A 72,089-nucleotide genomic window follows, 5' to 3' on the forward strand; every position below is an offset into this window, starting at 1 on the left:
CAATTCTGGGCTGTAGTAAACCACCCTTATTTCTCAGAATCTCCCAATGCAGACACTGACTGCGTAATACCAGATGAGAAGTGGCTAGCCCATTTCAGTTCTGTTTATGGTGAGTCGGGGGACCGGCCGCACTTACAAAACTGTGTAAGTTTGGTGGCCACTCCTCTACAGTTTAACAGCGGGGAAGTGGAAAAAGCAATCTGTGCAACAACTAGGAACAAAGCCCCTGGCCCAGATGGGGTGCCAGCTGACTTTTATCTACATTCCCCCAAACTCTGGGCTGGCATCCTGGCCAATGTGTTCACAGCCGCAAATACTTCTCCCCCCCCAAACACGTGGGCCACTTCCACCATAGTGCCTATATTTAAAAAGGGGCGAAGGGACGATCCAGGGTGCTACCGTCCTATCTCCCTGCTGGACTCTGCTATCAAAATCCTGGGCAGAGTCCTTTTAGACAGACTAAGAGATAGCCTGGAGGAGTGTGGGGGTCTGGCTGATATACAGTATGGCTTCAGGGAAAAAAGGGGCACGATAGAACAGTGCTCAAATCTCCACCTCTTGATTGCCAAGTACACGGTGGCCAAGGAGGGGTCCTTGTATCTAGCATTTATGGACCTCTCCTCGGCCTTCGACTTGGTCAACAGGTCTAAGCTATGGGAGATTCTGATTAACATGGGAATTGATGCAGACCTGGTGGCGTTTATAGCATCTATGCATCAGGACCTATTTGCTGCTGTAAGAGTAACCAAAGAGGGAAGATGCACGTCACGCTTTAGATCCCTTTGTGGCGTTAGGCAAGGATGCATACTGGCCCCCCTGTTGTTTACCATCTATATAAATGACTTAGGCAAACACTTAATTGGGGCAGCTAGTGACGTTCCGCGTGTAGGAGAAGTTAAGATCCCTGCTCTCCTATACGCGGACGACGCTGTACTAATAGCACGCACAGGGGTATGCCTTCAAAAACTGCTAGATGCATTTGGGACCTTTATGGACCGGTTGGACCTGAGGGTTAATGCCTCCAAATCGCACACTATGGTCGTAGGTAGACAAGGGAAAAGGGCCAAGAGAGGAATAAAAACCTTTTTCTGTAAAGGGGAGATAGTATCGGGAGTCCCCGTGTTTCCATATCTGGGAGTCCTTTTTGACAGCAGGGGTACCTGGGGCCCACAGATACGCGCAAAAAGCCTAGCGGTCACTAGAACATCCATGGCCATCTTAAGCTTCGCTAAAAGGCTGGGCCATAAACCTATGAAGGCCATTATCCAGGTTTATAACAGCAAATCCCTTCCCGTGGCCTTGTATGGTGCCTCCTTATGGGGCTATGTACGCTTAGATAAAATTCAGGTAGCTGAGAATAGTTTTTTACGATCAGTCCTGTCCCTCCCTCAATCCTCCCCGGTTTTTTCCATTCATTCAGAACTTGGTATGGATTATATCCAGGACAAACTGAGACTGGCTCCACTAACATACTGGCTTAAGACCTGGTTAAACCCTGAATTATCGTTAAACCACATGATCATGAGGGATGTGATGAGTTTGGAACACAGCCACACAATACCATGGATGGGGTATTTACACAAATGTTTTAATGAACTAGGTCGCCCAGATTTATTCACCTCTCCCTCGTGTATCACAAAGCAGGATGTGAGTTTCATAAAAAAACAGTTTATGTCTAGGGCATACATGTTGCGAGAAGAAGTTGAATTATTTAAACCCTCTGTCCGAACGCACTACTTAATTCTCCAGTCACTTGCAATCGAGCCTTATTTATGTTTCGTCACAAACCCTTTTCACAGATTCTTGTTAACAAGATTCAGATTCAACATCATTCACTTTTATTTGGGTAATTTTAACAAATGGATGAATCCGGAGCTAGCACCACCTTGCACCTGTGACAATTTTTCAGTTCAAGACAGTTTACATTTTGTTATGTTTTGTGGTTTCTTCTCCGCCCAAAGAAAAAAATACCTGCTACCAGTTCTAAGAGAAGCTGGCTTCTCCCAGGTGAGACCAGCAATGCTATATTTACCATCATTGGGCAACATCTGCATTACCTTTGCCATGGCCAATTTCCTGGTGGCAGCAACCAGAGCCAGAAGGAGCATGAATTTGGAAAACTGATGTATATAACGGGTCTTTTAAATATTTTAAACGCATTTATTTATTCAAATTAACTCGCTGATAAATGAAATTGTTTAATTCTTTTTTAACTGTAAATAATAATGTTTTTATGTACTTTGTATGATTTTATCAAATCGAATAAAGTTAATTTGACTGACTGACTGACACTAGTGGGCTATTATGGTCCAAATATTGATGACCCCTCAGCACTGAAAACCCTATTCAATCACTTGTTAAGTTTCCCAGACCCGGTGATTATAGCTGGGGATTTCAATATCACTCTGAACCCACTTCTGGATAAATCCCCTAACAGCAGACAAAAAAATTATCTCTAAATCCAGAAACTGTCTTGTAGGCTTAATGAACCAGTATGATTATATTTACATTTGGCGGTTTAGAGAGGGTCAAAGGCAAGACTTCTCATTCAGGAACTCGAAGTATAGACATAAATCTAGAATTGACTTTATTCTTACTAGTAGAGCTCTGGCTGATGACATTACCTCAATACACTACACTCCAATGCATCTCTCCGACCATTCCGCAATTGTGTTAGAATTAAAACTGGCTATGGCACCTCTTACAAGAATGTGGTCCTCTGACAGATCTTTACTCTCAACAATAGAGGATATCGAATTTTTACAGTTAGAAACACGTTACTTCTTTAACGCTAATAATGGTACAGCCTCAAAAGGAATTATATGGGATGCATTTAAGTGTACATTAAGAGGCCTCATTAAAAACAAAGTAGCCTATAGAAGAAGACAGTATACAGAGGAAGTAACCTCTATTGAAAATAATATTTTGGCAGTTCAGTCTGATATTGACAATACTGGTTTAATAGACAATCGCAACCTTGCAGGAAAACACGCTGAGTTGGATAGGCTAAAGCATACACTATCGGCAACTCTAGAGAAACGTGTCTTACAGAGATGGGAGGCAAGTAAGCTTTCGCATTTCCAATATGGGGAGGGGGCAGGGAAATTACTTGCCTGGAAAACAAAATCTGACCGGGTCCGCAACAATATCTCTTCTGTTACATCCGCGGAGGGCACTTTTTCCAGGGACGAAGAAATCAGAGTAGTTTTCAGAAATTTCTTTCAATCTATATATCAGGACGATCTCAATGTTACTCAGAATGACATCATGAGTTGGCTGGAAGGTATTTCTCTACCATCTTTAACATCAGAACAGAACCACTCTTTGGATGAGGAAATAACCATTACAGAGGTAGAAGACCCAATAAGGAAAGCAAAGGGTGGAAAGGCTGCAGGCACTGATGGTTTGCCATGTGAAATATACAAAAAACTCATCACAGAGGTCTCTCCAGTCCTAGTTACTCTTTTTAATCAAATTCTAAGAGACGGCGAATTGCCACCCGAATCATGGGATAATGCCTCCATAACCCTTATCCTGAAGCCTGGCAAACCCCCCTCAGATTGCGGCTCATATCGGCCTATCTCTATACTAAACGCCGACTATAAAATCTTTGCCACCATATTGGCCAAACGGTTGGGCCGGGTGGCGCCTGATATTATAGCCCAGAACCAAAAAGGGTTTATAAAGGGGAGACAGCTCTGTGAGCTCACTTATGAATTACTAGGCTCTATAGACATCGCTATAAAAGAGGCTATCCCTTTGGCTGTCCTCACGTTGGATGCTACCAAGGCCTTCGACAGGGGGAATTGGCTGTACCTGTCGGAGGCCTTGAGGAAGTTCAATGTAGGGGATAGATTTCGGAGAACAATAAATTTGTTATATCGGTGCCCATCTGCTTCACTTTTGATAAACGGAGGTTTGACGTAGCCCTTCAGGGTCACGAGAGGAACTAGACAGGGTTGACCCCTGTCCCCCCTCCTCTTCGATTTATACATCGAACCTTTTGCTCAAACCTTAAGAGACAGTATACTCATTAAACCTTTTATTTTTGGTGGCTGGGATAAAAAGGTGGCACTTTATGCGGATGATATTATGATTTTTACCACGAGCTATGATGAAGCATACCCAGAAATAATCGATCAGGCTCTCAAATTTGGCAAAGTGTCAGGGTATGAGATTAACGCCCTAAAGACAGAGTCAATGTCCTGGAATATTAATACAACTGACAACAACGGGACATGCAAAACCCAAATTCGCTATCTGGGATAAATATAGTTAAAGACATCAACTCGATTGCTTCTCTTAACTTCAATAAAGTAGCTGCAGAGTGCCGGAAACTTATGAGAAACTGGTCACATCTTCCACTCACTGTTTTGGGTAAGGTTAACCTGGTGAAGATGAGTATCTTACCGAAAGTTTCTTTCTTGTTCAACACAATTCCACTTTTTTTTTATTCAAAATTGATTTCAAAGTTACAGAGCGCGATTACTAGCTTCATTTGGAATAGTAAATGCCCAAGAATCTCATGGAAAAAAATCAGGCGGCGCAGGGAGAAGGGAGGGCTGGCCGGCCCAGACCTTCAAATCTATGCATGGGCGTTCCAGCTCTCGCACACCCGTATGTTACTTAAAACTCCTACATCAACAGGGATGGGTCTTCTTTTTTCCACATTACTCGAATGTGAAAGAGTAGACCAATCTGGTTTTTTGTTTAAATTTGGCGACCCCAAATTCTTTAAGAAAATAAAATTGAAAGTTTTACAAGGGATTGCATCTACCTGGTATAAAGTGAGGCAAGCGACAAATGTTGGCTACTATTCTGGGAAGGCTCCTATATGGAACTTACCCGCTCCCCCTCATGGACAATAGATGCCCTCACTAACCCACTAATAGAAGCTGGTATCAATAGTTGGGATGACTTGTTTATGGATGGGTCAATACTTCCATGGGACTATTTAATGAATAAAGTAGGCACAAGTCTGTCGAGATTTAAATATATTCAGATCTCCAGCTGGTCACAGTCATATAAAGAGCAGCCAGCACGGTTTAGTAAGCTGCCTATAGGTGGTTATAGTGATTTGGTAACTTGCCTCTTGGACAGCCCAGTGGCAAAGAAAGAAATTTCACGTTGGTACAATAAAATAATTGATGAAATAGATGCCAATTCTCATCTACCGACATCACTATGGGCTGAACTAATGCCAGGCTTAGATGTGGAAGAGCTTTGGATAGCTTCTTGCTCAACGCTCTGGGACCTAGTTAAACCCGCGTGGCTTCGTAGGAACCACCTCTTTACTATACATAGGGCATACTATTCCCCCCATAGGTTGACTAAGTTCTCTCAAACAGGCCCAGTTTTATGCCCAAGGTGCGGGTTAATCGCAGCATCAGACATCCATATGTTTTATGAATGCCCAAATTTATCCGCTTATTGGGAAGCCATTGGGAATAAGCTTTCACAATCCTTGGGTGAACATATCTCTATAGACCTCGCTCTTGTTATATTTGGTCTTAAAAGTAAAACCCGCAACGCCGCAACAAATCTGCTATTTTATTCCATTCTAGTGGCACGTAGGGAGATATGTAGGCATTGGAAAGATGCTCAACCGCCTACAGAGCATGAATGGCGAGCGTCACTTCTTCAAATTTCGATCTCGCCAGAGCAGGAAATCCCAATAGGAGAGCTTTTTGGGCTATGCTTGGATAGCAGCGACAAACCTGTTTTTTTTTTTCCCCCCAGGTCCTATGATTAACGCGTGCATTGCTTATCCTTGCTACCATGACTAACAGTCCTGGTGCTATAGGGGTCTCAATAACTCAGGCACTATCTACTAAGGCACAGCCCTAAGCAAAATCATGTCTGGCCTGTGTGAATGGTGCTGATGGGAATTGGTCTTCCTCCCTCCCGAACGAATTCTCCCACCAGTTATAAGCTGAGACAGCACAGTACACAACCATTCGCCCTTTTGCTCTGTGGTGGTCTTTTGGTTTTGATAGATTGGAGCTATGCACGCAAATGAGGACAAAAAAAAAAAAAAAAAAACATTAAACAGTAACACATTTAAGAAAAGATTACATAACCCAAAATACAATGTACCTTGCCATCGCTGTGCTCCGCCACCGCCATCCTGCCCCAGCTTCTCAATGGGGCACATAATAACACCGGAGCTAGAAAAAAAGAAAAGCACATTCAACAGGTAGACAATTAAAAAGAACTCAGCACTACAAAACATAACGTAATGCAAAATACAACGTAAGTTGGCATCGCTGCAGTCCGCCACCCCCATCCTCTGCAAACTTCTCAATGGGGCACGTAATAACACCCTAAATGGATAAAAGAAAAACCCATTCAACAGTTACACAATTGCGGAGAAATCTGCACTACCAAGCATAACACCACAAAATACAACGTACCTTGGCATCGCTGGGCTCCGCCACCGCCATCCTGTACAAGCTTCTCAATGGGGCAAGTAATAACACTGGAAATGGAAAGAATTAATAACTTTAAACAGTAACACATTTAAGAAAAGATTACATAACCCAAAATAGAAGATACCTGTGCAAGCTTCTCAAGGGGGCACGTAATACACCGGAGCTAGAAAAAAAGAAACGCACAGTCAACAGTTACAAAATTGAAATGGACTCAGCACTACAAAACATAACATAACGCAAAATACAGCGTACCTTGGCATCGCTGCGTTCTGGCTCTGCCATCCTGTGCAATCTTCTTAATGGGCCACGTAATAACACCCGAAAAGGTAAAAAGAAAAACACATTCAACAGTTACACAATTGAAAAGAACTCAGCACTACAAAACATAACTTAACGCAAAATATAACATACCTTGGCATTGCTGTGCTTCGCCACCGCCATCCTGTGCAAGTTTCTCAATGGGGCATGCAATAACACCAGAAATGGAAAAGATAAACAACATGGAACAGTTACACATTTCAAAAAACGTTACATAACGCAAAACAGAATGTACCTTTGCATCGCTGCGCTCGGCCACCGCCATCCTGTGCAAGCTTCTGACTTGGGCACGTAATAACACCGGACCTAGAAAGACGAAAAACACATTCAACAGTTACACAATTGAAAAGTACTCAGCACTACAAAACATAACATAGCGCAAAATACAACGTACATTGGCATCGCTGCGCTCCGCCACCGCCATCATGTGCAAGCTTCTCAATGGGGCACGTAATAACACTGGAAATGGATAAAAGAAAAACCCAATCAACAGTTAGACAATTGAAAAGAACTCTGCACTACCAAACATAACATAATACAAAATACAACATACCTTTGCATCGCTGCGATCTGCCACCACCATCCTGTGCAAGCTTCTCAATAGGGGAACGTAATAACACCGGAAATGGAAAAAATAAGCAACATTAAACAGTTACACATTTCAAAAAACATTATAGAAAGCAAAATAGAACGTACCTGTGCAAGCTTCTCAATGGGTGCACGTAATAACACCGGAGCTAGAAAAAATTAAAAACGCTTTCAACATTTACCCAATTGAAAAGAACTCTGCACTACCAAACATAACATAACGCAAAATATAATGTACCTTTGCATCGCTGCGCTCCATCACAATCATCTTGTGCAAGCTTCTGAATGGGGCAAGTAATAACACTGAAAATGGAAAAAATTAACAACATTAAACAGTAACACATTCAAAAAAAGATTACATAACCCAAAATACAACGTACCTTGCCATCGCTGTGCTCCGCCACCGCCATCCTGCCCAAGCTTCTCAATGGGGCACATAATAACAGCGGAGCTAGAAAAAAAGAAAAACACATTCAACAGGTAGACAATTAAAAAGAACTCAGCACTACAAAACATAACATAATGCAAAATACAACGTACCGTGCCATCGCTGCAGTCCGCCACCGCCATCCTGTGCAAGCTTCTCAATGGGGCAAGTAATAACACCGGAAATGGAAAAAAGAAAAACACATTCAACAGTTACACAATTGAAAAGAACTCTGCACTACCAACCATAACATAATGCAAAATACAACGTACCTTGGCATTGCTGTGCTCTGCCACCGCCATCCTGTGCATTCTTCTCAATGGGGCATGTAATAACACCGGAAATAAACAACAAGAAACAGCTACACATTTCAAAAAACATTACATAACGCAAAAAAGAATGTACCTTTGCATCGCTGCTCTCCACCCCACCATCCTGTGCAAATTTCTCAATGGGGCACGTAATAACACCGGAGCTAGAAAAACAGAAAAACACATTCAACAGTTACACTATTGAAAAGAACTCAGCACTACAAAGCATAACGTAACGCAGTATAAAACGTACCTTGGCATCGCTGTGCTTCGCCACCGCCATCCTGTGCAAGCTTCTCAATGGGGCATGTAATAACACCGGATATGGAAAAAATAAACAACATGAAACAGTTACCCATTTCGAAAAACATTACATAAAGCAAAATAGAAGTACCTGTGCAAGCTTCTCAAGGGGGCACGTAATAACACCGGAGCTAGAAAAAACGAAATCATATTCAATAGTTACACAATTGAAAAGAACTTAGCACTACAAAACATAAGGTAGCGCAGTATACAACGTACCTTGGCATCGCTGCGCTTCGCCACCGCCATCCTGTGCAAGCTTCTCAAAGGGGCGTGTAATCACACCGGATATGGAATAAATAAACAACATGAAACAGTTACACATTTAAAAAAATATTACATAATGCAAAACAGAACGAACCTTTGCATCACTGTGCTCCGCCACCACCATCCTGTGCAAACTTCTCAATGGGGCACGTAATAACAACGGAGCTGAAAAGAACTCAGCACTACAAAACATAACATAACACAAAATACAACGTACATTGGCATTGCTGTGCTCCGCCACCGCCATCCTGTGAAAGCTTCTCAATGGGGCACGTAATAACACCCTAAATGGAAAAAAGAAAAACACATTCAACAGTTACACAATAGCAAAGAAATCTGCACTACCAAACATAACTCCACAAAATACAACGTACCTTGGCATTGCTGGGCTCCGCCACCGCCATCCTGTACAAGCTTCTCAATGGGGCACATAATAACATCGGAAATGGAAAAAATGAACAACATTTAACAGTTACACCTTTCAAAAAACATAATAGAATGTACCTTTGCATCGCTGCGCTCCACCACCGCCATCCTCTGCAAGTTTCATAATCGGGCACGTAATAACACCGGAGCTAGAAAAAAAGGAAAACACGTTCAACATTTACACAATTGAAAAGAAATCACCACTGCAAAACAGATGACGCAAAATACAATGTACCTTGCCATCGCTGTGCTCCGTCACCGCCATGCTCTGCAAGATTCTCTATGGGGCACATAATAACATCAGAGCTAGAAATAAAGACAAACATCATTCATCAGTTACACAATTGAAAGGAAATCAGCACTGCAAAACAAAATACAACGTACCTTGCCATCGCTGCACTCCGCCACCGCCATCCTGCGCAAGCTTCTCAGTGGGGCACATAGTACCACCGGAGCTAGAAAAAAAGAAAAACACTTTCAAAAGGTAGACAATTAAAAAGAACTCAGCACTGCAAAACATAACATAATGCAAAATACAACATACCTTGTCATCGCTGTGGTCCGCCACCACCATCCTGTTCAAGCTTCTCAATGGGGCACGTAATAACTAACCCTGGGCGGTGAACTCCGCTAAGCTTGCGGAGTTTGCGAAGTTTAGGCAACTTCGCGCTTCGCAGTGAACGCAAAGTTGTCAAATACTTCGCAATCTACAGCAAAGCATAGTTGTTTTCTTCCTCGCGCGCTCAATAGCATTCTCACGTGTGCGGTAATGACTTACCGTGGTTCTGCGTTCGCCTACTCAATTTTCTCTCCCGCTCGTGTGCCCCACAAAGTTTGGAATCCGGCCGAACAATCCCGCGAGACTGTGCGAACACGATCACTTAATTTGGACGCGCGATCTTCCTTCCCGCGCAGTGTTGGTAAGATCAAGTTTCTGAACATGAAGAAACTAAAATGTGGCACAGAATATCTCTCAAGCATGATAAAACCTTCTCGAAAATGATCATTTTGCTCAGAAAAACCCCTCAGATTGTGATTTGGCTGTAGTCTTTTGTGCAAGGAGTCCTCTATTTTTTCTACTCTTTTTTTCAAGAGGAAGGAAGTGCTCCTGAGTCTCCAACTTCCTGTTCCTGTCCAGCAGGCTCCTCCCAGTGCTTTGTCCATGTGCTGTTCACTTTCATTTGGATTTGGAGCTGGAAGGATCACTTTTTGTGTATGTCTGTTGCATCATATCATTGTATTGGATTTATTGAGGACTTTTGGATTTGAAATGTTATTTTACAAGTAAGTTGGGGAATTGGTGTACATGTTTGTTTGATTGTGCTTTTTTTACCTACAGTTTTCTGGGCTTTTCAATCCTTGTTAAAATTATTGTTGAGGGAGGCCTGTACTTTCATGAGGGGCCAAGTTGTATTTCTTTGAAATTTCATCCAGTAGGCTCAGAGGTACCCATGGGCCCAACCGTGTTTCTGTGGTGTCTGTTGAATTTTAAAGTTTTTAAACATCATGGATGGCATTGGATTCAATTGCAAACTGTGTTTTTTGGAGTGGAATTTCAGTTTTTGGGTGTGTGTTAATTAAATATTGGCTTTTCAGCCAATAGGTAACCTTAGAGTTCATATAGTCAGTGTAGACCTGCTTGAGTTCATTGTATGTACTTTCTGTGGGTGGCCTGGCCATGTGGTGGTGGCCATTTGTGGGACCAGCCACTGTGCTTTTGCCATAGGCCTCCAAGCTTGTGGCCTACTCTACCAGTAGGCCCAGAGGTACTACGTAAGTCATCATGGGTGCATGAAAGTTAAACAACTGTTTTTGTGGTGTTTGTTTAATTTTTAACATCATATATGGCAAGGATGGCTTTGGATTGATTTGCATAATGTGGATTTGGGGTGGAATTTCAGTTTTTGGGTGTGTGTTAAATAATAGGTCTTTTTAGGGCTCGTCCCTTTTCTATTTTGCAGAAATAGAACAGGGGGAGCCCTTATGTCGCTGATCTGCTTCTTTCCCAAAGGCTCTCTTCAGGCAGCTGATTGGCTGTCCTCAAGGAGGATTCCCAACAGTTCACGAGGTCGTGGACGAGCTTGCCCGATCCTTCCCCCTGCCAGCAGCATTTTTTCACATCAAAGGCTTCGCTGTCCCGCCCCCTGCCGTCACTTATTCACGGCCGCAGGCCTGCTCTCTTCCCCCAGTGCTTGTTTAGAGTCTGCTGCAGGCCGGCCCTGCCGCTGCAGTCTCAGCAGCTTTCGTACTTTTTGCCACCATTTAGAAAGTGTCTGCATTTATGTCACTACTGTTAGCAATCTTGCCCTAGACACTAATTAAGTAGTATTGCCCCTACAACGCAAACCTACAATTACTTTAAATCCAGGATCTCATTAATACACATTACTCACTGAATACCGCACTTGATCGTACAAAAAACCTTTTGCTTTCCCTTTTCATGATGTCACAGGACAGTGAACACAATGACATTTCCTAGTAATGTTATGTGTAGTACGTAGAAACGATTAGCCGAAGACTGTTTGCAGGGAGCAGTGAAAGGTGGAAGATAATAGCAGCATGGTACTTTCTGACCAGAAATTCAGTATGTGCACATATGCCCAATCATGTATATTTAAGAAAATTACATTATGCTGCTTAAAAGCCAGCATTAAGTGATTAGAACTGCTTTAAAGACATCACTGAGAGCTTCACGGCCGCAGGCCATGCTCTCTTCCCCCAGTGCTTGTTTAGAGTCTGCTGCAGGCCGGCCCTGCCGCTGCAGTCTATGCGTGGGAGGGCTTCCGCCATTTGAACTCTCTTCGGGAGATACGCTTCTGAAGTACATCAAAGCACCGTCCGTTTCTCCACCTTAAGCTGTTCCCACCACTGCAGTGTTTCATCTACTACCGCCTTTTCATCTCTGAGCTTCTGTGCTTATTCAGGCCTCCCAAGACCATCTCATGCCGTCCTCCCCATACTGAGTATAAGATGGCGCCACCGGTCTGCTGGGCCAGCACTTTCTAGGAGCTCGTTTTTTTTTTATCTAGCGCTTGTGTTCATCGTTTACAATTCGCTGCTCTATTAGTACGTGCACTGTGCAGTTTGGAAGTGTACATATAGAGTATGTCAGTGTGCATTTTTCTAATAGCACACATTGCCATGAACCCCATTCAGGCACTTAACCAGCATTTGGCACATCAAAGCCTTCGCTGCCCCGCCCCCCGCCGTCACTTATTCATGGCCGCAGGCCGTGCTCTCTTCCCCCAGTGCTTGTTTAGAGTCTGCTGCAGGCCGGCCCTGCCGCTGCAGTCTCAGCAGCTTTCGTACTTTGTGCCACCATTTAGAAAGTGTCTGCATTTATGTCACTACTGTTAGCAATCTTGCCCTAGACACTAATTAAGTAGTATTGCCCCTACAACGCAAACCTACAATTACTTTAAATCCAGGATCTCATTAATACACATTATTCACTGAATACTGAACTTGATCGTACAAAAAACCTTTTGCTTTCCCTTTTCATGATGTCACAGGACAGTGAACACAATGACATTTCCTAGCAATGTTATGTGAAGTGCATAGAAACGATTAGCCGAATACTGTTTGCAGGGAGCAGTGAAAGGTGGAAGATAATAGCAGCATGGTACTTTCTGACCAGAAATTCAGTATGTGCACATATGCCCAATCATGTATATTTAAGAAAATTACATTATGCTGCTTAAAAGCCAGCATTAAGTGATTAGAACTGCTTTAAAGACATCACTGAGAGCTTCACGGCCGCAGGCCGTGCTCTCTTCCCCCAGTGCTTGTTTAGAGTCTGCTGCAGGCCGGCCCTGCCGCTGCAGTCTATGCGTGGGAGGGCTTCCGCCATTTGAACTCTCTTCGGGAGATACGCTTCCGAAGTACATCAAAGCACCATCCGTTTCTCCACCGTACGCTGTTCCCACCACTGCAGTGTATCATCTACACTGCCTTTTCATCTCTGAGCTTCTGTGCTTATTCAGGCCTCCAAAGACCATCTCATGCCGTCCTCCCCATACTGAGCATAAGATGGCGCCACCGGTCTGCTGGGACACCACTTTCCAGGAGCTCATTTTTTTTTTATCTAGCGCTTGTGTTCATCGTTTACAATTTGCTGCGCTATTAGTACGTGCACTGTGCAGTATGGAAGTGTACATATAGAGTATGTCAGTGTGCATTTTTCTAATAGCGCACATTGACATGAACCCCAGTCAGGCACTTAACCAGCATTTGGCACATCAAAGCCTTCGCTGCCCCACCCCCGCCGTCACTTATTCACGGCCGCAGGCCGTGCTCTCTTCCCCCAGTGCTTGTTTAGAGTCTGCTGCAGGCCGGCCCTGCCGCTGCAGTCTCAGCAGCTTTCGTACTTTGTGCCACCATTTAGAAAGTGTCTGCATTTATGTCACTACTGTTAGCAATCTTGCCCTAGACACTAATTAAGTATATTGCCCCTACAACGCAAACCTACAATTACCTTAAATCCAGGATCTCATTAATACACATTACTCACTTGATCGTACAAAAAACCTTTTGCTTTCCCTTTTCATGATGTCACAGGACAGTGAACACAATGACATTTCCTAGTAATGTTATGTGTAGTGCGGAGAAACCATTAGCCGAAGACTGTTTGCAAGGAGCAGTGAAAGGTGGAAGATAATAGCAGCATGGTACTTTCTGACCGGAAATTCAGTATTTGCAAAAGATTAAGCTATTGCAATTTTAAATTACAAGAAATTTTATTTAAGTAATAATTATTGAAAAAAATGCAACCCATTGTTATTTTTAATATAAATATTAATACATCTAAGTAATGTAAATACAACACATATTGCATTACAAATGCTATAGGTGTCACGTTTGCAAAAGTTAACACTATTGGCATTGTAAATGACAAAGATATTAATTTCGCTATTTTCAAAACAGAAACATAAATAAAAAATTTGTCATTTACAATACTAATACCTCTAACTTTACTAATGTGAGCCCTATTGCATTGCAAATGCTTGTTCTGCAAGGAGGTAACCCTAGGACTTCAGCTCACGTAGTTTTGATAACTTTGCACAGTGCGACAACACGACCTTACATGTTTTGGCGCCCAATCTGCACGCTCGCGCTTGCGATAACGACTTTTTGTACAGTTCGCCCTGCTGAACACGCCGAATTTTCAATCTTGCAAGCAATATGTCTCGAGTTGCATAAAACCTTCTCGAAAATTATGAGTTTTTTTTCATTTTGCTAAAAAGACTCCTCGGGTTGTCATTTGGTTGTAGTTTTTGGAGCATGGAGTCATTTTTCTGTTTTCAATTTTTTTTTAAAGAGGAAGGAAGTTCCCGTGAGACCTCAACTTCCTGTTCCTGTCCTTCGTATGTAGAATGTTGTTTCAGGGTGGGCTGACCATGTGGGTGGCAGCCATTTTGTGAAGCTAAGCATTGTGCTTTTGCCATAGGCATGCATTGTCTGTCTTCTCTTTCTTTTCATGTTGTTGTGGGTGGCCAGGCCCTGTGGTGGTGGCCATTTTATGTGACCTTCTACTGTGCTTTTTCCATAGGCCTCCAAACTTGTGGCCTATCTGCCAGTAGGCCTAGAGTCCCAGAGGTAGTCATCGGGGGTGCTTGATGTAGCTGTTTCTATTTTGTCTGTTGAATTTAAACATCATTTAGGGTATAGATGACATTGGATTGAATTTCCAAATGTGGTGTTTGGGGTGTAGTTACATTTTTGAATGTGTGTCAATAAATGCCTTTGTTGTATGTGTTGTTGTTGTGTAACTTTCCAACATTTTTAGCCTTGCAGATTTTCTTTTTTGCATGAAAGCTGTGATGTGTAACAGGCATCCTCCTTTGTCTGGCCATATAGGGATATAGGCCTACTTGAGTTTATTGTATGTACTTTCTTGTTGGTGGGATGACTATGTGGGTGGTGGCCATTTGGTGAAGCCAGGCATTGTGCTTTTCCCATAGGCCTGCATTGACTGTTTTTTATTCTTTTTTTTTATGAGCGCCTCACCATGTGGTGGTGGCCTTTTTTGTGGGACCAGCCACTGTGCTTTTGCCATAGGTCTCCAAGTCATCATGGGTGCATAAAAGTTAAATAACTGTTTTTGTGGTGTTTGTTTAATTTGTAACATCATGTATGGCATGGATGGCTTTGGATTGATTTGCAAAATATGTTTTTTGGGGTGGAATTTCAGGTTTTGGGTGTGTGTTAATAGGGCTTTTTCTGCCAGTAGGTAACCCTAGGAATTCAGCTTGCGTAGTTTTGATAACTTTGCACAGTGCGACAACGCGACCTTACTGTTTTTGTCTTCTTCGACGCGCTCAATCTGCGTGCTCGCTCACGCGTTAATGACTTTTCAACCTTTTTAGCCATGGGGATTTTCTTTTTTGCATTAAGCTGTGATATAGGCCTGCTTGAGCTCACTGTTTTCTGGATTTTACCCATGTGCCTGAGATGAGTGACCATGTGGATGGGTGCTGTAGTGGTGGTAGTAGTAGTGTGCAGTTTTGTTTTTGCCACATAGGCCTGTGTGTCTTTCTATTGTTCCTGTTAGCTTACTGTTTCCATCCCCATTGCTATCTGCTGCAGGTCACTGATGCTGCATCCATCCGACATGATGCACAAATTAAGGATAAACAAGTTCCACCTCCACTACAAATTAAAGCACAACAAATTCCACATTTGACTGATGTTCTTCTGCCTTCTTTGCTTGTAGGTGCACAAAAGACTGAGGAGGAGGTGTCTGTCATCATTCATTGCCCATTGTACTGCCAGACATTTGACCTTCTGTTGTACATGACGCGTGGTGTGACCTGACCAGACATCTATGCAACTTGTTCAACTGAGTGCTGTTGACATCTGAAGAAGATGGACCCAAAGAAAGCAGGTACCAGGTCCTCCAAGACCAAGAAAGTTGCTGAGAAGAAGAAGGAAGAACAGAAGAAGGAAGTGACACTTAAGTCTGGTGTTGACCCCAAAACCTTTTTTGGGAAACCAAAAAGTACGCCTGAAGCAGCGGTGTCCGGAGGGCAAGCTGAAGGCAGCACATCCGCATCAGTGAGCCCAACCCACCAGCCCAGGCCTAAGCAGATGAGTGTTTAAGAGGTAGCCAACCTAATGGTGGAAAGCAGTGATGCCGAGCCTGACCTAAACTTATCGCTATCTCAAGTAGTACACAATCAACGCATGAGGGAACACAGCAGATAAGTGGTGAACAATAACAACCACAACCAACGCCCGCAATAGTAGTTGTTGTTCCTCCCGAACTAGGGGAAGTTCAGGAAATTGAGCCTCATGCAGAGCAAGAAGAAAAGGAAGCCACTCATGCAGGAGATCTATTGTCTTCCAAATCCCCACTAAGGAAAAGGAGGGTTAGTCCATCAAGTTCTTCACCAAGCATCCCTTCTGATGATCTAGATCTCACTTGGGAGTCACAACAACCTGAGCATGAGAGGGAGACACATTCCAAGACCAGGCTAGGGAAAAAGAAGTTTCCAGAAAGCCTTACACTTATGGAGGTCGATGTAGAACAGCAAGATAATGATGATGATGAGTCTGACCCAGTCATCACAAGCATCACTCCCGGCCCAAGGACATGGAGACCAACATTTTTACCCTATACAGAATGGCTGTGACTATTAGGGATGTAGCACGCATACCTCCAACACAGGCAACACCAACACAACCTCCAGCTTCCATATTTACATTAGCAAAGGGCCGGTAGCGTCCTACATCCAGCACAAGCACCACCTCAGCAGAAGTAGATAGTGGTACTACTGTGCAGCCACATAGTCAAATTCAACACACACCCTCCAGCTCATCCGGTATTTGAAGTGGCATCTCAAGTAGGAGACAAAAGTTAAGCTCCACAGTGTGGGACTTCTTTACGGTTAGCGTAAAGGAGGAGAACATTGCTATATGCTCCATTTGTCATTCCTCTGGTAGTCGTGGTAAGCTTGGTACAAACTATGGTACCGGAGGCCAAATGACCCATTTGGAAAAACACTACGCAATCAAGTGGGAGGACCATCTCCGTAGCATCAAAACTGGAACCATTGATGCTGGTGAGGATAAACTAGTACAAGGTCCACTCACTGTCGAACAGGAAGAAGAAAAAGAGGGAGACATTCTATCTGGTAATGGTACACAAAGTAACCCTGTCCCCAGCACTGCAGTGGTACAGCCCACATCCTCCACATCAGCAACATCTCAGTGGCCAAGAGTAAGAGTCAGCCGGAGACACCAAGGAGTACTGCGATGCAAAGTGCTGCGCCGAGCCGAACAGAAGGAAATACCACACAGCGTACCATTTACTAGGCAGGAGGGAAAGTTTGAACGCAATAGCACATTGGTACAATACTAAGCTGGCTAAAATGTTAGCACTGGACCTTCTCCCTTTTTGTTTTGATGAAGGGGTGAGTTTTCTGGAATTTGTGACAATCATCTGCCCAAAATGGAAGGTTCCCAGCTTCTACTATTTTGCCAGAGTTGCTGTTCCAGCACTACATCACGACGTGCTGGAATTGATTGGGAAACCTTACATCAGAGTTCTGTTCATAGTATCCACCTGACAACAGACATGTGGACCAGATGCCAAGCCACTGATTACATGTGCATCACTGCACACTGGTTCTCTTTTTCAGGTGTTAGAGAAAAGCTATCTGTAGGCGTTGACACTGTTGAGATTTTTAATGACAGGCGCAGACATGCAACTGTAGCCATGTTTGCTATGGAGAAATCTCATACTGCTGCAAACATTTTGGCAGAGTTTAACAGCAAGTTCTTTGAATGGCTGCGACAAAGAGGGCTTAACATTGGTTTTGTTGCCATGGACAATGGCAGTAAGGTAGTTAAGGCCACGAAAGATGGAGGCTATTTCAGGCTCCCATGTTTGGCACATTGCATTAACATTGTTGCTCAAGACTTTCTGAAAAATGAAAGCAAAGTCAGCAACTTACGGACCACCTGCAGAAGAATATGCACACATTTCAACCATTCTTCTAAAGCCCGGAAGCAGCTACGGGTCATTCAACAGGAGCATACAATGCTAGTCAAAGCACTCATCCAGGATGTGCCAACACGTTGGAACTCAAGTTATTACATGCTTAATTATCTGTTTGAGCAGTACATACCACTTAATGCTTATATCATGACAAGAAGATTAGGTGATCCTACTGTGAAAGCCATGACCGTTGAGATGTGGAAATGGGACCTCATTAAATGACTGACAGAGATGCTACTTTCTTTTGAGGTCTTCACACGTGCAGTCAGCAGGGAAGACTGTACTATGGGCCAAGCTATCCCATTGTTGTACATGCTAGAGCAACAGCTGAAGGAGGTGTCTGAAACATACGAAGGTGTAGAAGACAACGTAGACGCATTTTCTTTGGCGAAGGCCTTAGCCGTCTGCTTATCTGACAATACAAAGATTCAAAATAAAATTGTGTCACATCGACATTACATTACTGCAACAATTTTGGATCTACGGTACAAAATATTTCTGAACAGTAATGCAGTAATTCCTTTTTCATAAGGGGATGTTGCCAAGCACAAAACTTTAATAGCTAAGGAAGCCACTGATTTAGAAAATTAACGGCTCTCAATTGGATGCTTGCCAGTACCAGCCCAGGACAGTGCAAGTACTACAGGGCATCCAGAGTCAAGTTCTTCTTCAGAGCATGAGAGCAGTGCGTTTGCTTCCCAGCAGTCACAAACACTACCAATAACATCAACATCAGCACCAACAGATTCTGATTCATCAGACACAGCAAAAGAAATAGCTGCTTGGTTTCTACAGAAAGGGATGGGTAAGTCCATTGCTGGTGCAAAGTCAAAAGAGGCCAAGCAAATCAAAGCACCCCTGAACATTGAGTGGATGATCCAGGCCTATCTGGGTGACACAACAGAGGTCGTCATGGAGCAAAGCCCATTGGTGTATTGGTATAGGAAAAGAAGCCCATGGCCAGTGCTCAGCAGGCTGGCGATAAATTATCTGGCTTGCCCTGTCGCAAGTGCCTCTTCTGAGCGTGTTTTCAGTGCTGCTGGTGCCATTGTAACTGTGAAAAGGACCAGTCTCTTACCCAAAAGCATGGAGAGGTTAACTATGATCAAAATGAATCAGCACTTCCTACCACCGGACTACAAAAAACGTGAATCACAGCAGGAAGAGGAGAGCGACTCCGAAGACATAAGTAGTGGGTTACATGACCTACTTCTGTCCAAACCACCAGAGTATGAGGACGAGCTCCTCTTCCCTGACAACTAGGCTTTCAAATTGTTACTTTCTCCCTTCCTTTATTGTGTGTATATCTGTCTTTTTGGTTCAAATCAAACCACAACAAATCCTTCTCCACTGTCTCTTATTTTTACTTGCCTATTGGAGTTGCATGTCCCTGCATTTATCTGTCCACTCCTCTCCTTAGAGTCCTGCTCCATCTTCCTGACTTGCCCTAAATATATTTCCATCTTGCCAGACATTGGATGGAGATGGAGAATAGTACTATAATGTAGCCTCTAACAGTCCCTCCATAACAAGTTAAACGTACGTGACTATAGCCATCTTCTGTTTTGTTTCCAATCCGAAACTCATCACTGTCTTACGGCTACCACCTCTGTCTGCAGGCACACACAACTCTTCACTGTCAGAACTTGAGCAGGCATCCAAAACTAAAGTAAACTCGTCATCACTTTCAGAAGGCTCAACATCTCTGATCTGACAGCCAAAGAGAAGAGCAAGACAGGTATATGATTAATGAATGATGCCATGCATTGCATTGGATACTTGATGACTCTGAGCAAATGTGCAAAAAGTCGAACTATACTAGTAGTTAAAATAATAACAAAGTAAAAGTGACTCAAGTGATAGTCAATGTTTCTGTGCTGTTAAATAATAACTAATTGTACTCCTACTACTGCAGGTGCAGTCTTGACTTACTTAATCGGAGTCCCTCACTAAAGACTGAGTTGGTGTTGGTCTGTTGGACAACACGTACACATACCACACCATGATGATGATGATGATCATACTATCTTTGCACGAAGTCAGTCAGTTGGATCTGAGATGATGATGGAATAACAGTGTTTCAGGAAGTGGCATAAAAGGTAAACACAACCAATCAACAAGAACCACAGCAGACCTGGGCTACATGTATGTGCAGTGGTGGAGTCAAATAGTGGTATGATGACTGACAGTGGCGCATTGATTTAGTCACTTGATTTGGAAAATTCTAGGTTGCTGTATATGCCTTTTGTCTGGCTCTGTCAAAAATTAAGGAAAATGGAGTTTGGGTCACAGCCCAGTGCCGTGGGCCGGTTCTGTGCTGGCTCCTGTCTAAGTATGAGCGTAGTCCGTTCCACTCGCGGAATGTGGATTTTCGGCAAATTCGCAATCCGCGAATTCTCGCGAATTTGCCGACTATTCGCAAATTCACACGCAGCGGATTTTTTTGCTTGGTCGCGCTTGACAAATACAATATTGTGGCGCGGGGCGTTCACTTACCGTCATTCAGCGTTTGAAGAGTTGTTTTTCTCCATGTTTGCATGTGCTGCGCCATTTTGGATCTTGCTGCGGGATCCCGCTGGAGTTTGTCAAACGCGATTACTTTATTGCGGCCCGCCACCTTGCACAGCGAGAGTTTGTCATTGCGAGTACGTCATAAAGGCTCGTGATCACGTATCACGGGAGTAAACAATTGCGAACACGTAGATGCGGCGGGCACTCGCAAAATTGCAAAATTTGCAATTCTGCACAAGAAATCCACCAGCAGGCAGCATAAACCTTCTGAAAATGATGATTTATATCAGAATAACTCCTCAGGTTGACATTTGCCTGCACCTTGTTTTGCAAGGAGTCCATTTTGGGGGGTGGGAGGAAGGAAGTGCCCCACAGTCTCCAACTTCCTGTTCCTGTCCAGCAGGCTCCTCCCAGTGCTTTGTTCATGTCCTGGTCACTTTGATTTGGATCTTGACCTGGAAGGATTACTTTTTGTGGATGCTGCTGGATATTTGGATTTGAGGCCTTTTTGACTTTCTTTGGATCACTTTTGGATTAGAAATTTCACAAGTAAGTTGATGTTGTTTGTTTGGGGCGTTACAGTTGCTGCAACTACAATTTTGGAACTTTTTCAGAACATTAAATAAAATATATTGTGGGTAGCCACAGTATCCAGTAGGACCAGGGTTAATTATGGGTGCATGATACAACTGTTTTGTTGAATTTTAACATCATTTAGGGCATGGATGGCATTGGATTGGGGAGATTTTTGTGTGTTTTTCGATTTTTTGGCTGTTGTTGGGGCCTTTTGCCCAGGGGTACTCAGTGGTGCATGGACTGAGTCTTTCTGTGGGGTCTCTATAATGTAAACATCATGGAGGGCATGGATGGCATTGGATTGTGGTGATTTTTGTGTGTTTTTCGATTTTTTGCCTGTGTTGGGGCCTTTTGCCCAGGGGTACTCAGTGGTGCATGGACTGAGTCTTTCTGTGGTGTCTCTTTAATTTATTGTTACAGGTGGTGCACTCCCTGTTGTTTTGTCTAGCTGGTTCAAGTTAATCGTTCAATTTTATAGGTTGGGTGCTCCTTCAGGTGGCGTGTCCGTCCTTGACACGTCAGTTAGAACATAACAAGAAAGTGTTACCATCAGAAGATGGTAACATCCCTGACCTTGGGCACACCTTTATGTTCTTGAAAACCAATACTCCTTGTTTGTATCATCAGTATAGGGTTTATTTAAAGTTCATTGTAAATTAATCGTCAGTCCATAGAGTTATTTCCACTCTTATCAATCTTATAATTGTTCCATTATGCTCCAATGCCTTTCGGGCAGATGGGCCCTTCATTATGTTCTAACTGACGTGTCAAGGACGGACACGCCACCTGAAAGAGCACCCAACCTATAAAATTGAACGATTAACTTGAACCAGCTAGACAAAACAACAGGGAGTGCAATACCTGTAACAATAATTTTGTGTCATTTCATATGTCCGTCCTACCAATGAGGGTAGCACCCCACCAATATAGAATGGAATATGAAGAAATTTCAAGATCCACTGAGTCAAAAGCAGACACTCTTGCCTTTGATGATGATGCCACTGCTCACATCTATGCTCTTATAAATGAAGACATAACACAACAAATTACCAGCTGCACCAAGGAATAATGAGTCAGACAATTACTTTACCTGTCCAAACGCGAGATCAATCAGAAACTTCATGCCAGCACTCTACTGAAATATCACCGAGCACTACGTATCCCCAGAGGGTTAAGGATAGCACTGAAATCCTCCCTTTGCAAAAACTCAAAGTCGTTTCAGGATAAATGGAATGCTATCCAGAATAAATGCAGCCTTGACCTTATCCTACTCATTGTGGAAGAACTATCACACATCCTCACCGAACTTAACAAAGAAATAAAAGAAATTGAAAATGAACTTAAGGACATGACACCTACTGAGGATTGGTCCAAGACACTTGAAGATATCAAAATCCAACTAGATAAACACTCAAGAGAGATCAATGATCGCAAATTAAGGAAGTTTAGGAGAGACACCCTAGACTACAAGTTGGGAGAGGTGTACACGTGGGCAGACGTGTATGCCCAATGCAGAAGAAATAAACCTTTTAACCAACAAACTGATACATCCTCATCAGGCAGCGATATGTCTAACAGACCAACAAAAAGAGTGATTCCACCTACTCTAGACTCTACAGACCCAGAACAATCCATTCCACAAACAAGTAGCACAATGACACCGGTGCCTTTTTTAGGCCAAGGTCTAGGAGAAAGAGACGACCCAGGAGGGGCATTCGAAAAGGAAAAAGAAAAGGGCCACCCCAGTACCCGGAGTACAGTACCAAAGAAAGATAAGAAGAAAAACAATTAGTTATCAACATATCTAAGTCGACCCTTAAACCACTAGAAATGAAATTATTGTCTCGAGGTACATCATTTATCCCTACCACAGAAACCAATCAATTGGAACTGGAAGTCAGTACGTTTAAATTGACACGTAAGCTTAGATTAAGATATTTCGTTGACAAGGTGTTCCCAGCTACTCCACAGAAACCTGACCAATTGAAAGGCCTGCGACCACACAGCTCATACCAAGCACCCACCAGTCATAAATGTATTGACCTTTTTGAAAATTTGGTGGGACAGGATTTGTTAAAATTGAACTACAAAAAAAACCCAAGAGGAATATCACTCAGAAAGACTTTGACACTTTGAAGAAAATAGCTAACAATGATAACATCAAATGCATAAAAGCTGACAAAGAGGGCGCCCTTGTGATTGTAGATACTGAGATGTATCAGAAGAAGTTCTTAGATCACATCAATGATGAATAAACATACACGAGACTGGCCAATAATCCTACCATCCAGTTCAAGGAAACACTGACTGACATTGTGAAAAAAGCCCATGAGGATGGAACAATAGACGAGAGAACTAGGAAATATCTGATAAAAGAATATCCTAAGAGTCCCACCATACAAATGACACTGAAGATCCATAAAAGCTTGGAGGACCCCACGTTTAGACCGATTGTGTCGATGAGAGGACCAATACATGAACCAATCGGGAAGTTTCTAGACAGATATATGCAACCATGATTGGGCGTCTGTGGGTGAACCAGACGATCAACGGAACCCGGGAGCGCCGCATGTTCTTCCCAGCGCTCTTGACCACGCAGCCTGCAGCCCCACCGCGCGCTTACTCGCGCTGTGCATATGCGTCGATTTTTAACTTACAACCGGATTTTAAACTTATAATCACTAACCCCCTTTTGTTGTGCAGGTCTTCTTGGAGTCGCCTCACTGCATTTTGCGCCGCCTTGCACATAAACCGCTCCTGACTTCCGAGTGCGCGCTGGGACCCGTCCGGTCGCGCTGCACTCCCACAAGCGGACATCTTGCCCCGCCTCCCGGTCCCGCCCACTGCAGCCGAGCTAGGTGCTGCCTGGGTCGTGACCTGGTGAGTCGCCATCTTGGGTGAGGGAGCAGGCGAGCGGTGCAGCCCTCGGCCCCTCCCGCCCTCGGCCCCATAAAAACCCTGGACTGGTGACCAATACTATTGATTGGGCGTCTGTGGGTGAACCAGACGATCACCGGAACCCGGGAGCGCCGCATGTTCTTCCCAGCGCTCTTGACCACACAGCCTGCAGCCCCACCGCGCGCTTACTCGCGCTGTGCATATGCGCCGATTTTTAACTTACAACCGGATTTTAAACTTATAATCACTAACCCCCTTTTGTTGTGCAGGTCTTCTTGGAGTCGCCTCACTGCATTTTGCGCCGCCTTGCACAGAAACCGCTCCTGACTTCCGAGTGCGCGCTGGGACCCGTCCGGTCGCGCTGCACTCCCACAAGCGGACATCTTGCCCCGCCTCCCGGTCCCGCCCACTGCAGCCGAGCTAGGTGCTGCCTGGGTCGTGACCTGGTGAGTCGCCATCTTGGGTGAGGGAGCAGGCGAGCGGTGCAGCGCTCGGCCCCTCCCGCCCTCGGCCCCATAAAATGGTTCCCCCATTCAGGGAGCGCAGCGGACAGGCGCAGCGGGCGCGCCGTCATCGCGCCGAAGTCGCGCCTAAGTCCCGCCCGTCTGTGCCCGTCCGTGCCCAGACGGGCGCAGGGGCCAGAGACGCTGCTGCCCCTATACCATACACCGCAGCGGCTCTTAAAGCACTGCAGTTCCCTACTTGCCCCCTTCACCCCACCATATGGGCTCGCATCACCTCGCTGGGAATTGAGGGAAGCTCCCCCCCTCTCCTAGGGCCAGATATATCAGTCACCCCCGAGTCACACATTCGTGTACTCTATCTCAACACCCGCTCCCTCGTAAGACATCAAATTGATGTCTTCCTTCTACTGACTGCCGAGAACCCCGATATACTATTACTCTCGGAGACATGGTTATCGGAGGATTCTCTTCCTGATATTCTAGCGGCACTGCCCTCTGATTACTATATGCTGAACGTCAATAGATCGGACGGTCGTCATGGAGGGGGCGTGGCAGCAGTAATTAGGAAAAACGTACAACTCATTTCCTCTTCCTCGCTTACCCTCCCAGCAGTTGATAATATTGTGATCAACCTGGGCACGAACGAGGGTGCCATCTCGCTCGTGGTACTATATCGCCCTCCCTACCCCATGCCTCTCTTTCCTTCCTCTTTGTCTGAACAGCTGGCCAACCTCACTACTTCCTCCACCCGTGTGGCCATCTTTGGGGACTTTAATTATTGGTTCCAGCATGAGGATGCTGGCCCCCGGGCCACTGAGCTTTTCAAGACCTTATCATCCCTCAATCTGCAACAACACATAGATGCCCCCACACACACCGGAGGTCACATTCTTGACCACATATGGACCCTCGGGATTAAGCTCTCGCACCCAGTGGTTACCCCCTGCATCTGGTCCGACCATTTCTTGGTCGAGACCACTCTCACCATCACTGGCCATATCAAGGTCCCCCCTTCAGAGGGTGGCATGGCGCGAAAATGGAAGACCGTAGACACTCAGGGCTTTCTCGATCTCCTCTCAAAATCGCATCCCCCCCTCACGCCCCTCACGCCTAACCTCAGCACTGGCAAGCTGGCCAATGACATCTCCCACTGGCTGTTATCAGCCACTGATGCCCTGGCCCCCTTAACAAAACTCCCTCGGTCCCGGCACAGTCACTCCCACAAGTGGTATAATTCTAGCCTGAAACAGCAACACCTTGAACTCCGCCAACTTGAGCGCAGGTGGAGAAGAGATTACTGCGCCAGTATAAGAAAGCAATTATTGCGGCCAAATCTGCACACATCACCGACAGAATCCTCTCCGCACCTATTAAATCTAAAGAGATTTTTAGAGTTATGGGGGAACTTACCACTGACACCAGGACCCTTCCCACTCAAGCCCCCACTCAGGAATCCTGCAATACCCTTAGTTCTTTCTTTGTGGACAAAATCGCCATTATCAAGGATTCCATCTCTGCCCCTCTTCCTGACGCTGACACCACTCCCGTCCCTCACAATATTTCCTCTCTTTCAAACTTTCCTATTCTTGACTCCGCCACTCTAGCAAAACTCGCCACCCGAGTCAAGTCTGGCTCCCCGGATGATTGCTGTCCCCCTTCGATGTTACGTAACATCTGCTTGTCCCTCCCTGACTGTATCCTCCCTTTGCTAAACTCTTCTCTTTCTTCGGGTACGGTACCTGACTTTTTCAAGGAGGCCGTTCTCGTGCCCCTTTTGAAGAAGCCTGGGGCTGATCCTTCGGTCCCAGCTAATTACCGACCCATCTCTCTCCTCCCTTACTTCTCTAAAATTCTAGAAGCCCATGTCACTGCTTGCCTCTCACAGTTTGTCGAAAGCTCGAACTTCCTGGAGGGTAATCAGGCCGGCTTTAGGCCCGGCCACTCCACGGAGGCAGTCATCCTGGCCGTGCTCGACACTCTGAGAGGCAACGCGGACAGGGGCACCCCCCAGGCCCTGGTATTACTAGATCTGTCCGCCGCGTTCGACACGGTGGACCATAACATCCTCCTTCGCCGTGTCGAACAAGCCGGCCTCCAGGGCCCGGCGTTGGCCTGGGTCCACTCCTTCCTGTCCGGTAGGGCTCAGTCGGTCAGTTTGGGCCCCTTCCGTGGACCCAAAGTACCTTCCACCTGCGGTGTCCCTCAAGGCTCCTCTCTGTCCCCCCTTCTTTTCAATCTTTATCTTCGCCCTCTTCTTCTTTCTCTGAGGCAGTGGGACGTCACCGTCTTTAACTACGCTGACGACCTACAACTCATCTTTCCTCTTTCTACCCCCTCTGCTGTTTCTAACTTTCATGCTGTCATGTCCCACATCCTCCTCTGGATGAGTCAAAATCAGCTCAAACTAAATCCTGGAAAGACGGAGCTCCTTCTTCCAGGCAAGAGCTCCATCCATTGGGGTCCCCACTTCTGGCCCTCAGGGCTTGGCCCCCCTCCCGCCCCTGTGGCGTCTGTAAAGAGTTTGGGAGTTATTATTGACTCCGAACTCTCACTCAAAGCCCAGGTGGGGGCGGTGGTCTCCTCCTGTATGCATCAGCTTCGCAGGATTAGGAAGGTTGCTTATCTCCTGTCCCCCGAAGTTCTGCTTCAAGTCACCATGGCCCTGGTCCTTTCCCGCTTGGACTTTTCCAACTCTCTATATCATGGTCTGCCAAAAACTCTGCTTTACAGGCTGCAGATCACTCAGAACCAAGCGGCACGGCTGGTCTTCAGGATTCCTAAATGGCAGTCGGCCAAGCCTCTTCTTGCCAAACTGCACTGGCTCCCGGTCAATCTTAGGGCAGCCTTCAAGATCGGCTGCATAGTATTTAAATCCTTGACCGGCCCCTCTCCTAGGTTCCTGAAATCCCTCATCACTCCATATTGCCCCACTCGCAATCTCAGATCTTCCCACCTTCATCTTCTTGCCACTCCTTCTTTCAAACTTGCGAGGATGGGAGGTCGGAGTTTCTCACATCTTGCCCCCACACTCTGGAATTCCTTTCCCCTGTCTCTTAAATCTGCTAACTCTCTTATTCTTTTCCGTAAATCTCTTAAAACTTGGCTTTTCCCCCAATTCGGCTAATTTCTATCTGCTATCCCACTGATTTCCCAATCAGCGCCAGGAAACTCACGGTGTCAGTGCGCTCTAAAAGTACCCCCCTAACATAACATAACATAACCAACAGTCAAAAAGCTGAGAAGCTATGTGATAGACACTACTGATTTCTTGTCTAAACTCACACAAATCACCATGGAGGAGAATGAACATCTGATACTGTGTACTGAGGATGTCAAATCCCTATACACATCAATTCCCCACGATAGGGGAATTGAAGCAATGGAAAGGGCTATCATGGAAAGTGACGTAGAACTGGGAATGCAAAAACTACTGATGGAGCTTATGATTTTTACCCTCTACCAAAGCTACTTTGAATATGACAACACAAGTTACCTACAACTATCTGGCACTTCAACGGGGAACTGTGCCGCGCCTATGTACGCTAATATATTCATGGGACAATATGAGGAAATTAACATTTATGACAACCCAAATTGGACTAACAACTTGAAACTATATGTACGCTATATTGATGACATATTCATCATTTGGGCGAACACAAATGAAAAACTACAAGAATCATTACAAACAATAAACAAGACTAACGATTGCATACAATTCACTTGGGAAATAGACGATAACTCCATTACTTTCCTTGATGTAAAAATCACCCTCACAGCATCAGGTTTTGAGACCGACTTACACCGGAAAAAGACAGACAGGAACAATACCCTGCATTACTCCAGTTTCCATCAATCATCATTGAAGAACCTTTTTCCTTTTTCTCAGATGTTGCGAGTAAAGAGAGTAGTATCGAATGACAAACTAACTCAGGAGCGACTAGAAGAAATGGGAAAAAGATTCATAGACAGAGGATATCCAAACAGCCTAATTGAATAAGCCAAAACACGAACATCTTTGATCCGGAGAGAACAACTCCTGGCTAGAACGCACAAATCCAAAGAACAAAGGATGGTCCTGGTATCCAAATTTTCCACCATGAGCGCAACATATAAAAAAATCATTTTAAAATACTGGCCGATCTTAAGTACAGAACCTGATTTTGGAACCATGTTTGAAAAACCGCCAATTTTTGCACATACCAGGAATGCCAATATCAAAGAAATACTTAACAAAAAGACCCTAAAATCAGAACAATCCAGAGGTACAAAACCCTGTTTGAACTGTAACAACTGTCACAACATTATCAGCGGCAATACTGTTACCCACCCAATGAAGGGTTATAACATCAAGTTGCAAGTGAATGCTACATGTGACACCACAAATGTGGTGTATTTAATAAAATGCCCATGTGGCAAGCCTTACATCGGCAAGACTGAGCGAAACATTAAGACTCGCATTAATGAACATAAATCCAATATACGTACCAAAAATGCTAAATCCAATATTGCAAATCATTTTAATGAGGCACGTCATAATATTTCTCAATTGAAATTCATGATTTTGTAAACTGCTAAAAAGCGAGACAACATGGACAACAACAAGTATCTATTACAGCGAGAAATGGCATGGATTTACAAATGACAAACTATGAAGCCGTTTGGATTAAATGACCGTTTTGAGTTTGCATGCTTCATCTGAAGATACCATTTAAGGGATACATGATGTCTGATACGAAGCCCCTTGTGTGCAATGGTTTTTGCACTTGATACACACTCAGTCTGATATACACATGTAACTAAACTGTTTAGACTAAAAATGTTTTGATTCAGCGTATACTACATGTATGTTTATGTCATATTGTCACTTAATCACATTAGTACACACACAGTCTTGGTTTTCAAGAACATAAAGGTGTGCCCAAGGTCAGGGATGTTACCATCATCTGATGGCAACACTTTCTTGTTATGTTCTAACTGACGTGTCAAGGACGGACACGCCACCTGAAGGAGCACCCAACCTATAAAATTGAACGATTAACTTGAACCAGCTAGACAAAACAACAGGGAGTGCACCACCGGTAACAATAACTTTGTGTCATTTAATTTGTCAGTCCTATCAAGGAGGGTAGCACCCCACCAATATAGAATGCAATACGAAGAAATTACAAGATCCACTGAGGCGAAAGCAGACACTCTTGCCTTTGATGATGATGCCACTGCTCGCATCTATGCTCTTATAAATGAAGACATAACTCAACATACTACCAGCCGCACCAAGGAACAATGTGTCAGACAATTACTTTACCTCTCCAAACGCGAGATCAATCAGAAACTTCATGCCAGCACTCTACTGAAATATCACCGAGCACTACGTATCCCCAGAGGGGTAAGGATAGCACTGAAACCCTCCCTTTGCAAAAACTCAAAGTCGTTTCAGGATAAATGGAATGCTATCCTGAATAAATGCAGCCTTGACCTTATCCTACTCATTGTGGAAGAACTATCACACATCCTCACTGAACTTAACAAAGAAATAAAAGAAATTGAAAATGAACTTAAGGACATGACACCTACTGAGGATTGGTCCAAGACACTTGAAGATATCAAAATCCAACTAGATAAACACTCAAGAGAGATCAATGATCGCAAATTAAGGAAGTTTAGGAGAGACACCCTGGACTACAAGTTGGGAGAGGTGTACACGTGGGCAGACGTGTATGCCCAACGCAGAAGAAATAAACCTTTTAACCAACAAACTGATACATCCTCATCAGGCAGCGATATGTCCAACAGACCAACAAAAAGAGTGATTCCACCTACTCTAAACTCTACAGACCCAGAACAATCCATTCCACAAACAAGTAGCACAATGACACTGGTGCCTTTTTTAGGCCAAGGAGAAAGAGACGACCCAGGAGGGGCATTAGAAAAGGAAAAAGAAAAGGGCCACCCCAGTACCCCGAGTACAGTACCAAAGAAAGATAAGAAGAAAAACAATTAGTTATCAACATATCTAAGTCGACCCTTAAACCACTAGAAATGAAATTATTGTCTCGAGGTACATCATTTATCCCTATACCGGAAACCAATCAATTGGAACTGGAAGTCAGTACGTTTAAATTGACACGTAAGCTTAGATTAAGATATTTCTTTGACAAGGTGTTACCAGATACTCCACAGAAACCTGACCAAGTGAAAGGCCTGCGACCACACAGCTCATACCAAGCACCCACCAGTCATAAATGTATTGACCTTTTTGAAAATTTGGTGAGACAGGATTTGTTAAAATTGAACTACAAAAACCCCCCAAGAGGAACATCACTCAGAAAGACTTTGACACTTTGAAGAAAATAGCTAACAATTATAACATCAAATGCATAAAAGCTGACAAAGGGGGCGCCCTTGTGATTGTAGATACTGAGATGTATGAGAAGAAGATCTTAGATCACATCAATGATGAACAAACATACATGAGACTGGCCAATAATCCTACCATCCAGTTCAAGGAAACACTGACTGACATTGTGAAAAAAGCCCATGAGGATGGAACAATAGACGAGAGAACTAGGAAATATCTGATAAAAGAATTTCCTAAGAGTCCCACCATACAAATGACATCGAAGATCCATAAAAGCTTGGAGGATCCCCTGTTTAGCCCGATTGTGTCAATGAGAGGATTAATACATGAACCAATTGGGAAGTTTCTAGACAGATATATGCAACCAACAGTCAAAAAGCTGAGAAGCTATGTGAAAGACACTACTGATTTCTTGTCTAAACTCACACAAATCACCATGGAGGAGAATGAACATCTGATACTGTGTACTGCGGATGTCAAATCCCTATACACATCAATTCCCCACGATGGGGGAATTGAAGAAATGGAAAGGGCTATCATGAAAAGTGACATAGAACCGGGAATGCAAAACCTACTGATGGAGCTTATGATTTTTACCCTCTAACAAAGCTACTTTGAATATGACAACACAAGTTACCTACAACTATCCGGTACTTCAACGGGGAACTGTGCCGCGCCTATGTACGCTAATATATTCATGGGACAATATGAGGAAATTAACATTTATGACAACCCAAATTGGACTAACAACTTGAAACTATATGTACGCTATATTGATGACGTATTCATCATTTGGACGAACACCAAAGAAAAACTACAAGAATCATTACAAACATTAAACAAGACTAACAATCGCATACAATTCACTTGGAAAATAGACGATAACTCCATTACTTTCCTTGATGTAAAAATCACCCTCACAGCATCAGGTTTTGAGACCGACTTACACCGTAAAAAGACAGACAGGAACAATACCCTGCTTTACTCCAGTTTCCATCAATCATCATTGAAGAACCACTTACCTTTTTCTCAGATGTTGCGAGTAAAGAGAGTAGTATGGAATCACACACTAGCTCAGGAGCGACTAGAAGAAATGGGAAAAAGATTCATAGACAGAGGATATCCAAACAGCCTAATTGAGCAAGCCAAAACACGAACATCTTTGATCCGGAGAGAACAACTCCTGGCTAGAACGCACAAGTCCAAAGAACAAAGGATGGCCCTGGTATCGAAATTTTCCACCATGAGCGCAACATATAAAAAAATCATTTTAAAATACTGGCCGATCTTAAGTACAGAACCTGATTTTGGAACCATGTTTGAAAAACCACAGATTTTTGCACATACCAGGAATGCCAATATCAAAGAAATACTCAACAAAAAGACCCCAAAATCAGAACAATCCAGAGGCACAAAAACCTGTTTGAACTGTAACAACTGTCACAACATTATCAGCCTTAATACCCACCCAATGAAGGGTTATAACATCAAGTTGCAAGTGAACGCTACATGTGACACCACAAATGTGGTGTATTTAATAAAATGCCCATGTGGCAAGCCTTACATCGGCAAGACTGAGCGAAAAATTAAGCCTCGCATTAATAAACATAAATCCAATATACGTACCAAAAATGCTAAATCCAATATTGCGAATCATTTTAATGAGGCACATCATAATATTTCTCAATTGAAATTCATGATTTTGTAAACTGTTAAAAAGCGAGACAACATGGACAACAACAAGTATCTATTACAGTGAGAAATGGCATGGATTTACAAATTACAAACTATGAAGCTGTTTGGATTAAATGACCGTTTTGAGTTTGCATGCTTCATCTGAAGATACCTCTTAAAGGGGTACATGATGTCTGATACGAAGCCCCTTGTGCGCAATGGTTTTTGCACTTGATACACACTCAGCCTGATATACACATGCAACTAAACTGTTTGGACTAAAAATGTTTTGATTCAGCGTATACTACATGTATGTTTATGTCATATTGTCACTTAATCACATTAGTACACACACAGTCTTGGTTTTCAAGAACATAAAGGTGTGCCCAAGGTCAGGGATGTTACCATCATCTGATGGCAACACTTTCTTGTTATGTTCTAACTGACGTGTCAAGGACGGACACGCCACCTGAAGGAGCACCCAACCTATAAAATTGAACAATTAACTTGAACCAGCTAGACAAAACAACAGGGAGTGCACCACCTGTAACAATAATTTTGTGTCATTTCATTTGTCCGTCCTACCAAGGAGGGTGGCACCCCACCAATATAGAATGCAATACGAAGAAATTACAAGATCCACTGAGGCGAAAGCAGACACTCTTGCCTTTGATGATGATGCCACTGCTCGCATCTATGCTCTTATAAATGAAGACATAACTCAACATACTACCAGCCGCACCAAGGAACAATGTGTCAGACAATTACTTTACCTCTCCAAACGCGAGATCAATCAGAAACTTCATGCCAGCACTCTACTGAAATATCACCGAGCACTACGTATCCCCAGAGGGTTAAGGATAGCACTGAAAGGCTCCCTTTGCAAAAACTCAAAGTCGTTTCAGGATAAATGGAATGCTATCCTGAATAAATGCAGCCTTGACCTTATCCTACTCATTGTGGAAGAACTATCACACATCCTCACCGAACTTAACAAAGAAATTGAAAATGAACTTAAGGACATGACACCTACTGAGGATTGGTCCAAGACACTTGAAGATACCAAAATCCAACTAGATAAACACTCAAGAGAGATCAATGATCGCAAATTAAGGAAGTTTAGGAGAGATATCCTAGACTACAAGTTGGGAGAGGTGTACAAGTGGGCAGACGTGTATGTCCAACGCAGAAGAAATAAACCTTTTAACCAACAAACTGATACATCCTCATCAGGCAGCGATATGTCCAACAGACCAACAAAAAGAGTGATTCCACCTACTCTAGACTCTACAGACCTAGAACAATCCATTCCACAAACAAGTAGCACAATGACACCGGTGCCTTTTTTAGGCCAAGGCCAAGGAGAAAAAGACAACCCAGGAGGGGCATTAGAAAAAGAAAAAGAAAAGGGCCACCACAGTACCCGGAGTACAGCACCAAAGAAAGACAAGAAGAAAAACACTGAGTGATCAACATATCTAAGACGACCCTTAAACCACAAGAAATGAAATTATTGTCTCGAGGTACATCATTTATCCCTACCACGGAAACCAATCAATTGGAACTGGAAGTCAGTACGTTTAAATTGACACGTAAGCTTAGATTAAGATATTTCTTTGACAAGGTGTTCCCAGCTACTCCACAGAAACCTGACCAATTGAAAGGCCTGCGACCACACAGCTCATACCAAGCACCCACCAGTCATAAATGTATTAACCTTTTTGAAAATTTGGTGGGACAGGATTTGTTAAAATTGAACTACAAAAAAAACCCAAGAGGAATATCACTCAGAAAGACTTTGACACTTTGAAGAAAATAGCTAACAATGATAACATCAAATGCATAAAAGCTGACAAAGAGGGCGCCCTTGTGATTGTAGATACTGAGATGTATCAGAAGAAGTTCTTAGATCACATCAATGATGAATAAACATACACGAGACTGGCCAATAATCCTACCATCCAGTTCAAGGAAACACTGACTGACATTGTGAAAAAAGCCCATGAGGATGGAACAATAGACGAGAGAACTAAGAAATATCTGATAAAAGAAAATCCTAAGAGACCCACCATACAAATGACGCCGAAGATCCATAATAGCTTGGAGGACCCCCCGTTTAGACCGATTGTGTCGACGAGAGGATCAATACATGAACCAATTGGGAAGTTTCTAGACAGATATATGCAACCAACAGTCAAAAAGCTGAGAAGCTATGTGAAAGACACTACTGATTTCTTGTCTAAACTCACACAAATCACCATGGAGGAGAATGAACATCTGATACTGTGTACTGCGGATGTCAAATCCCTATACACATCAATTCCCCACGATGGGGGAATTGAAGAAATGGAAAGGGCTATCATGAAAAGTGACATAGAACCGGGAATGCAAAACCTACTGATGGAGCTTATGATTTTTACCCTCTACCAAAGCTACTTTGAATTTGACAACACAAGTTACCTACAACTATCCCGTACTTCAATGGGGAACTGTGCTGCGCCTATGTACGCTAATATATTCATGGGACAATATGAGGAAATTATCATTTATTACAACCCAAATTGGACTAACAACTTGAAACTATATGTATGCTATATTGATGACGTATTCATCATTTGGACGAACACCAAAGAAAAACTACAAGAATCATTACAAACATTAAACGAGACTAACGAACGCATACAATTCACTTGGGAAATAGACGATAACTCCATTACTTTCCTTGATTTAAAAATCACACTCACAGCATCAGCTTTTGAGACCGACTTACACCGGAAAAAAAACAGACAGGAAAAATACCCTGCATTACTCCAGTTTCTATCAATCATCATTGAAGAACCACTTACCTTTTTCTCAGATGTTGCGAGTAAAGAGAGTAGTATCGAATGACACACTAACTCAGGGGTGACTAGAAGAAATGGGAAAAATATTCATAGACAGAGGATATCCAAACAGCCTAATTGAACAAGCCAAAACACGAACATCTTTGATCCGGAGAGAACAACTCCTGGCTAGAACGCACAAATCCAAAGAACAAAGGATGGTCCTGGCATCAAAATTTTCCACCATGAGCGCAACATATAAAAAAAGCATTATAAAATACTGGCCGATCTTTAGTACAGTACCTGATTTTGGAACCATGTTTGAAAAACCAACGATTTTTGCACATACCAAGAATGCCAATATCAACGAAATACTCAACAAAAAAAACCCAAAATCAGAACAATCCAGAGGCTCAAAACCCTGTTTGAACTGTAACAACCGTCACAACATTATCAGCGGCAATACGGTTACCCACCCAATAAAGGGTTATAACATCAAGTTGCAAGTGAATGCTACATGTGACACCACAAAAGTGGTGTATTTAATAAAATGCCCATGTGGCAAGCCTTACATCGGCAAGACTGAGCGAAAAATTAAGCCTCGCATTAATTAACATAAATCCAATATACGTACCAAAAATGCTAAATCCAATATTGCGAATCATTTTAATGAGGCACATCATAATATTTCTCAATTGAAATTCATGATTTTGTAAACTGTTAAAAAGCGAGACAACATGGATAACAACAAGTATCTATTACAGTGAGAAATGGCATGGATTTACAAATTACAAACTATGAAGCTGTTTGGATTAAATGACCGTTTTGAGTTTGCATGCTTCATCTGAAGATACCTCTTAAAGGGGTACATGATGTCTGATACGAATCCCCTTGTGCGCAATGGTTTTTGCACTTGATACACACTCAGCCTGATATACACATGCAACTAAACTGTTTAGACTAATAATGTTTTGATTCAGCGTATACTACATGTATGTTTATGTCATATTGTCACTTAATCACATTAGTACACACACAGTCTTGGTTTTCAAGAACATAAAGGTGTGCCCAAGGTCAGGGATGTTACCATCATCTGATGGCAACACTTTCTTGTTATGTTCTAACTGACGTGTCAAGGACGGACACGCCACCTGAAGGAGCACCCAACCTATAAAATTGAACAATTAACTTGAACCAGCTAGACAAAACAACAGGGAGTGCACCACCTGTAACAATAATTTTGTGTCATTTCATTTGTCCGTCCTACCAAGGAGGGTGGCACCCCACCAATATAGAATGCAATACGAAGAAATTACAAGATCCACTGAGGCGAAAGCAGACACTCTTGCCTTTGATGATGATGCCACTGCTCGCATCTATGCTCTTATAAATGAAGACATAACTCAACATACTACCAGCCGCACCAAGAAACAATGTGTCAGACAATTACTTTACCTCTCCAAACGCGAGATCAATCAGAAACTTAATGCCAGCACTCTACTGAAATATCACTGAGCACTACGTATCCCCAGAGGGTTAAGGATAGCACTGAAACCCTCCCTTTGCAAAAATTCAAAGTCGCTTCAGGATAAATGGAATGCTATCCTGAATAAATGCAGCCTTGACCTTATCCTACTCATTGTGGAAGAACTATCCCACATCCTCACCGAACTTAACAAAGAAATAAAAGAAATTGAAAATGAACTTAAGGACATGACAACTACTGAGGATTGGTCCAAGACACTTGAAGATATCAAAATCCAACTAGATAAACACTCAAGAGAGATCAATGATCGCAAATTACGGAAGTTTAGGAGAGACACCCTAGACTACAAGTTGGGAGAGGTGTACACGTGGGCAGACGTGTATGCCCAACACAGAAGAAATAAACCTTTAACAGACAAACTGAGACATCCTCATCAGGCAGCGATATGTCCAACAGACCAACAAAAAGAGTGATTCCACCTACTCTAGACTCTACAGACCCAGAACAATACATTCCACAAACAAGTAGTACAATAATACCGTTGCCTTTTTTAGGCCAAGGCCAAGGAGAAAGAGACGACCCAGGAGGGGCATTAGAAAAGGAAAACGAAAAGGGCCACCCCAGTACCCTGAGTACAGTACCAAAGAAAGACAAGAAGAAAAACACTAAGTGATCAACATATCTAAGACGACCCTTAAACCACAAGAAATAAAATTATTGTCTCGAGGTACATCATTTATCCCTACCACGGAAACCAATCACTTGGAACTGGAAGTCAGTACGTTTAAATTCACACGTAAGCTTAGATTAAGATATTTCTTTGACAAGGTGTTACCAGCAACTCCACAGAAACCTGACCAATTGAAAGGCCTGCGACCACACAGCTCATACAAAGCACCCACCAGTCATAAATGTATTGACCTTTTTGAAAATTTGGTGAGACAGGATTTGTTAAAATTGAACTACAAAAAAAACCCCAAGAGGAACATCACTCAGAAAGACTTTGACACTTTTAAGAAAATAGCTAACAATGATAACATCAAATGCATAAAAGCTGACAAAGGGGGCGCCCTTGTGATTGTAGATACTGAGATGTATCAGAAGAAGATCTTAGATCACATCAATGATGAACAAACATACATGAGACTGGCCAATAATCCTACTATCCAGTTCAAGAAAACACTGACCGACATTGTGAAAAAGGCCCATGAGGATGGAACAATAGACAAGAGAACTAGGAAATATCTGATAAAAGAATATCCTAAGAGTCCCACCATACAAATGACACCGAAGATCCATAAAAGCTTGGAGGACCCCCCGTTTAGACCCATTGTGTCGACGAGAGGATCAATACATGAACCAATTGGAAAGTTTCTAGACAGATATATGCAACCAACAGTCAAAAAGCTGAGAAGCTATGTGAAAGACACTACTGATTTCTTGTCTAAACTAACACAAATCACCATGGAGGAGAATGAACATCTGATACTGTGTACTGCGGATGTCAAATCCCTATACACATCAATTCCCCACGATGGGGGAATTGAAGCAATGGAAAGGGCTATCATGGAAAGTGACGTAGAACCGGTACTGCAAAAACTATTGATGGAGCTTATGATTTTTACCCTCTACCAAAGCTACTTTGAATATGACAACACAAGTTACCTACAACTATCCGGTACTTCAATGGGGAACTGTGCCGCGCCTATGTACGCTAATATATTCATGGGAAAATATGAGGAAATTAACATTTATGACAACCCAAATTGGACTAACAACTTGAAACTATATGTACGCTATATTGATGACGTATTCATCATTTGGACGAACACCAAAGAAAAACTACAAGAATCATTACAAACATTAAATGAGACTAACGATCGCATTCAATTCACTTGGGAAATAGACGATCACTCCATTACTTTCCTTGATGTAAAATTCACCCTCACAGCATCAGGTTTTGAGACCGACTTACACTGGAAAAAGACAGACAGGAACAATACCCTGCATTACTCCAGTTTCCATCAATCATCATTGAAGAACCACTTACCTTTTTCTCAGATGTTGCGAGTAAAGAGAGTAGTATCGAATGACACACTAACTCAGGAGCGACTAGAAGAAATGGGAAAAAGATTCATAGACAGAGGATATCCAAACAGCCTAATTGAACAAGCCAAAACACGAACATCTTTGATTCGGAGAGAACAACTCCTGGCTAGAACCCACAAATCCAAAGAACAAAGGATGGTCCTGGTATCGAAATTTTCCACCATGAGCGCAACATATAAAAAAAGCATTTTAAAATGCTGGCCGATCTTAAGTACAGAACCTGATTTTGGAACCATGTTTGAAAAAACACCGATTTTTGCACATACGAGGAATGCCAATATCAAAGAAATACTCAACAAAAAGACCCAAAATCAGAACAATCCAGAGGCACAAAACCCTGTTTGAACTGTAACAACTGTCACAACATTATCAACGGCAATACGGTTACCCACCCAATGAAGGGTTATAACATCAAGTTGCAAGTGAACGCTACATGTGACACCACAAATGTGGTGTATTTAATAAAATGCCCATGTGGCAAGCCTTACATCGGCAAGACTGAGCGAAAAATTAAGATTCGCATTAATGAACATAAATCCAATATACGTACCAAAAATGCTAAATCCAATATTGCGAATCATTTTAATGAGGCACGTCATAATATTTCTCAATTGAAATTCATGATTTTGGAAACTGTTAAAAAGCGAGACAACATGGACAACAACAAGTATCTATTACAGCGAGAAATGGCATGGATTTACAAATTACAAACTATGAAGCCGTTTGGATTAAATGACCGTTTTGGGTTTGCATGCTTCATCTGAAGATACCTCTTAAAGGGTACATGATGTCTGATACGAAGCCCCTTGTGTGCAATGGTTTTTGCACTTGATACACACTCAGCCTGATATACACATGTAACTAAACTGTTTAGACTAAAAATGTTTTGATTCAGCGTATACTACATGTATGTTAATGTCATATTGTCACTTAATCACATTAGTACACACACAGTTCCTTCTTACACATGGCCGCTACACATCGGGTTGCACCGGTCCTTTTTTTATCCTCCTTTTTTTTTATGTTGCTTACACACTAATCGCATACCAGTCCGAAATGGCCGACCGTGACGGGAAGGACTAGTCCGCCGATTATGTTTACTTGGTTGAACACGCCGGCTATTAAACGCCGGCAACACTCGCCTACCCACACCACCGAATTCGATTGTCGAACTTTCAGGCCGCTGGCCCCCACCTCTTTCTGTAAGTCACCTATCGGTTTAGCCTTTCTACCGAGAACGCAACACTTTTAAAGCCCATACCAAATGGCGGGCATTGAACATTTCCCGTGTTTTCTTTTCAGAACACGTGTAAGCTAAGATCGACCTAACCGTAAGCTTATTTCACTTATTTTTCACTTTTGACCAAATAACCCAGGGGGTGATGAATAGTATTCCGTTTCGCTATCGCACATGCTAAGCACCGTGTAATATTCGTGCCACTTACTGCGTCAATACGAATAAGATGAATACTTCACCTATCACACGCTCCTACACACCCGATACTTTCATAACCACATTACTCACGCTGCTGGTTTTTAAGAATCTCTGTGTATACTTGGCTTATTATGGTTTAAATCACTTGTGTATTGAGATGATGTTTTACTAAAACGCTGATGAATGTTTCATATAGTATGTTGATAAAGCTATGTGGCTTACAGTTATGTTCTACATTTTAGAGCTTCCAGATGAAGGGCCCATAAGCCCGAAATGCATTGGAGCATAATGAAACAATTATAAGATTGATTAGAGTGGAAATAACTCTATGGACTGACGATTAATTTACAATGAACTTCAAATAAACCCTATACTGATGAAACAAACAAGGAGTCTTGGTTTTCAAGAACATAAAGGTGTGCCCAAGGTCAGGGATGTTACCATCATCTGATGGCAACACTTTCTTGATATGTCTCTTTAATTTAAACATCATGGAGGGCATAGATAGCATTGGATTGTGGTGATTTTCTTGTGTTTTTCGATTTTTTTGCTGTTGTTGGGGCCTTTTGCCCAGGGGTACTAAGTGGTGCATGGACTCTTTCTGTGGGGTCTCTTTAATGTAAACATCATGGAGGGCATGGATGGCATTGGATTGTGGTGATTTCTATGTGTTTTTCGATTTTTTGGGGTGGTGTTGGGGCCTGTCCATGTGGGTGGGGGCCATTTTGTGGCCTGGTCCAGGCAGGGCCTGGCCATGTGGGTGGGGGTCTAGGGGCCATTTTGAAGCCAGGCAGTGTGCTTTGTTGTGCCATAGGCCTACACCCAGTCTGCCATGCTTTCATCCATTATGCCCAGGGGTACTCTGTCAGTGGTGCATTTTATTGGTCTTTCCATTTTGGGGGGTGGGTATAATAAAAATGCTTACTTGCAAACTATTAATTGAAGCGCTACATATGCAACATTTATTTAACTGATGTTCCTCTGGCTTCGTTTGATTTTAGGTGCAGAACGACGAATCATGAGCCTCATCGTTCCTCATCAGTCCCAGGAACAAGTCCTGCTGCGGTGTGTGTAGCACAATGTCACGTGTGGCCACAGACAACTCTGCAACTTGTGCAACTGCAGACTGCTGCTCTGACATCTGAAGAAGATGACCCCAATAAAAGTTGCCTGTAGCTCCTCTAGCAAGAAAGTTGCCAGTAAGGAGCAGAAGAAGCAAGTGGTGCCACTTACCAAGGAGACTGGTGTGTCGACCGCCACATTTTTTGGGGAAAAAAAAGTATGCCTGCAGCAGCAGCGGGGTCTGTGTCTGAGTGCTGCAGAGGCAGCCAGTATAGTTGTTCAATCACCATCGACCAGTGATGTTGGCTCATCGCAATAAAGTAGCAGCATCTCTCAATCAACACAGGTTGTTGTAACTCATCTGACGAGTGTTCAACAACCACATCTGCAACAAGAACCACATGTGCAAGTACAAGCCCAAGTACATGTGGAAGGAGAGGCGGCGCAAGGATAGGCGCAAGCAGAGGTGCATGGAGCGGCACAAGTGCCCATAATAGTTGTTCCTCCCGAAGTAGGGGCGCATCAGGAAATCGACATTCAAGCCGAGGTATCATTTGAGGAAGCCACTCCTCCTGATGATTCATTGTCTTCCAGATCCCCAGTAAGGAAAAGATCAAGGATGGTGTCTACATCTTCTTCAATCCCCCTTCCTTCTGATGATATGGATGAAAATTGGGAACCACCAGCGCCGTCTGTGAGTGAGGCACACCATGATCTCACAAAGGTAGCTAAGCATAAAAGGAAGGTCCCCGAAAGTCTCATAGTTATGGAGTGTGATGATGATGCTGAGCAAGAAGTGGCGTATACTGCTGCTGATGAAGACTCTCACGATGACGACGCAGTCATCATAGACGTCACTCCAGCCTCAGCGGGCATGCAGCAAACAGACATTTTGACCCAAAATTCTGCTGAGAGTGATGTTGGCGACGTGTCAATGAGACCACCACCAATGCAGTTAACTAGTACACCACCACCTACAGCTTCCATATTTTCTTGCCAGAAGGGACCTCCATCCACCTCGACCTCCATTTCCTCAATTAGTGGTGCTGTAAGTGCACAACGTAGTAAATTTCGGCAACACATATCCTCCACTTCATCTGTCATTAGCATTCCCAGTATCGCCTCCTCCGCCCCCACAGACATTTGAAGTCCGCAGTTTGGCACTTCTTTAGTGTTATCCCAACAAGGGAAAACATAGCCATTTGTACCATTTGTAAGGTTCGAGTTAGTCGTGGTAAGCTTGGTACCAACTATGGTACCGGAGGCCAGAGAGGTCATCTTGAGAGACAGCACACTGTCAAATGGCATGCGCACCTAAGGGAGATCAAGGCAGCCCGAATTGCAAGTCAACAAATTGTATCCGTTGATGTTTCATCTGATGATGGCGAGGAGGAAGAAGCGTCAAACATTTCTTCAGTTACACCCAGTACCCCTGTCAGCAGCACACCCCCTGCAAGATATATTAGCCACACTAAGAGTGTGGGAGAGAGTGAGACACCAATGCGAAAAAGTTCATCATCACTGAGCGTAAATGGGTCGAAGAAGTCATCATCATCCCGTAAAATGGTCCAGCCCACCGTTAGAAGCATGTTGTTTTCAGATGCGCCATTTGAACGCACCCACCCAACGGCGTGTCTGTATAACACTAAGCTGGCTAAAATGCTAGCGCTGGACCTTCTCCCTTTTTCTTTTGTGGAAGGGGTGGGTTTTCTTGAAATGGTGGCAACGCTCTGCCCTAAATGGAAGGTTCCTAGCTGGTTCTATTTTGCCAGAGTTGTGGTTCCAGCCCTACATGAAGATGTGCTTGAGGTGATTGGGGCAGCTTTGCAGAAGAGTGCTGTTCACACTATACATCTGACAACAGACATGTTGACCAGTTGCCAAGCCCTTGATTACATGTGCATCACTGCACACTGGGTCTCTTTTTCAGGGGTTGCAGCAAAGCTAAACGCAGGTGTTGACCCGGACAAAGTTTACTAGCCATGGAGAAAAATCATACAGGAGAAAACATTTTGCATGAGTTTAACACAAAGGTCTTTCAATGGCTATCCCCAAGAAAACGCATGATTGGTTATGTTTCCACGGATAATGGCGCCAATGTAGTTAAGGCCATGGATAAGGGTAACTATTTCAGAGTGCCGTGTTTAGCGCACAGTATAAACCTGGTTGTTAAAAAATTCTTGAGTGAAGAAAGTCCAGTCTACGAGTTACTGACCACCTGCCAAAGAATGTGCACACATTTCAACCATTCTTTTAAGGCCCGGAAGCAGCTGAGGTGCCTGCAATATGAACGTAAAGTGCCAGTGAAAGCACTCATCCAGGAGGTGGTAACACGTTGGAACTCAACCTTCTACATGCTTGAGCGTCTGTATGAGCAGTATGCGGTAGTCGATCAGTATTTCTTTACACTGGGTAGACCTATGATTGACCTAAGGATACAGGTGGAGCAATGGCAGCTGGTTAAAAGTCTGACAAACATGCTTCGTCCTTTTGAGGTCTTCACGCGTGCAATCAGCAGGGAGGACTGTAATTTGGGAAAAGCTATCCCATTGTTGCGCATGCTAGAGCACCAACTGAAGGCGGTGTCTTCTACGTTTCAAAAAGATGGAAAGCAAGAAGCATTTGAGTTGGCGGAGAAGTTATTACAGCACCTACTTCGCGATGAACGTCTTGAAAAGATCCACACAGAACAGCATTACATTTCTGCTACTATTCTGGATCCACGGTACAAAAAGGCAGTGGCAGGCAGAGTATTCTTTCCTTTTGAAGACGCAGATGTTACAAAGTACAAACATTGGCTAGCTGTGTCAGCTACTCGGTTTGAAAGAGAACGGCAGGAAATTGAAGGAAAAGGCAGTACATCAGCATCATCAGGCCATCCGGAGTCAAAAAAATCCACTTCAGCATCTGTGGCTGTGGCAGAAGTGAGTGATTTTCCCTCTCAGCTGTTAACGACACCAGCAACCGTATCATCTGCACCACACACAACAGTAATATTGTGTGAAGAAGAGGATTGGCTAACTCAGCCTGGGTTTGCTTCTCAAAAGAAAAAAGTAAGCAAAGTGGAGCAACCCTGTATAACCTTGAGTCGATGGTGCAGGCCTATCTGAATGACTCAACAGATGTCTATGTTCGTCATGACCCATTGGCGTATTGGCATGGGAAAAGAGAAATGTGGGCAGAGATCACCAACCTGGCTATAAATTACTTGTCTTGCCCACTCGCAAGCGTGTCTTCTGAACGTGTTTTCAGTGCTGCTGGTGGCATTGTAACTTCCAAAAGGACCCGCCTCTCGCCCAAAAATGTGGAAAGGTTAACAATGATCAAGATGAATCAGCACTTCATACCACCAGACTACAAAATACAAGAATGCACGCAGGAAGAAGACGAGGAGAACACCAACTTAGATGAGGTAAGTTCTTCTCTGTTAACTGGCCTACTCCTGTCTGAATTCGCAGAGTTTGAGGACGAGCTCTTCTTCCATGACACCAAGCCCAGAAAATTAGTCAATGAATCACTAACTTTCTTTTTCGTCCTTATTTACTTTTATTCCTGTGTGTCTGTCTTGCTTTGTTTTGCAAAATCTGTATAAATAAAAACTTTAATCACCTAATCACAAAAACAGGCCCATCAGCAGAACTGTCTTCACTTATTTGCTTATTGATTTGAAGGTGCCGCAGTCTGCATTCCTCAGGTTCACAAGTTCACAAGAACATGCTCCTCTATCCTCCTCCTCCAGACTCCTATTTCCCTCAAAGCAGATGGCTGGATTACGCCCAATGAAGAAAGACTCTGCACTTGTGGGGGTGTTCTACTTCTTTGCGGGTGTGTTGACGGGTCTGGGGCATTGCTGTGAAGGTCTAATACCGGATAAAAGTGATTTGGAGAATATCGGAGCAGAAAAAGTGTTTGCGTTTTTGCTCACTTGCCTGTCTTTGGGGTGCTGTTTGGGGGGCTTCCAGGTTTTTGTGGGTGGGTTTTGGGGTCTGGGAGCATTGCTGGCACAGTCTAATGTTGATTGCATTTGTTTTTCAGGAAATCCATGGTGTAAAAGGGGAGTTAGGGCCTAGCTGCACAGCGCATTTGGACAGAATTGAAGGTAGGCCCATTTTTGCTTTTTGCCTGTTTGGGGGTGTTCTGCTTTTTTGCGGGTGGCTGCAGGGGTCTGGGGGCATAGCGCTGAAGGTCTAATATCGGAATCTAGTGTTTTGCACCAAATCCATGGTGAAAAAGTGTTTGCGTTTTTGCTCACTTGCATGTCTTTGGGGTGCTGTTTGTGGGGCTTCCAGGTTTTTGTGGGTGGGTTTTGGGGTCTGGGAGCACTGCTGGCACAGTCTAATGTTGATTGCATTTGTTTTTCAGGAAATCCATGATGGAAAAGGGAAGTTAGGGCCTGAAAAACAAATGCAATCAACATTAGACTGTGCCAGCAGTGCTCCCAGACCCCAAAACCCACCCACAAAAAGCTCATTTGGACAGAATTGAAGGTAGGCCCATTTTTGCTTTTTGCCTGTTTGGAGGAGTTCTGCTTTTTTGCGGGTGGCTGCAGGGGACTGAGGGCATAGCTCGGAAGGTCTAATATCAGAATCAAGTGTTTTGCACCAAATCCATGGTGAAAATGTTTTTGCGTTTTTGCTCACTTGCCTGTCTTTGGGGTGCTGTTTGGGGGGCTTCCAGGTTTTTGTGGGTGGGGTTTGGAGTCTGGGAGCACTGCTGGCACATTCTAATGTTGATTGCATTTGTTTTTCAGGAAATCCATGGTGGAAAAGGGGAGTTAGGGCCTAGCTGCAAAGCGCATTTGGACAGGATTGAAGGTTGGCCCATTTTTGCTTTTTGCCTGTTTGGGGGTGTTCAGCTTTTTTGCGGGTGGCTTCAGGGGTCTGCGCCATAGCTCGGAAGGTCTTATATCGGAATCAAGCATTTTGCACCAAATCCATGGTGAAAAGGTTTTTGCGTTTTTGCTCACTTGCCTGTCTTTGGGGTGCTGTTTAGGGGGCTTCCAGGTTTTTGTGGGTAGGTTTTGGGGTCTGGGAGCACTGCTGGCACAGTCTAATGTTGATTGCATTTGTTTTTCAGGAAATCCATTGTGTAAAAGGATAGTTAGGGCCTAGCTGCACAGGGCATTTAGACAGAATTGAAGGTTAGCCCATTTTTGCTTTTTGCCTATTTGGGGGTGTTCTGCTTTTTTGCGGGTGGCTGCAGGGGTCTGGGGGCATAGCTCAGAAGGTCTAATATCGGAATCAAGTGTTTTGCACCTAATCCATGGTGAAAAACGTTTTTGCGTTTTTGCTCACTTGCTTTTCTTTGGGGTGCTGTTTGGGGGCTTCCAGGTTTTTGTGGGTGGGTTTTGGGGCCTGGGAGCACTGCTGGCACAGTCTAATGTTGATTGCATTTGTTTTTCAGGATATCCATGATGGAAAAGGGGAGTTAGGGCCTAGCTGCACAGCGCGTTTGGACAGAATTGAAGGTAGGCCCATTTTTGCTTTTTGTCTGTTTGGGGGTGTTCTGCTTTTTGCGGATGGCTGCAGGGGTCTGGGGGCATAGCTCGGAAAGTCTAATATCAGAATCAAGTGTTTTGCACCAAATCCATGGTGAAAACATTTTTGCATTTTTGCTCACTTGCCTGTCTTTGGGGTGCTGTTTGGGGGGCTTCCAGGTTTTTGTGGGTGGGTTTTGGGGTCGGGGAGCACTGCTGGCACAGTCTAATGTTGATTGCATTTGTTTTTCAGGAAATCCATGATGGAAAAGGGGAGTTAGGGCCTGAAAAACAAATGCAATCAACATTAGACTGTGCCAGCAGTGCTCCCAGACCCCAAAACCCACCCACAAAAAGCTCATTTGGACAGAATTGAAGGTAGGCCCATTTTTGCTTTTTGCCTGTTTGGGGGTGTTCTGCTTTTTTGCGGGTGGCTGCAGGGGGCTGGGGGCATAGCGCGGAAGGTCTAATATCGGAATCTAGTGTTTTGCACCAAATCCATGGTGAAAAAGTGTTTGCGTTTTTGCTCACTTGCATGTCTTTGGGGTGCTGTTTGTGGGGCTTCCAGGTTTTTGTGGGTGGGTTTTGGGGTCTGGGAGCACTGCTGGCACAGTCTAATGTTGATTGCATTTGTTTTTCAGGAAATCCATGATGGAAAAGGGAAGTTAGGGCCTGAAAAACAAATGCAATCAACATTAGACTGTGCCAGCGGTGCTCCCAGACCCCAAAACCCACCCACAAAAAGCTCATTTGGACAGAATTGAAGGTAGGCCCATTTTTGCTTTTTGCCTGTTTGGGGGTGTTCTGCTTTTTTGCGGGTGGCTGCAGGGGACTGAGGGCATAGCTCGGAAGGTCTAATATCAGAATCAAGTGTTTTGCACCAAATCCATGGTGAAAATGTTTTTGCGTTTTTGCTCACTTGCCTGTCTTTGGGGTGCTGTTTGGGGGGCTTCCAGGTTTTTGTGGGTGGGGTTTGGAGTCTGGGAGCACTGCTGGCACATTCTAATGTTGATTGCATTTGTTTTTCAGGAAATCCATGGTGGAAAATGGGAGTTAGGGCCTAGCTGCAAAGCGCATTTGGACAGGATTGAAGGTTGGCCCATTTTTGCTTTTTGCCTGTTTGGGGGTGTTCAGCTTTTTTGCGGGTGGCTTCAGGGGTCTGCGCCATAGCTCGGAAGGTCTAATTTCGGAATCAAGCATTTTGCACCAAATCCATGGTGAAAAGGTTTTTGCGTTTTTGCTCACCTGCCTGTCTTTGGGGTGCTGTTTAGGGGGCTTCCAGGTTTTTGTGGGTAGGTTTTGGGGTCTGGGAGCACTGCTGGCACAGTCTAATGTTGATTGCATTTGTTTTTCAGGAAATCCATTGTGTAAAAGGATAGTTAGGGCCTAGCTGCACAGGGCATTTGGACAGAATTGAAGGTTAGCCCATTTTTGCTTTTTGCCTATTTGGGGGTGTTCTGCTTTTTTGCGGGTGGCTGCAGGGGTCTGGGGGCATAGCTCAGAAGGTCTAATATCGGAATCAAGTGTTTTGCACCTAATCCATGGTGAAAAACGTTTTTGCGTTTTTGCTCACTTGCTTTTCTTTGGGGTGCTGTTTGGGGGCTTCCAGGTTTTTGTGGGTGGGTTTTGGGGCCTGGGAGCACTGCTGGCACAGTCTAATGTTGATTGCATTTGTTTTTCAGGATATCAATGGTCGAAAAGGGGAGTTAGGGCCTAGCTGCACAGCGCGTTTGGACAGAATTGAAGGTAGGCCAATTTTTGCTTTTTGTCTGTTTGGGGGTGTTCTGCTTTTTGCGGGTGGCTGCAGGGGTCTGGGGGCATAGCTCGGAAAGTCTAATATCAGAATCAAGTGTTTTGCACCAAATCCATGGTGAAAACGTTTTTGCATTTTTGTTCACTTGCCTGTCTTTGGGGTGCTGTTTGGGGGGCTTCCAGGTTTTTGTGGGTGGGTTTTGGGGTCTGGGAGCACTGCTGGCACAGTCTAATGTTGATTGCATTTGTTTTTCAGGAAATCCATGATGGAAAAGGGGAGTTAGGGCCTGAAAAACAAATGCAATCAACATTAGACTGTGCCAGCAGTGCTCCCAGACCCCAAAACCCACCCACAAAAAGCTCATTTGGACAGAATTCAAGGTAGGCCCATTTTTGCTTTTTGCCTGTTTGGGGGCGTTCTGCTTTTTTGCGGGTGGCTGCAGGGGTCTGGGGGCATAGCGCGGAAGGTCTAATATCGGAATCAAGTGTTTTGCACCAAATTCATGGTGAAAAAGTGTTTGCGTTTTTGCTCACTTGCATGTCTTTGGGGTGCTGTTTGTGGGGCTTCCAGGTTTTTGTGGGTGGGTTTTGGGGTCTGGGAGCACTGCTGGCACAGTCTAATGTTGATTGCATTTGTTTTTCAGGAAATCCATGATGGAAAAGGGGAGTTAGGGCCTGAAAAACAAATGCAATCAACATTAGACTGTGCCAGCAGTGCTCCCAGACCCCAAAACCCACCCACAAAAAGCTCATTTGGACAGAATTGAAGGTAGGCCCATTTTTGCTTTTTGCCTGTTTGGGGGTGTTCTGCTTTTTTGCGGGTGGCTGCAGGGGACTGAGGGCATAGCTCGGAAGGTCTAATATCAGAATCAAGTGTTTTGCACCAAATCCATGGTGAAAATGTTTTTGCGTTTTTGCTCACTTGCCTGTCTTTGGGGTGCTGTTTGGGGGGCTTCCAGGTTTTTGTGGGTGGGGTTTGGAGTCTGGGAGCACTGCTGGCACATTCTAATGTTGATTGCATTTGTTTTTCAGGAAATCCATGGTGGAAAAGGGGAGTTAGGGCCTAGCTGCAAAGCGCATTTGGACAGGATTGAAGGTTGGCCCATTTTTGCTTTTTGCCTGTTTGGGAGTGTTCTGCTTTTTTGCGGGTGGCTTCAGGGGTCTGTGCCATAGCTCGGAAGGTCTAATATCGGAATCAAGCATTTTGCACCAAATCCATGGTGAAAAGGTTTTTGCGTTTTTGCTCACTTGCCTGTCTTTGGGGTGCTGTTTAGAGGGCTTCCAGGTTTTTGTGGGTAGGTTTTGGGGTCTGGGAGCACTGCTGGCACAGTCTAATGTTGATTGCATTTGTTTTTCAGGAAATCCATTGTGTAAAAGGATAGTTAGGGCCTAGCTGCACAGGGCATTTAGACAGAATTGAAGGTTAGCCCATTTTTGCTTTTTGCCTATTTGGGGGTGTTCTGCTTTTTTGCGGGTGGCTGCAGGGGTCTGGGGGCATAGCTCAGAAGGTCTAATATCGGAATCAAGTGTTTTGCACCTAATCCATGGTGAAAAACGTTTTTGCGTTTTTGCTCACTTGCTTTTCTTTGGGGTGCTGTTTGGGGGGCTTCCAGGTTTTTGTGGGTGGGTTTTGGGGCCTGGGAGCACTGCTGGCACAATCTAATGTTGATTGCATTTGTTTTTCAGGATATCCATGGTGGAAAAGGGGAGTTAGGGCCTAGCTGCACAGCGCGTTTGGACAGAATTGAAGGTAGGCCCATTTTTGCTTTTTGTCTGTTTGGGGGTGTTCTGCTTTTTGCGGATGGCTGCAGGGGTCTGGGGGCATAGCTCGGAAAGTCTAATATCGGAATCAAGTGTTTTGCACCAAATCCATGGTGAAAACGTTTTTGCGTTTTTGCTCACTTGCCTGTCTTTGGGGTGCTGTTTGGGGGGCTTCCAGGTTTTTGTGGGTGGGTTTTGGAGTCTGGGAGCACTGCTGGCACATTCTAATGTTGATTGCATTTGTTTTTCAGGAAATCCATGATGGAAAAGGGGAGTTAGGGCTTGAAAAACAAATGCAATCAACATTAGACTGTGCCAGCAGTGCTCCCAGACCCCAAAACCCACCCACAAAAAGCTCATTTGGACAGAATTGAAGGTAGGCCCATTTCTGCTTTTTGCCTGTTTGGGGGTGTTCTGCTTTTTTTGCGGGTGGCTGCAGGGGTCTGGGGGCATAGCTCGGAAGGTCTAATATCGGAATCAAGTGTTTTGCACCAAATCCATGGTGAAAATGTTTTTGCGTTTTTGCTCACTTGGCTGTCTTTGGGGTGCTGTTTGGGGGGCTTCCAGGTTTTTGTGGGTGGGTTTTGGAGTCTGGGAGCACTGCTGGCACATTCTAATGTTGACTGCATTTGTTTTTCAGGATTCCATGGTGGAAAAGGGTAGTTAGGGCCTAGCTGCAAAGCGCATTTGGACAGAATTGTAGGTTGGGCCATTTTTGCTTTTTGCCTGTTTGGGGGTGTTCTGCTTTTTTGCGGGTGGCTGCAGGGGCCTGCGCCATAGCTCGGAAGGTCTAATATGGGAATCAAGCATTTTGCACCAAATCCATGGTGAAAAGGTTTTTGCGTTTTTGCTCACTTGCCTGTCTTTGGGGTGCTGTTTAGGGGGCTTCCAGGTTTTTGTGGGTAGGTTTTGGGGTCTGGGAGCACTGCTGGCACAGTCTAATGTTGATTGCATTTGTCTTTTCAGGAAATCCATTGTGTAAAAGGATAGTTAGGGCCTAGCTGCACAGCGCATTTTGACAGAATTGAAGGTTAGCCCATTTTTGCTTTTTGCCTATTTGGGGGTGTTCTGCTTTTTTGCGGGTGGCTGCAGGGGTCTGGGGCCATAGCTCGGAAGGTCTAATATCGAAATCAAGTGTTTTGCACCTAATCCATGGTGAAAAAAGTTTTTGCGTTTTTGCTCACTTGCTTTTCTTTGGGGTGCTGTTTGGGGGGCTTCCAGGTTTTTGTGGGTGGGTTTTGGGGCCTGTGAGCACAGCTGGCACAGACTAATGTTGATTGCATTTGTTTTTCAGGATATCCATGGTGGAAAAGGGGAGTTAGGGCCTAGCCGCACAGCGCTTTTGGACAGAATTGAAAGTAGGCCCATTTTTGCTTTTTGCCTGTTTGGGGGTGTTCTGCTTTTTGCGGATGGCTGCAGGGGTCTGGGGGCATAGCTCGGAAGGTCTAATATCGGAATCAAGTGTTTTGCACCAAATCCATGGTGAAAACGTTTTTGCGTTTTTGCTCACTTGCCTGTCTTTGCGGTGCTGTTTGGGGGCTTCCAGGTTTTTGTGGGTGGGTTTTGGGGTCTGGGAGCACTGCTGGCACAGTCTAATGTTGATTGCATTTGTTTTTCAGGAAATCCATGGTGGAAAAGGGGAGTTAGGGTCTAGCTGCACAGCGCATTTGGACAGAATTGAAGGTAGGCCCATTTTTGCTTTTTGCCTGTTTGGGGGTGTTCTGTTTTTTTGCGGGTGGCTGCAGGGGTCTGGGGGCATAGCTCGGAAGGTCTAATATCAGAATCAAGTGTTTTGCACCAAATCCATGGTGAAAAGGTTTTTGCATTTTTGCTCACTTGCCTGTCTTTGGGGTGCTGTTTGGGGGGCTTCCAGGTTTTTGTGAGTGGGGTTTGGGGTCTAGGAGCACTGCTGGCACCATCTAATGTTGATTGCATTTGTTTTTCAGGAAATCCATGGTGGAAAAGGGGAGTTAGGGCCTAGCTGCACAGTGCATTTGGACAGAATTGAAGGTTGGCCCATTTTTGATTTTTGCCTGTTTATGGGTGTTCTGCTTTTTTACGAGTGGCTGCAGGGGTCTGGGGTATAGCTCGGTACGTCTAATATCGGAATCAAGTGTTTTGCACCAAATCCATGGTGAAAAAGTTTTTGCGTTTTTGCTTACTTGCCTGTCTTTGGGGTGCTGTTTGGGAGACTTTGAGGTTTTTGTGGGTGGGTTTTGGGGGCTGGGAGCACTGCTGGCACAGTCTAATGTTAATTGCATTTGTTTTTCAGGAAATCCATGGTGTAAAAGGGGAGTTAGGGCCTAGCTGCACAGCGCATTTGGACAGAATTGAAGGTTGGCCCATTTTTGCTTTTTGCCTGTTTTTGGGTGTTCTGCTTTTTTGCGAGTGGCTGCAGGGGTCTTGGGGCATAGCTCAGAAGGTCTAATATCGGAATCAAGTGTTTTGCACCAAATCCATGGTGAAAACGTGTTTGCTTTTTTGCTCACTTGCCTGTATTTGGGGTGCTGTTTGGGGGGCTTCTAGGTTTTTGTGGGTGGGTTTCAGGGTCTGGAAGCACTGCTGGCACAGTCTAATGTTGATTGCATTTGTTTTTCAGGAAATCCATGGTGGAAAAGGGGAATTAGGGCCTAGCTGCACAGTGCATTTGGACAGAATTGAAGTTAGGCCCATTTTTGCTTTTTGCCTGTTTGGGGGTGTTCTGCTTTTTTGCGGGTGGCTGCAGGGGTCTGGGGGCATAGCTCGGAAGGTCTAATATCGGAATCAAGTGTTTTGCACCAAATCCATGGTGAAAATGTTTTTGCGTTTTTGCTCACTTGGCTGTCTTTGGGGTGCTGTTTGGGGGGCTTCCAGGTTTTTGTGGGTGGGTTTTGGAGTCTGGGAGCACTGCTGGCACATTCTAATGTTGACTGCATTTGTTTTTCAGGATTACATGGTGGAAAAGGGTAGTTAGGGCCTAGCTGCAAAGCGCATTTGGACAGAATTGTAGGTTGGCCCATTTTTGCTTTTTGCCTGTTTGGGGGTGTTCTGCTTTTTTGCGGGTGGCTGCAGGGGCCTGCGCCATAGCTCGGAAGGTCTAATATGGGAATCAAGCATTTTGCACCAAATCCATGGTGAAAAGGTTTTTGCGTTTTTGCTCACTTGCCTGTCTTTGGGGTGCTGTTTAGGGGGCTTCCAGGTTTTTGTGGGTAGGTTTTGGGGTCTGGGAGCACTGCTGGCACAGTCTAATGTTGATTGCATTTGTCTTTTCAGGAAATCCATTGTGTAAAAGGATAGTTAGGGCCTAGCTGCACAGCGCATTTTGACAGAATTGAAGGTTAGCCCATTTTTGCTTTTAGCCTATTTGGGGGTGTTCTGCTTTTTTGCGGGTGGCTGCAGGGGTCTGGGGGCATAGCTCGGAAGGTCTAATATCGGAATCAAGTGTTTTGCACCAAATCCATGGTGAAAAGGTTTTTGGATTTTTGCTCACTTGCCTGTCTTTGGGGTACTGTTTGGGGGGCTTCCAGGTTTTTGTGAGTGGGGTTTGGGGTCTAGGAGCACTGCTGGCACAGTCTAATGTTGATTGCATTTGTTTTTCAGGAAATCCATGGTGGAAAAGGGGAGTTAGGGCCTAGCTGCACAGCGCATTTGGACAGAATTGAAGGTTGGCCCATTTTTGATTTTTGCCTGTTTATGGGTGTTCTGCTTTTTTGCGAGTGGCTGCAGGGGTCTGGGGGTATAGCTCGGTACGTCTAATATCGGAATCAAGTGTTTTGCACCAAATCCATGGTGAAAAAGTTTTTGCGTTTTTGCTCACTTGCCTGTCTTTGGGGTGCTGTTTGGGAGACTTTGAGGTTTTTGTGGGTGGGTTTTGGGGGCTGGGAGCACTGCTGGCACAGTCTAATGTTAATTGCATTTGTTTTTCAGGAAATCCATGGTGTAAAAGGGGAGTTAGGGCCTAGCTGCACAGCGCATTTGGACAGAATTGAAGGTTGGCCCATTTTTGCTTTTTGCCTGTTTTTGGGTGTTCTGCTTTTTTGCGAGTGGCTGCAGGGGTCTTGGGGCATAGCTCAGAAGGTCTAATATCGGAATCAAGTGTTTTGCACCAAATCCATGGTGAAAACGTGTTTGCTTTTTTGCTCACTTGCCTGTATTTGGGGTGCTGTTTGGGGGGCTTCTAGGTTTTTGTGGGTGGGTTTCAGGGTCTGGAAGCACTGCTGGCACAGTCTAATGTTGATTGCATTTGTTTTTCAGGAAATCCATGGTGGAAAAGGGGAATTAGGGCCTAGCTGCACAGTGCATTTGGACAGAATTGAAGGTAGGCCCATTTTTGCTTTTTGCCTGTTTGGGGGTGTTCTGCTTTTTTGCGGGTGGCTGCAGGGGTCTGGGGGCATAGCTCGGAAGGTCTAATATCGGAATCAAGTGTTTTGCACCAAATCCATGGTGAAACATTTTTTGTGTTTTTGCTCACTTGCCTGTCTTTGGGGTGCTGTTTGGGGGGCTTACAGGTTTTTGTGAGTGGGTTTTGGGGTCTGGGAGCACTGCTGGCACAGTCTAATGTTGATTGCATTTGTTTTTCAGGATATCCATGGTGGAAAAGGGGAGTTAGGGCCTAGCTGCACAGCGCATTTGGACAGAATTGAAGGTTGGCCCATTTTTGCTTTTTGCCTGTTTGGGGGTGATCTGCTTTTTATTGTGGGTGGCTGCAGGGGTCTGGGGGCATAGCTCAAAATTCTAATATCGGAATCAAGTGTTTTGCACCAAATCCATGGAGAAAAAGTTTTTGCGTTTTTGCTCACTTGCCTGTCTTTGGGGTGCTGTTTGGGGGGCTTCCAGGTTTTTGTGGGTGGGTGTTGGGGTTTGGGAGAACTGCTGGCACAGTCTAATGTTGATTGCATTTGTTTTTCAGGATATCCATGGTGGAAAAGGGGAGTTAGGGCCTAGCTGCATAGCGCATTTGGACAGAATTGAAGGTAGGCCCATTTTTGCTTTTGCCTGTTTGGGGGTGTTCTGCTTTTTTGCAGGTGGCTGCAGGGGTCTGGGGGCATAGCTCGGAAGGTCTATGTCACAGGTAACAGATGATTAGTAGCCCAAACAAGTAACGCACATGCCACTAACCTGTTTTCATCTAGCCAGCGGAGACCACAGCTTGAAGAGAGGCCTCCCAGTTCCCGCAAGTGCCAACACTCCCAATGTGAAAAACACACATAGGACAGATTGCACTCCGGGGAAAAAGGAAGGGGACAAAATAAGAAAAGACACTGTCTATAGGGCACCCGTCTAGGTCTGGTCTAGAGTATGGGATTCTTCTTGGCTCAGCGTAGCTATGAAAACGAAAGAAAAACTGATTACCCAGGACTGTAGATTGAACTAGACTGTTATATACAAGAGTAACTCTGGTAATACTCACTAGATGCCCCACAATGTGAAAGTCAGGAAATACTTCGGCAGGAAAAATGTCCGAAGTGATGAATACCCCTAACGATCCTATGGCTGTTACATCACAGTGCCCTAAGGAAAGCAAGGTCTATAAGCATTTGCAAGGCGTCCTGAGATCGTAATGTAATCCCCACAGGGCAGGCACTGTTTAGTTGCAAAGCGGGAGTTGTTTTCTGGTAATGTACGCCTTTGAGTACTAGAAGCGTAAAAGTAAGAAATACAAACAAAAGAAGCAGTTTGGACAGCACCACCGTGCTATCGTCTAGTTCCTACCTCCAGGAAGCGGGAAAGAAAGCGTCCGCGGAACCCAGCAGCGCCGTCCTCCAGGAAGCGGGAAAGAAAGCGTCCGCTGTACCCAGCAGCGGCGTCCTCCAGGAAGCAGGAAAGAAAGCATCCGCGGAAGACAGCAGCGTCGGTGATGATACGAAGAACAGGCTCAGGCAAGGAATCGGGTAAGATTGACAAGCACCTAGCACTTCCTGGGAGGTCCTTATATACCAGTTCCTAATTGCCTGTTCCGGCCTGCTAGAGCCCAGGGCGTTCTGGGAGATGTAGTGCTACAGCTACTACTACAATGCCCTGCCTTGTACTTGTTGCCCAAAATCGCTACAGTCTAATATCGGAATCAAGTGTTTTGCAGCAAATCCATGGTGAAAAGGTTTTTGCGTTTTTGCTCACTTGCCTGTCTTTTGGGTGCTGTTTGGGGGGCTTCCAGGTTTTTGTGATTGGGTTTTGGGGTCTAGGAGCACTGCTGGCACAGTCTAATGTTGATTGCATTTGCTTTTCAGGAAATCCATGGTGGAAAAGGGGAGTGAGGGCCTAGCTGCACAGCGCATTTGGACAGAATTGAAGGTTGGCCCATTTTTGCTTTTTGCCTATTTGGGGGTGTTGTGCTTTTTTGCAGGTGGCTGCAGGGGTCTGGGGCATAGCTCGGAAGGTCTAATATCGGAATCAAGTGTTTTTCACCAAATCCATGGTGAAGAGGTTTTTGCGTTTTTGCTCACTTTCCTGTATTTAGGGTGCTGTTTGGGGGGCTTCTAGGTTTTTGTGGGTGGGTTTGGGGGTCTGGGAGCACTGCTGGCACAGTCTAATGTTGATTGCTTTCAGGAAATCCATGGTGTAAAAGGGGAGTTAGGGCCTAGCTGCACAGCGCATTTGGACAGAATTGAAGGTTGGCCCATTTTTGCTTTTTGCCTGTTTATGGGTGTTCTGCTTTTTTGCGAGTGGCTGCAGGGGTCTGGGGGCATAGCTCGGTACGTCTAATATCGGAATCAAGTGTTTTGCATCAAATCCATGGTGAAAAAGTTTTTGCGTTTTTGCTCACTTGCCTGTCTTTGGGGTGCTGTTTGGGAGGCTTCCAGGTTTTTGTGGGTGGGTTTTGGGGGCTGGGAGCACTGCTGGCACAGTCTAATACTGATTGCATTTGTTTTTCAGGAAATCCATGGTGGAAAAGGGGAGTTAGGGCCTAGCTGCACAGCGCATTTGGACAGAATTGAAGGTTGGCCCATTTTTGCTTTTTGACTGTTTGGGGGTGTTCTGCTTTTTTGTGGGTGGCTGCAGGGGTCTGGGGGCATAGCTCAAAGGTCTAATATCGGAATCAAGTGTTTTGCACCAAATCCATGGTGAAAAAGTGTTTGCGTGTTTGCTCACTTGCCTGTCTTTGGCGTGCTGTTTGGGGGGCTTCCAGGTTTTTGTGAGTGGGTGTTGGGGTTTGGGAGCACTGCTGGCACAGTCTAATGTTGATTGCATTTGTTTTTCAGGAAATCCATGGTGGAAAAGGGTTATTAGGGCCTAGCTGCACAGCGCATTTGGACAGAATTGAAGGTAGGCCCATTTTTGCTTTTTGCCTGTTTGGGGGTGTTCTGCCTTTTTGCGGGTGGCTGCAGGGGACTGGGGGCATAGCTCAGAAGGTCTATATCACGGGTAACAGACGATTAGTAGCCCAAACAAGTAACGCTCTTGCCACTAACCTGTTTTCTTCTAGCCAGCGGAGACCACAGCTTGAAGAGAGGCATCCCAGTTCCCGCAAGTGCCAACACTACCAATGTGAAAAACACACATAGGACAGATTGCACTCCGGGAAAAAAGGAAGGGGACAAAATAAGAAAAGACACTGTCGATAGGGCACCCGTCTAGGTCTGGTCTAGAGTGTGGGATTCTTCTTGGCTCAGCGTAGCTATGAAAACAAAAGGAAAACTGATTACCCAGGACTGTAGATTGAACTAGACTGTTATATACAAGAGTAACTCTGGGAATACTCACTAGATGCCCCACAATGTGAAAGTCAGGAAATACTTCGGCGCCCGGCGGGAAAAATGTCCGAAGTGATGAATACCCCTAACGATCCCATGGCTGTTACATCACAGTGCCCTAAGGAAAGCAAGGTCTATAGGCGTCCTGAGATCGTAATGTAATCCCAACAGGGCAGGCACTGTTTTGTTGCAAAGTGGGAGTTGTTTTCTGGTAATGTACGCCTTTGAGTACTAGAAGCGTAAAAGTAAGGAATACAAACAAAAGAAGCAGTTTGGACAGCACGGCCGTGCTATCGTCTAGTTCCTACCTCCAGGAAGCGGGAAAGAAAGCGTCCACGGAACCCAGCAGTGGCGTCCTCCAGGAAGCGGGAAAGAAAGTGTCCGCGGAACCCAGCAGGGGCGTCCTCCAGGAAGAGGGAAAGAAAGCGTCCGCGGAACACAGCAGCGTCGGTGATGATACGAAGAACAGGCTCAGGCAATGAATCAGGTAAGATTGACAAGCACCTAGCACTTCCTGGGAGGTGCTTATATACCAGTTCCAAATTGCCTGTTCCGGCCTGCTAGAGCCCAGGGGGTTCTGGGAGATGTAGTGCTACAGCTACTACTACAATGCCCTGCCCTGTACTTGTTGCCCAAAATCGCTACAGTCTAATATCGGAATCAAGTGTTTTGCAGGAAATCCATGGTGAAAAAGTTTTTGCGTTTTTGCTCACTTGCCTGTATTTGGGGTGCTGTTTGGGGGGCTTCCAGGTTTTTGTGGGTGGGTTTTGGGGTCTGGGAGCACTGCTGGCACAGTCTAATGTTGATTGCATTTGTTTTTCAGGAAATCCATGGTGTAAAAGGGGAGTTAGGGCCTAGCTGCACAGCGCATTTGGACAGAATTGAAGGTTGGCCCATTTTTGCTTTTTGCCTGTTTGGGGGTGTTCTGCTTTTTTGCGGGTGGATGCAGGGATCAGGGGGCATAGCTCGGAAGGTCTAATATCTGAATCAAGTGTTTTGCACCAAATCCATGGTGAAAAAGTTTTTGCTTTTTTGCTCACTTGCCTGTCTTTGGGGTGCTGTTTGGGGGGCTTCCAGGTTTTTGAGGGTGGGTTTTGTGGTCTGGGAGCACTGCTGGCACAGTCTAATGTTGATTGCATTTGTTTTCAAGGAATCCATGGTGGAAAAGGGGAGTTAGGGCCTAGCTGCACAGCGCATTTGGACAGAATTGAAGGTAGGCCCATTTTTGCTTTTTGCCTGTTTAGTGGTGTTCTGCTTTTTTGCGGGTGGCTGCAGGGGTCTGGAGGCATAGCTCGGAAGGTCTAATATCGGAATCAAGTGTTTTGCACCAAATCCATGGTGAAAAGGTTTTTGCTCACTTGCCTGGCTTTGGGGTGCTGTTTGGGAGGCTTCCAGGTTTTTGTGGGTGGGTTTTGTGGTCTGGGAGCACTGCTGGCACAGTCTAATGTTGATTGCATTTGTTTTTCAGGAAATCCATGGTGGAAAAGGGGAGTTAGGGCCTAGCTGCACAGTGCATTTGGACAGAATTGAAGGTTGGCCCATTTTTGCTTTTTGCCTGTTTGGGGGTGTTCTGCTTTTTCGTGGGAGGCTGCAGGGGTCTGGGGGCATATCTCGAAGGTCTAATATCGGAATCAAGTGTTTAGCACCAAATCCATGGTGAAAAAGTGTTTGCGTTTTTGCTCACTTTCCTGTCTTTGGCGTGCTGTTTGGGGGGCTTCCAGGATTTTGTGGGTGGGTGTTGGGGTTTGGGAGCACTGCTGGCACAGTCTAATGTTGATTGCATTTGTTTTTCAGGAAATCCATGGTGGAAAAGGGGAGTTAGGGCCTAGCTGCACAGCGCATTTGGACAGAATTGAAGGTAGGCCCATTTTTGCTTTTTGCCTGTTTGGGGGTGTTCTGCTTTTTTGCGGGTGGCTGCAGGGGTCTGGGGGCATATCTCGGAAGGTCTATGTCATGGGTAACAGACGATTAGTAGCCTAAACAAGTAACACACATGCCACTAACCTGTTTTCTTCTAGCCAGTGGAGACCACAGCTTGAAGAGAGGCCTACCAGTTCCCACAAGTGCCAACACTCCCATTGTGAAAAACACACATAGGACAGATTGCACTCCGGGGAAAAAGGAAGGGGACAAAATAAGAAAAGACACTGTCGATAGGGCACCCGTCTAGGTTTGGTCTAGAGTAATGGATTCTTCTTGGCTCAGCGTAGCTATGAAAACAAAAGGAAAACTGATTACCCAGGACTGTAGATTGAACTAGACTGTTATATTGTTATGACCAGATTCTCAGACCAGATAAAACCAGCTCACCAGAGCAACACCAACCTGGCCAAAACGTAACCACCTCCCTCCTCAGGACCCATCTATCCAGGCACCTGGGTACCTACCTGAGGATGGGGAACTCGCAATATACAAGCTCATATCATTAGAAACACCACTAAATCTATAGGGATTACTAGGAATACTCACTGATTACTAAGGACGTCCATGCCCTACACCACACTCATACCTCATAATCTCGCGACCACATGGGTCCAGACTAATCTACCCTGGGGCAGTTCTGATTATTTACCATTACACACTGATCACCATCAGTGCTCACTCGACACGCAATCCGGCGTGTCTACACACTAGGCTGCAGCCCTAGTGCTCTCTTCCTTCCAATCCGGTCCACAATCCGGCGGACCTACACACTGACCACAATCAGTGCTCTCACTAACGCCACTTTCCCTAGAGGCGATCTCATTACACACAGTATCCCCCCGGTGCTCTCTCTCAAGCCACAATCTTGCGGGTATACACACTGACCACAATCAGTGCTCTCACTAACGCCGCTACACAACGACGATCACTTTCCTATGAATACCTTCAGCTCTCTCTCTCTCTCTATGTTGGGAAGTTTCTCTCACTATTCACTAAAGGTTCGCTACTACAATAATATTATGGGATGGCCGAATCACTTAGTGTCTGAATGTTCCGTTAGCCCAAGGGCTCCTCTCTCTCCCTAATTATTCAGTGGCTACTTACCTGATCAGGGGCAGCATCTGTTCTGGCTGTAACACCTGACTAGAAGGAAAGGTTACCTGTGCTTTAAAAACAAGAGACACACACTGTATGCAAGAGTTATTCCCTGATTTAAACGCTCTCTATTATAAGAACAACACATGCACACTGGTTCACTAAGAACTGGGGTATCTTTATTACAATAACAATAGAAAAGGATTCATACACAGATCTGCGGGGTCTCTATAACTAACAGGAACTTTAACACACCGCTGAAAGAAAAGGGATTAGACATATAACAGGGACAATGTTATCTGCGGGGTCTCTGTGACTAACAGGAACTGTAACACACCGCTGAAAGAAAAGGATTAGACATACAATAGCCTAGGGAATAAAGACAAGATTAAGGTGTAAGTGTAAAGCAGACTAGTTTAGACTACCTCACCTATTAGAAGGAATGTTTCTCTTTCTCTCCCTGGTGGGATCAGGGCTCTTTCTCTCCCTCCGTCACCACAGCTCCACGCCTCTGGCTCAACTGCTTCAGCTGACAGCTTCAACTCCTCCATCTGCTTTAATGCATTCTGATAAACTGGCAGCCCCAGCTGATAGTTCCAGCTTTGTTCATATGACTGCTCTCTCCAGCTTCAGCAATCATCTTCCTTCTTTCTCCATTCCAGAAAACCAATAGAACTGAACTGTACTCTGCAGCTCCAGCAAACATCCTACTCTCCACTCTTCAAGAACCAAACTGACCACTCCTCCTCTCCTGCAATTCGCTAATATGGAATCCTCTCCTCTAGTAGAAAGCTCCAGCCAGTAGCCTCCTCCCACCAGGTCCATGCACCGGGCTCCTTGCTCTAGACGCTCCCACAGTGATCAGCTGCTTGTTTCGTCTAGAGACCTGAGCCCAGGGACACTTCTTGATTAGATTCAGCTCTGGCCGGTTCTTTCCGGTTCGCTTAGGACGAACAACAGCTCAAAACCAAAATATTACCTTTCCCCTTCAAGCATCTCAGTTCTGCAGGGACATAAAGCAAAATGGAGTCTCTCTAGTTCTGGGCCTTGTAGGCCTGAGAAGGATGAAATAACCCTTAGCTCTGTCAGAGTACCTACACAAACCATACCAATGTGTAATATAAAGTCAGGACCACAGGATCCACCCTCTACTATAGGCAGGATAATGAAAGGACACATAATTATGCCAAAGCCAATAGGCAATAGATGGATTAGAGTCAAGAATAAGGGATCTATCATCATATAAAGCAGCTATCCTCTTCTAGGTCTGGAAAAAGTGCTTAAAAGGGCCCACACAAGGTAAGAATACAGATCCTAGATGAGAGCAAGCTTAAAGTCTTCATCACTCCGAAATAGAGCCAAAAAACCTGTCAAGACATATATACAAGAGTAACTCTGGGAATACTCACTAGATGCCCCACAATGTGAAAGTCAGGAAATACTTCGGCGGGAAAAATGTCCGAAGTGATGAATACCCCTAACGATCCTACGGCTGTTACATCACAGTGCCCTAAGAAAAGCAAGGTCTATAGGCATTTGCAAGGTGTCCTGAGATCGTAATGTAATACCGACAGGGCAGGCACTGTTTTGTTGCAAAGCGGGAGTTGTTTTCTGGTAATGTACGCCTTTGAGTACTAGAAGCGTAAAAGTAAGGAATACAAACAAAAGAAGCAGTTTGGACAGCACGGCCGTGCTATCGTCTAGTTCCTACCTCCAGGAAGCGGGAAAGAAAGCGTCCGTGGAACCCAGCAGTGGCGTAATCCAGGAAGCGGGAAAGAAAGCGTCCGCGGAACCCAGCAGCGGCGTCCTCCAGGAAGCGGGAAAGAAAGCGTCCGTGGAACACAGCAGCGTCGGTGATGATACGGAGAACAGGCTCAGGCAAGGAATCGGGTAACATTGACAAGCACCTAGCACTTCCAGGGAGGTGTTTATACACCAGTTCCTAATTGCCTGTTCTGGCCTGCTAGAGCCCTGGGCGTTCTGGGAGATGCAGTGCTACAGCTACTAATACAATGCCCTGCCCTGTACTTGTTGCCCAAAATCGCTACAGTCTAATATCGGAATCAAGTGTTTTGCAGCAAATCCATAGTGAAAAAGTTTTTGCTCACTTGCCTGTCTTTGGGGTGCTGTTTTGGGGGCTTCCAGGTTTTTGTGAGTGGGTTTGGGGGTCTGGGAGCACGGCTGGCACAGTCTAATGTTGATTGCATTTGTTTTTCAGGAAATCCATGGTGGAAAAGGGGAGTTAGGGCCTAGCTGCACAGTGCATTTGGACAGAATTGAAGGTAGTCCCATTTTTGCTTTTTGCCTATTTGGGGGTGTTCTGCTTTTTTGCGGGTGGCTGCAGGGGTCTGGAGCATAGCTCAGAAGGTCTAATATCGGAATCAAGTGTTTTGCACCAAATCCATGGTGAAAAGATTTTTGCGTTTTTGCTCACTTGCCTGTATTTGGGGTGCTGTTTGGGGGGCTTCCAGGTTTTCTTGGGTGGGTTTTGGGGTCTGGGAGCACTGCTGGCACAGCCTAATGTTGATTGCATTTGTTTTTCAGGAAATCCATGGTGTAAAAGGGGAGTTAGGGCCTAGCTGCACAGCGCATTTGGACAGAATTGAAGGTTGGCCAATTTTTGCTTTTTGCCTGTTTGGGGGTGTTCTGCTTTTTTGAGGGTGGCTGCAAGGGTCTGGGGCATAGCTCGGAAGGTCTAATATCGGAATCAAGTGTTTTGCACCAAATCCATGGTGAAAAGGTTTTTGCGTTTTTGCTCACTTGCCTGTATTTGGGGTGCTGTTTGGGGGGCTTCCAGGTTTTTTTGGGTGGGTTTTGGGGTCTGGGAGCACTGCTGGCACAGTCTAATGTTGATTGCATTTGTTTTTCAGGAAATCCATGGTGTAAAAGGGGAGTTAGGGCCTAGCTGCACAGCGCATTTGGACAGAATTGAAGGTTGGCCCATTTTTGCTTTTTGCCTGTTTGGGGGTGTTCTGCTTTTTTGCGGGTGGCTGCAGGGGTCTGGGGGCATAGCTCGGAAGGTCTAATATCGGAATCAAGTGTTTTGCACCAAATCCATGGTGAAAAAGTTTTTGCGTTTTTGCTCACTTGCCTGTCTTTGGGGTGTTGTTTGGGGGGCTTCCAGGTTTTTGTGGGTGGGTTTTGGGGTCTGGGAGCATTGCTGGTACAGTCTAATGTTGATTGCATTTGTTTTTCAAGAAATCCATGGTGGAAAAGGGGAGTTAGGGCCTTGCTGCACAGCGAATTTGGACAGAATTGAAGGTAGGCCCATTTTTGCTATTTGCCTATTTGGGGGTGTTCTGCTTTTTTGCCGGTGGCTGCAGGGGTCTGGGGCATAGCTCGGAAGGTCTAATATCGGAATCAAGTGTTTTGCACCAAATCCATGGTGAAAAAGGTTTTGCGTTTTTGCTCACTTGCCTGTCTTTGGGGTGCTGTTTGGGAGGCTTCCAGGTTTTTGTGGGTGGGTTTTGGGGGCTGGGAGCACTGCTGGCACAGTCTAATGTTGATTGCATTTGTTTTTCAGGAAATCCATGGTGGAAAAGGGGAGTTAGGGCCTAGCTGCACAGCGCATTTGGACAGAATTGAAGGTTGGCCGATTTTTGCTTTTTGCCTGTTTGGGGGTGTTCTGCTTTTTTGTGGGTGGCTGCAGGGGTCTGGGGGCATAGCTCGAAGGTATATTATCAGAATCAAGTGTTTAGCACCAAATCCATGGTGAAAAAGCTTTTGCGTTTTTGCTCACTTGCCTGTCTTTGGGGTGCTGTTTGGGGGGCTTCCAGGTTTTTGTGGGTGGGTTTTGGGGTCTGGGAGCACTGCTGGCACAGTCTAATGTTGATTGCATTTGTTTTTCAGGAAATCCATGGTGGAAAAGGGGAGTTAGGGCCTAGCTGCACAGCGCATTTGGACAGAATTGAAGGTAGGCCCATTTTTGCTTTTTGCCTGTTTGGGGGTGTTCTGCTTTTTTGCGGGTGGCTGCAGGGGTCTGGGGGCATAGCTCGGAAGGACTATGTCACGGGTAACAGACGATTAGTAACCCAAACAAGTAATGCACATGCCACTAACCTGTTTTCTTTTAGCCAGCGGAGACCACAGCTTGAAGAGAGGCCTCCCACTTCCCGCAAGTGCCAACACTCCCAATGTGAAAAACACACATAGGACAGATTGCACTCCGGGGAAAAAGGAAGGGGGCAAAATAAGAAAAGACACTGTCGATAGGGCAGCCGTCTAGGTCTTTTCTAGAGTATGGGATTCTTCTTAGCTCAGCGTAGCTATGAAAACAAAAGGAAAACTGATTACCCAGGACTGTAGATTGAACTAGACTGTTATATACAAGAGTTACTCTGGGAATTCTCACTAGATGCCCCACACTGTGAAAGTCAGGAAATACTTTGGCGGGAAAAATGTCCGAAGTGATGAATACCCCTAACGATCCTATGGCTGTTACATCACAGTGCCCTAAAGAAAACAAGGTCTATAGGCGTTTGCAAGGCGTCCTGAGATCGTAATGTAATCCCGACAGGGCAGGCACTGTTTTGTTGCAAAGCGGGAGTTGTTTTCTGGTAATGTACGCCTTTCAGTACTAGAAGCGTAAAAGTAAGGAATACAAACAAAAGAAGCAGTTTGGACAGCACGGCCGTGCTATCGTCTAGTTCCTACCTCCAGGAAGCGGGAAAGAAAGCGTCCGCGGAACCCAGCAGTGGCGTCCTCCAGGAAGCGGGAAAGAAAGCGTCCGAGGAACCCAGCAGCGGCGTCCTCTAGGAAGCGGGAAAGAAAGCGTCCGCGGAACACAGCAGCGTCGGTGATGATACGAAGAACAGGCTCAGGCAAGGAATCGGGTAAGATTGACAAGCACCTAGCACTTCCTGGGAGGTGCTTATATACCAGTTCCTAATTGCCTGTTCCGGCCTGCTAGAGCCAAGGGCGTTCTGGGAGATGTAGTGCTACTGCTACTACTACAATGCCCTGCCCTGTACTTGTTGCCCAAAATCGCTACAGTATAATATCGGAATCAAGTGTTTTGCAGCAAATCCATGGTGAAAAAGTTTTTGCGTTTATGCTCACTTGCCTGTCTTTGAGGTGCTGTTTGGGTGGCTTCCAGGTTTTTGTGAGTGGGATTTGGGGTCTGGGAGCACTTCTGGCACAGTCTAATGTTGATTGCATTTGTTTTTCAGGAAATCCATGGTGGAAAATTGGAGTTAGGGCCTAGCTGCACAGCGCATTTGGACAGAATTGAAGGTAGGCCCATTTTTGCTTTCTGCCTGTTTGGGGGTGTTCTGCTTTTTTGCGGGTGGCTGCAGGGGTCTGGGGCATAGCTCGGAAGGTCTAAAATCGGAATCAAGTGTTTTGCACCAAATCCATGGTGAAAAAGTGTTTGCGTGTTTTCCTCACTTGCCTGTCTTTGGGGTGCTATTTGGGGGGCTTTTAGTTTTTTGTGGGTGGGTTTTGGGGTCTGGGAGCACTGCTGGCACAGTCTAATGTTGATTGCATTTGTTTTTCAGGAAATCCATGGTGGAAAATGGGAGTTAGGGCCTAGCTGCACAGTGCATTTGAACAGAATTGAAGGTAGTGCCTTTTTTGCTTTTTGCCTGTTTGGGGGTGTTCTGCTTTTTTGCGGGTGGCTGCAGGGGTCTGGGGGCATAGCTCGGAAGGTCTAACATAGGAATCAAGTGTTTTGCACCAAATCCATGGATAAAAGGTGTTTGCGTTTTTGCTCACTTGCCTGTTTTGGGGTGCTGTTTGGGGGGCTTCCTGGTTTTTGTGGGTGGGTTTTGGGGTCTGGGAGCACTGCTGGCACAGTCTAATGTTGATTGCATTGGTTTTTCAGGAAATCCATGTTGGAAAAGGGGAGTTAGGGCCTAGCTGCCCAGCGCATTTGGACATAATTGAAGGTAGGCCCATTTTTGCTTTTTGCCTGTTTGGGGGTGTTCTGCTTTTTTGCGGGTGGCTGCAGGGGTCTGGGGGCATAGCTCGGAAGTTCTAATATCGGAATCAAGTGTTTTGCACCAAATCCTTGGTGAAAAAGTTTTTGCGTTTTTGCTCACTTGCCTGTCTTTGGGATGCTGTTTGGGGGGCTCCCAGGGTTTTTGTGGGTGGGTTTTGGGGTCTGGGAGCACTGCTGGCACAGTCTAATGTTGATTGCATTTGTTTTACAGGAAATCCATGGTGGAAAAGGGGAGTTGGGGCCTAGCTGCAGATCGCATTTGGACTGAATTCCAGGTAGGCCCAAAGTTTTCTAAGTGTGGCTTTTCCCGATTTTCCCTTTTGGCTTGTTAGGGGTGTTAAACTTGTTTTCGCCCGGGTTGACAGTTCTAGGGCCATTGCTGGGAAGGTCTCATACTCGAAATAAAGTGTTTTGGAGACAATCCCTGGGGAAAAAGTTTTTGCATTTTCTGAGATTTCGCTCACTGTACCGTTTTCGGGGGGCTGTTTGTGGGGGTTCCTGGTGTTTGTGGGGGGGTTTGCGAGTCTTGGAGCAATGCTGGGTATGGATACTTTCGCTTGCTTGCAAGTTGTTAGAATACAATCCATGGTGGGTAAGGGGGGATTTGGGCCTACTTTACTTTCAAAGTACGTTTTGTCACCATTTTCTACTAGGCCTTGTTTTTTGAGATCTGATTGGGGGTCTTCTACATTTTTGCGACTGGGTTTAGTATTTTCCCAAAAAACCCCATTCCCATCCGTTTTCCAAATCCTAACCCTCTTCCCCCGGGCTGTGTGATTTTGATTGCTGTGTGACTAAATGACAGCAATAATTCCACACACTTGCTGGGGAGGATAAGGTCATAGCAACAGGCTGGTGAAGGAATCCGAGGATATATTCTTACTCAGCTTGACAAAGACCCATGACTATTGGCAAATGAAAGCAGATTTTCATGTGCGCCATCAACTTGATTGATCATCAAGAACATCCTCCTCCTAGAGGTGGCAAATGATTACGCTGCTGTGTCCTTCACCTTCAGTACTATTTCTTTTAGTAGTAGCCAATGTCAAAGAAATTCAACGCAAGTAGTAGTTATACTTTCAATACTTTACCATTTGTCAGGGTACATTGTGGCACTGTTCTAGTGTACTGTCACCTGCTATATTCTCTATCGTACCGTTCTAATGCTACGGTAAGGACAAACAAGGTTTCATTTTCTTTTTTTTCATATGCTGCAACTGCCACTGTGTAACACCACTAGTACCACCGCAATGATGACATTTCATCCGCCCAGGATTGCCAACCTTAATCGCCATTTCCCGTGCAGCCAGACCTGTGCCTAGCCCTATTTCCGAACACAAATTACAGGTAAGATAAGCGTTTGGGGGGAGGTAGTATAATGGAGTATTAGGAGAGACGAGAGACTGACTGTAGTACTAGTAAAGTCCTAGGACTATCGAATTCACTTACTCTGTGAGAGGCACTTAGTTTTGAAAACATTTGGGCAATTACTTACACAACTTCAAGATGCCACTTAAGTTTCAGGAAAACAAACTTACTGTTAAACCCCCACCCACCAACCTCAAAAGCAGTAAAAAACACGTATGCTAAGATAAAGTTTAAAGTATATTTATATCCCTAACATAAATAATCTCCCGCAAGACCCAACCCACCCCCACTCCCTAACCACCAACGAATGTCTGTGAAAAGTCCAAAAAACCCAACTCCCAATTCCCACCCCCAGAAGTCTTTAAAAAAGGGGCAAGGGACAGTCTCCTCCTACTGCTGGCTGCTGTTCACTTTTCGGGTCAGGTCGGCATGTCCCTTGCGGAGGGTCTCAAACAGGGTTTTGGTGTTCAACAGCTCCTGCTCGAGGTAGGACACCCTGAGTAAAAGGCGGTGCAACCTTTTTTGCTGCTCGGCGGTGGCGGGTGGCTGCGGTACCCTGGCTCCATACCCCTGGAGACCTGCTGCGCTAACTGGGTGACCCAGGGAGCACGGAGGAGGATGCAGCTATCCCATTCGATGTTGAGGTTGACTGCGTGTCCCCCTCCTCCTGGGCCACCAGCCGCCGATATTCGGCGACAGTCGCCTCCAGCCTCCGTTGCCGGGCCCTTTTAGCCAGCTCCTTCCGTGTTGGTTTGGAAGGAGCATCTATGAAGAAAGAAAGACATAGTCTGTAACCAATGCTCTTTAAGATTAACACAAATTGATTCAGCAGAAAGTTGTGTCACAGTAGAACTAGCAACTTGCAAGCGCAGTTCATAACTATTGTGGCCAGTATCTATCTAACCTCCCACTTCTTCATCCTTGCTCTAACATTAGTGGGAGTTTAAGGAATCAATTCTACGAGCACTATGGACTCACTCCATTAGAGTCGACTATGACAGTACACCAGTCTTATTCTTCTTCTTCTCTCTTGTTTAGCAAAATTGGTACGTTAACTTCTGCAAGCCGGCATAATGCCAGCATAGTCAACTTGCACCTGAGAAAAATAGACCCCCTCCATGATGAGTGAGACAGACTTGCGTTAAAGTACCAGTCCAGTACATGCAGGTGGTGATGCTCTTACTTTTCTATTACGGGTGGCACTGAGAATACTCTATTACAAGGGCTACTGCTTAATTAATTTAACTTTCACCCTACAGTGCCAATGAATACTAGAAAAGGAAAATGAAGAAGATAAATAATCTGATTATCTATCACTGCACATGGTTTGTATTTGCTTACATATGGGATGACTTTAGGTGCTTTGCTTTTTATTGAGTGAACAGTGATACATCCACAATTGAATGACCGAGTTCTACTAAACTTATTAACAGAGGTAGTGAGTGGCCATCGTAATAGCCGTATATATGCTGTGCTTGCTATTCAAACTACTGCTACTATTCATGGTAGTATTCGTACAAAATTCAAACTTCTTTTCCTTGCCTTTCCTACACTGGAACGGACGTGCAGGTGCGGTGTTACATGCTCTTCAAAGTAACACTTAGTTCATCCACTGACCGTCTACTCTCTCTAGATACACATATGCTATCTAAGAGTCAGAAAGTACCATGATCCAGGCATCCATCCATTCAAACTATATGTCAATCATTCTTCTTCATGTCTCTCATCTGGACAAACCTTACGTTTTCTCATGGGTAAACAACCTTTTCATTTTATTTGGGAAACCGCAAGCCATACATCCGTGCTCGACTTGCATTTGAATTTCAACCAAAGGATATGTTGCGCACACATACAGTTTCTGTTTCACCCACCCAGGCTGTTCTCCTTCCACCCATCCTTGCTTCATCCTTCACCCAGCCATGCATCATATTCCTTCCCAGCCACCTCGGGCACCAATCAAACACGTATCATTCTTCTTTGTCAGGCATCATTACTTTTAACTTGCTCATCCTTCCACACTTACTTACACCCTTCTTTCACTTTTCGTTCATCCCATCCATCAAGTTCATCTCAGATCTGATTTGGATTCTTGAAAAAAAAATCACTGCTGAGTTGAAGTAAATTTTGAGGAGGCTACTACCGGGTTGATAAAAACTTTGTTCTAAATTTGAAAGTCTTTTTAACAGTATAGTAACTTAACTGTACAACATATATACTGCACCCGCCCAGAGAGCACACTCTGAAGTCTGCAATCTCAATAAGTAAGGAATATAAGAGCTTACCACTGCCCGCCACTACTGTGGCAACCCTCACAGCAGTTTCCTCTGGCACTTGCACCGCCTCCTCCCCAGAAGTGTCCTCTTCCACCTCTGCGCTGGGCCCGGCACCAGATGTTCCACCTACAAAGTACATTTAAGAATGTTAGATGTCATAGACATACACCACTCACTAGTATTTTGTCTAGGAATGAAGAAATGTGAATACAGAAACCAATCTAATAATTTGTGACTGTCTACTCTAAAGTAAAAATGTCCCTTTTTCCAGGGAAGGGTGTTGTCTTGCTGCACTTTTTGGCACAACTGATGAATGCTTGCTTTTTAACATGCACCATTTTTCTCATAACAGACAGAAGCTTCACTTCTAAGAACAAGAGCAAGATCAGATCATTATCACTAGGACGGAGTGACCAACGATTCAGCACCAAAAAGAAAAATTAAAGTTCAAACCAGGTGAGTGCTCGGCTCGCCCACAATAAGGGGTTGATTAGGATGGCGGACGGACTTGCGTCCGTCCGCCACCCCTGAGCTGAGCACCCATGGCAATTAGGATGTGACCGCCACCCTGGCGGTCACATCCTGTATGTTTTACATTGCGGCGGGTGCTGCTTGAAGCAGCACCCGCCGCAATGTAAAAAATGAAAGCAGTGCATTTGAATGCACAAAGCGGCAGGCACCGCGCGGTACCTGCCGCTTCGTGCACGCAAAGGCAGGGGGGTACCATGGGTACCCCCCATGTGCACCCCCCACGCAACCTTCACCCAGGGGGCCCACAACGGGCCCCCAAAGTGAATGTCCGTATGCTTTTCCACGGCGGAAAAGCCGCCGTTGAAAAGCATTACATTCCCTACATCCTAATATGGCTGGCGGTGTCTGATAGACACCGCCAGCCATGTTAGTGCTTTTCCGCCGTGGTCGCCTTCCGACCGCGGCGGAAAAGTGGAGGACAGATTGTGAGACCCACCAGCCATCCTAATTTGGCGGTGGGTCTTTCAGGCCTCCTCGGCAGATTCCCCGCATACTCCGGGCCGGCGGTGGCTTCCGCCGGCCGGGAGTATGCGGGGAATCCGCCATCATAATAACCCCCTAAATGTGTGAAATAAATCACTAAGCACTTTTCCATTTTTAATCAACCGTTTATGTTTTATGACAAGCTTGATTTTAATAAATGTTTTTACTTTTAATAACGCTTTAAAACTTAAATAGACTCTGTGGTTTTTGGTCAAGAGTGACTGAGCAAAAGGTTTTGCAATTTGCAAGCATGAGTCCATGCCTCTGACACTTCTGGACTCTGACTCCGTACTCTTGTCCTGCGTTGGATAATCATCATTGGGGATCAATCATTGATGAATTCGGGAGCTAA

The 72,089-nt window shown here is 44.9% G+C and overlaps 1 pseudogene; it reads left to right on the plus strand.

Annotated features, from left to right (window-relative positions):
- The first annotated feature begins 17,934 nt into the window (after window positions 1-17,934).
- On the plus strand, window positions 17,935-19,332 carry LOC147711476 (zinc finger BED domain-containing protein 4-like; annotated as a pseudogene).
- The last annotated feature ends 52,757 nt before the right edge of the window (window positions 19,333-72,089 follow it).

The sequence above is a fragment of the Lissotriton vulgaris genome, chromosome 5 (genome assembly GCF_964263255.1).
Source record: "Lissotriton vulgaris chromosome 5, aLisVul1.2, whole genome shotgun sequence".
Classification (NCBI taxonomy): Eukaryota; Metazoa; Chordata; class Amphibia; order Caudata; family Salamandridae; genus Lissotriton; species Lissotriton vulgaris.